Raw genomic sequence first — 70,211 nt, 5'->3', positions numbered from 1 at the left:
AACATTAATAAATGAACTTAGAAAAGAGAAGAAAAGGAAAGAAAAGGAAAGGAAAAAAGAGAAGAAAAGAGAAGGACTCTCGAAGGTAAGGAAAAGCCACACATCACATTTTAGCTCCTGGGGTGTGGACTTGGGAGAGAAGGGCTGAGAAGCAGGTTTGAATTTTTTACTTTGCACATTTCTGTACATACAAGCTCCCTGGGCTCCCTGTGCACTTCAAGGGTGCCCTTGAACTCTGAAGAAAAGGTGCAGAGGCTGTACAGAGAGTTCCCGGATTATCCCTCCCTCAGTTTGAATTTCCTGAATTTCCCGGAACGTCACCCTTCTCCGCGACCGGGTTCCAAACTAAGAACCTGACATCGGCACATTATTATTCACTAAATTCTAGACTTTACGTGGACTTCACCAGGTTTTCCGTCCCTTCCCTGCTCCAGGGTCCTGTCCGGGACACGTGCCGTGCTTCCTCGCTCCTCGGGGTTGTGACGCTTTTTCCATCATTCCTTGGATTTGCTGACCTGGCCATTTGGGGGACTCGGCTCAGAGGTTTTGGGAGATGTCCTCCAGTCGGGGCCGGCCTGCCGTTCTTCGCGTGGTTGGGCCAGGGCTCTGGGTGTTCGCAAGAAGACCGTAGAGGTCACGTGGTCTTGTCCCATCCTCCCGGGGTAGCATGATCTCCACCTGGCACTGTTTCTTACTTTGAAGCGATTCTGGAAAATCGGCAACGCTGCGTGGAGATGTTGGTATATTTGTATCGACCCAAAGCGCTGGGAGGTGAGTCAGACCCTCCTCTCTACCTCCCTTGCTGCCTCAGTTTGAGGAACCTTCTCTGACATCCTGCACTGACTTGGCCAATTTCCTTGCTGAAATCACACCACATCACCACGCGAACCCCCGGCAGCCCGACTTCCCTGCGGCCGCACCCCTCCCCCAGGCGCTCTTGGGGTTCGGGTGGGGGGGTGGGCTCAGGTCACAATCTCGCGGTTTGTGTGTTCAAGCCCCAAGTCGGGCTCTGCACTGACAGCGTGGAGTCGGCTTGGGATTCTCTCTCCAGCCCCCGCGTTAAAATAAACAAACTAAAAAAAAAAAAAAAAAGAATTTAGTGCAGTGGAGACCTGTGGCACATGCCTCTTTTTTTTTTAAGTTTATTTGTTTTTGAGAGAGAGAGAGAGAGAGAGCGCGCCCCCAGTGCAGGTTTCGATCTCACAAACCCCGAGATCACGACCCGAGCAGAAATCAAGAGTCAGACGCTTCACCGACTGAGCCACCAGGCGCCCCTGCAGATGCCCCTTTGGATCCCCCCCTCTGGGCCATCAACGCTTCAAGGGCTCGGGCAGGGGAGGGGGCCGCCAGACACAAGGGTCACCGCCCCAGACCTGCCACACCAGGACCCGCACCCCGACAAGGCCTTGGGCGTCCAAGCACAACGTGAAGGTCAGAAGCGAGCCCTGGTGTGAGGTCAGCTGGCCCTGAGCTCAAATCCTCGCCCCGGCATTTTGCCCGCTCTTTTGACGGTGATTACTAATTGTGGGGGGTTCTGCCGCGTCCTTCGCACCCCACCATCCTATGGGATTCATGTCTACAACCCAGAGGCCCTCAACCAGCATTCCGTCCCCCGGGACACTTGCTGATGTCTGGAGAGATTTTGGTTGTCACAGCCGGGAGGGGCGTGTTGCTGGCATCTTGTGGGAATGGAGGCCGGGGCGGCTGTTATGCCCCCTCCGAGGCGGGACGGTCCCCACAGCAGAGAATCGCCCCGCCCAAGGGGCCGTTGGCAAAGCGAGTCAGTCACTCTCATGATCTGTCTCGCAGGGAAGGAAACCGAGGCTTCAAGAGGGGAGGGTTCCGAAGCCGGCCCCCGAGTGGTAGATGGAGGCTGTGACAGTCCCCGCAAGCGTTACTGTAACAAATCAACAGACCATTCAGTCGACTGACGTTTTACAAAGCATCTCCTCTGGGTAAGCGCTGGAATCACATCGGCGTGTGCCGGCACCCAGTAGGCGTCTAATAAATGCTGCTGATCACAACAGAGGCACTTAACTGTTGTGGAGCATTCAGGACATACACGGGGACGTTATCCATCAGGCTCCAAGGACATCGTTCTGTCATCCCCATCTTATGTTTTCCTCGGGAGGGGCGGCCAGGTCTCCCCTGGGGCGACCGCGGGCTGGGGTTTTCCACTCCCTGCCCCCACGTTCCAGGTCTCTGCGCAGAGCCCGGCTGCCCTGGGGGTTCCCGAAGCTCTGCGGTCCACGGTTTGGGCAGCACCCCAGGCGGCCCATCTGGGGAGTAGACGTGCTGTTGGCAAACCTCCATCCTTTGGCCACGCGATGGGACGGAGGGGGCAGGGCACAGTCCCACTAGTTGGTCTAGCAACTTCCAACCACCCTCCCCTCCTCTCCTCCCTTCCCTGCTTTATTGTTTCGTGTCAACTTGTTATTGAGACACGAAATGTACATACAGAAAAGGGTGCAAATCTTAACTGACCGGGTGCATGAGACTTCACGACGTACACACACGGGGTAACCAGCGGCCAGATCTAGAGACAGCAGGTGACCCCGGGTGCTCCCCTGGGCCCCTCTGGCCCCACGCCCCACCCAAAGGTAACCACTGTCCTTATTTGCAACCCCACACATTGACTTTCCTGCTTTCAAGATTCACGTGTGGGAGCGGATAGGAGGCTCTCGAGGTCTGGCTTCCTTCTCGTGACACCAAGTATGTGTGGCTGGGTGCCTCGCCTGTTCTCAGAGATCTAGAATATTCTGTCGTGATACAGCCCCATTTGTTTCCCCTTCCCGTTGATGAGCATTTCTAGTCTGAGGGTCTTCTAAGGAAAGCTGTGAAGAACATTCTTGCAGAACCCTCTTTAAATTTTACCCTCACCCGGGGCGCCGGGGTGGCTCAGTCGGCTGAGCGTCCGACTTCGGCTCGGGTCAGGATCTCACGGTTCGTGGGTTCGAGCCCCGCGTCGGGCTCTGTGCTGACAACGTGGAGCCTGCTTGTGATTCTTTCTCTAATTCTCTCTCTCTCTCAAAATAAATAAACTTAACTAAAATTCAACAAATAAAAATACAAACTTTACCCTCACCCTTGACAGCCATCACCAATCACTGTGACAGCCCCCGACTGTTCCGTAGGGCCATGTCCCCCACTGGCGGGCGAGCCCAGGCTGTCCTGCTCTCCCTGGTAACCCAGCTCCCAGCTCACCGCCCGCCCAAAGCTGGTGCTTAGCATGCATTTGGGGGATGAAAGGTCACCAGCTCTCTGGAGCATGTCAGAGACAATGCCCATCAAGGATTAACTTTGCGGCACAGAACTTGGATTTGCATGCATTTTGACTGAGGACCCCAGCAACTGCCATGCAAATGTTAGGGAAATGTCTCCCTTAGGCCCTGGGAGAGGACCAGATTGAGTGCGTGTGGAGCGGAGACCTGCTTTCCTCCCTGCAGCCACCAGCCTGTTGGGCTCCACCGGCACGGGCTGTCCTATTTATGGCCACCGAGGGCTGCCTGGAACCCCCCGCCCCCTCCCCCCCCGGCAGTTACCAGTGGGAACATTCCTGGGCTTCTTGAAGGCCTCCAGTCCCCCGCTCTGAGCCCACGCAGCGTCGGATGATAAAGGATAATACAGGATCCAACCCCAGCACCGACCCGTCTCCTGGCCCCTCAGACCTGTGCTATCAGCGTCCTGCAAAAATAGCCCGCTTGTGGCTATTTTGGGTCACGGGAGGCCTCGGGGAGGCACAGTGTTCTAAGGAGAACCAAGAGGGAACCCAGAGCAGCCAACGGAGAGGGGAAATGGAGGTCCCCAGGCAAACCCAGCCGCCGATGGCCTTTTCTAGCAAATGGGGACGTTTCTAAAAATTGCAAATTAGGGGGCGCCTGGGTGGCGCAGTCGGTTAGGCGTCCGACTTCAGCCAGGTCACGATCTCGCGGTCCGTGAGTTCGAGCCCCGCGTCGGGCTCTGGGCTGATGGCTCAGAGCCTGGAGCCTGTTTCTGATTCTGTGTCTCCCTCTCTCTCTGCCCCTCCCCCGTTCATGCTCTGTCTCTCTCTGTCCCAAAAATAAATAAACGTTGAAAAAAAAAATTAAAAAAAAAATTGCAAATTAGCGTCCAGGATGTCAGTATTATGAGTATACTAATGCTAATTACTCAGTATTGTGAGTAATGGACAATGTTTGCACTCTGCCTCTCTCTGCTGCCCATCCTGGTTGCCTGCTTGGCCTGGGAGGCATTTGAATTGTGGCCTTGGAAGGTTTCCATCCCGTGGGGTGGCGGGGGGGGGGTGCCCAGTAGCTGGGGGAGGGCCTTAGCAGGAACGTGGTCACACGCTAGCTGGGCAGGGAAGGGCACCCGGGCACCCGTGTGTAGGACGGGTGATGTCTCTGCAGAACCCCCGTGGACAGCCCGGCTGAGTGTTCTCTCTTCTGTTTAAATACCTCTCCCTTCAGGGGCACCTGGGTGGCTCAGTCCGTTAAGTGTCGACTTGGGCTCAGGTCATGATCTCACGGTTGGTGAGTTCGAGCCCCACATCGGGCTCTGTGCTGACAGCTCAGAGCCTTAAGCTTGCTTCAGATTCTGTGTCTCTCCATCTCTTGGCCCCTCCCCTGCTCATGCTCTCTGTCTCTCAGTAGTAAATAAACATTAAAAAAAAATTTTTTTAAATAATAAATAAATAAACATTAAAAAAAAAAAAAAGGGAGCTATGGCGTCTGGAATCTGCCCCTCACTGGTCTGAGGAGCCCCTGCCAGTCACTGCGAAGGAATGCCTGGGGGATGGAAGCTTCCAGAAGCTTCCAGCCAGCCTTCCAGTATCTGCAGCGGGAAGTGGATGCTCAGGCAGCAGAGGGTCCTGGTTACAGCCATCGGCATTTCACGAACGGTTTCACAATCTTCACATGTGCCCTCTTTTTCTCTCTGGGAGGGACGGCCGGGGATAGAGGCCTGCTCCACAGTTGTGCTGAGGTCGCCTGAGCCCTGATGGCCTGCGAAGGTCTGCGAACGCCCCGGTTTTCCGCCTGGCTGCTGGCTGGAGTTCTTGGGGAGCTGTGGCAATGCTGGGCCGGGCCCCACGCCAGATGTCCTGGTGAAACTGGTCTGGACGCTGAGATCCGTAGAAGTTCCCTAGGGACATCCCACGTTGAGAATCGCCATGTCGATGTGTCTTCTCGAACAGGGGAAATACTAACGACCCTTTACTGGGTAACTTCTGCACCCTGAGGTGCTTTTTAGTAAATGTTACAAACTGCGTTCCCTGCGGGGGTCAGGCAGGCCCCGTGACCAGAGGCAGCAGACTGGGCGACCGGCGATAATGGAGGGTGAGGACTGCGGGGAAGCCGTGGCCTGTCCTCGAGGGGGCGGCCACAGCCCACGCAGTTGATGTCAACGTCTTAGGAAGCAGACTCAGGGTGCGGGCCCCTCTATTGAGTCAAGGGAAACAGGAACTGTGAATTTTCATGTGAAATTAGCCAGTGGGACCTCAGCAGCTGATTCAAGGTAAAGAAAGCGGGGAGGACCAGTTGTGCCCTTTGGTGGGACCGAGCCAGCAGGTGGCCGCTTTGAGGCCTTTGCTTCACGTCCGGAATCTTCTCTCTTCACTGTAATATCTGTGGGACTAGGACATCCCTGCTCTTTTAGAGGCAGAATAGTGCCTCTGCCCTGAAATGTCCCCATCCTGGTCCCTGTAACCTGTGATGTGTCACCTCTCCTGGCAGGGGGAATTAAAGTCGCAGATGGCAGGAAGGTTGCTAATCAGCCGATTTTTCAATGAGGAGATTATTCTGGATTATCCGGAGGAGCTGGGAGTCATCATAAGGGTCTTAAACGTGGAAGAGAGAGGCAGGAGGGCCAACGTCAGCGTGAGAGAGACAAGACCGGCCTTTCCTGGCTTTGAAGATAGATGGGAGAAGAGACCACGCATCATGGGGTTTGGGTGGCCTCGCCAGGAAAGACAAGAGAACAGATCCTTCCCTAGACCTTCCAGAGGGAACACAGCCCTGCTAGAGAGGCTTCACAAAGTTTTTAAGGTCTCGGGCTTCCTCAGCGTGTGACTTGGCCATCCTCATGCTCCAAAACTGTTGCCTGAGCTCCAGCCATCGTATCTTCTTTCCAGCCAGGAGGAAAGAGACAGGAGCAGAGGAGGGTGTCCCCTGCTCCTTTTAAGAACACTTCCCACACCGCTGTGTCACATGGCCGTGCCTCACCGCGAGGGAAACGTGTCTTTGTCCTGGGTGGTCCTTTGACCGGCTAAAATCATAACCGGGGTGAGAGAGGCACACAGATACGGGGGATAAGCCACAGTTTCTGCTCTGTTCTGCCAAACCAAAACGGAAGGACTGTCTGATGACGGGTGGGAGCCCGAGGTCACAGCGTCGTTCCGTTTAAGTTGATTGGCTGTGTGGCCTTGACCCTTCCGGGCCTCCTTTTGCTCGTTTTTCAAGATAACCGAATCGCCATCTAGCAGTGACGCTCCCAGCTGCGTCCGGTCTGAAGGTGTTCAGAGGCCCGCGCAGACGAGGAGGTCAGGTATGAGCGGGGCGGCCAGGGGGCCACTGGGAGAGCCCAAGGCCCCAGTGTCACTTCCCCGAGTACGAGTCGTCCCGGACCGGTCTTTGTTATTTCCGGCCTCGGGAGGTCCCCCGCCTCCCTAGTTTGTTCCTGCCCCTCCGCACAGCTCGCCGAGGCCAGTCCACTCTTTGGGGCACACACTTCCCCGTCCGACGACGCCTCCTTAAATTTTGTGCCCACGGCAACGCCTCTCCGCCGTCCACCCTCGGCCCGGCTCTACCAGAGGGCGGCCGTGCGTCTGAGGCTAAGGACCAAATGACCAAGGGTCGTTGTGCCATTGAGGCCCGGGTTGTGGGGTGCCCACATCAGCGCCCAGCTCTGGCAGCGGCCGGGGAGGCCGGCCTCCGGGGGCTGGAGCACCTGGGCTTCGGAGCCGCACGGCCTGGGTTCAAACCTTGGCTCCATCTATGGGCTGTGCAGCCTGGAACATGTTTCTTCACTTCTCTGTACCTTGCTTCCCTCTCTCGCAAAAGGTGAGTCACGCCGGCATTTCCCTCCAGGGATGGTTGATTAAACGAGAGAATCAGGGCCGACTGCTTGGACTGGGGAGAGCCCGGAACATTCCCCGTGGGCCGGTAATCCCACTGTTATTAGCGTGATGGGGGCAGCGGAGTAGTAAATGCTTGACCCTCACGCTCCACCCGTGGGCTCGGCGGGCGTCCTGCGTCAGCCGTGGCTCTGTCTGGGCCTCGTGTGTGCAGGGGCACGGGGCGCACGGAGCGGGGCGGGGGGGGGGGGCTGGCACGGGTCTCCCCCAGGTTGCACTGCCTGTGAAGGAAAATTCTGAAAAGCAGCAACTTCAACCTTCTCTTCTTTGGATTCCGTTTCCCTTTTATAGTCCTTTTGAGGTGGCTTTGACTTTGGATCTCACCCCCGCCCCCTCCCCCTCAGCACAGCTCTGGCCAGAGTTCTAAGCCTGCTTCAAAAGGGCAGATGCCGCCCGGGGCTATGCCATGTGATCCCCAAAGCTCCTTGTAGCAAAAGGGGGATTACCCCCAGTCTATACAGGCAGTCATCATCATCATCATCATAGGAGATACTTGCTTAGCACGCACAATCTCAAGAATCCAAGAGGTGACCTTACCGAGAGGGAAACTGAGGCAGGCAGGAACTGAAGCCCAGAAACAGTAACTAGTTCACCGTCGCTTACAAATGGGAGGAGGTAGCAGGAACCTGAGACCCAACTGGTCTCACTCAGCCTGCGCTCTTTTCTTTTCTCGCCTGATTCAACAGATTTTTCATTTTCCCCAAAGCCCCGGATTCCTCGACCCCACACCGAGCACAGTTGGAGGAGGGGAGAGATGGGGGGAAAAAGCCATCTTCTCCTGGTTGAGGCGTGGCGACTCCGACAGACGTCCTTGCAAAGCCGTTATCGCTCCGCAAAAGAGGCTTCGGTTGGGAAAGGTGAATGTTTGGCCCGTCTAGATCGGATTTAGAAAGCCCCACACTGGGAGCTGTGCTACTTAGAAATATTGCTCATTATTAGCTTGCTTTTACCATTTGGTAAGGAATTGAAGTTCCCCGTCAAGTCAGTGCGTTGCTATGAGTTTAAAAGAATAGCCTTGGATTTCCATTTCTTTCTAAATAGAGCATCAGGACGATAAAAGGGACGTGTGGACACTTCGGGTGAATTTTTTTGTGTGCTTGTGAAATTCCAGGGCGGACGCAAATGAGAACAAACACAGCGACGTGGATATTAGCTTAAACGCGCTGCGAGGGTACCACTGCTGAACTCACTTTGAAAAATCAAATACATTGAAAAAAAAACCACTTGGGGCGCCCGGTGGCTCAGTCGGTGGAGCGTCTGACTTCGGCTCGGGTCACGATCTCGCGGTTCGTGAGTTCGAGCCCCGCGTCGGGCCCTGGGCTGACGGCTCGGAGCCCGGAGCCTGCTTCGGATTCCGTGTCTCCCTCTCTCTCTGCCCCTCCCCCATTTGTGCTCTGTCTCTCTCTATCAAAAATAAATAAAATATTTTTAAAAATTAAAGAAAAAAACACCTTTACCACGCTGCTATGGTAAATGGAAAACACCAGCACTTGCCAGAAGCAGTAATCATCATCGTCATTATGGGTAGTGACATTTTGAGCATTTACTGTGTGGCAGGAACTGCCAGAATGCTTTGGAGGCTGTGTGACATGTTTATCCTCGTGGGTGTTCCTCTAGGAAGATGGCCCCATTATTCCCATTCTACAGATGGGGAAAACTGAGGTGAAATCCTCTTAGTATGTTAATAACGGGGATGTCATTGAAGACATGAATCCTACTTTATTCCATCTTTTTTTTTTTTATTTTTTTTCAACGTTTTTTTATTTATTTTTAGGACAGAGAGAGACAGAGCATGAACGGGGGAGGGGCAGAGAGAGAGGGAGACACAGAATCGGAAACAGGCTCCAGGTTCCGAGCCATCAGCCCAGAGCCTGATGCGGGGCTCGAACTCACGGACCGCGAGATCGTGACCTGGCTGAAGTCGGACGCTTAACCGACTGCGCCACCCAGGCGCCTTTATTCCATCTTTTTAACGGACCTGAATTGCCATATTCCCTTTCCCTCTTCCCGCCCCTTATGTCACCTGTCTCCTACCGTCCTTCACCCAGCATCACCCCTCCACCCCCAGCCCAGGCTGGAGAATGCCCTCTCCCCTCCCAGCGCCCAGCTCTGAAGCCCCAACCACATCCTGGTCCATACGCACCCTTCCCGACGAGCAGGCAGGCTCTTCCAGGGCAGGGACAGAGTCCTAATCCTCTCTTTCCCCAGCAAGGTCACACAGCAGGTGCTCAGCGAACACTTGTTGAGTAGATGGGTGAATTAGGCAAGAAACAAATCAGATTCAAAGTCCGGCATAGCTGAGGTGCCCCGCCCATGGGCGCCAGGGTGACTGAGGTGGCCTCGCCTTTGGTTTCCAGGGTGATGTGTCTATTTTCAGGGCCGCCGCTCTGAGCCTCTCAACTCATGACAGAGGGAGGGGACAACACGGTGCCTCCCTTGGGGGACCGCAGCAACTCACTGAGTGAGTTAATATCATAGAGTCTAGAACAGCTCCTGGCACAGAGCAAAGGCTCAAAAAGGCTAATAGTAACAACATTGTTTATTATCATGGTCGATAATGTCTATCTCTATATAATTACTATGTATGACGGGTGATACTGATTTTCCATTTACTATAGTGTTGCGAGGTTTTATTGAAAAATAAATGTATTTGGGGTGTCTGGGTGGCTCAGTCAGGAACTAAGTTCAGCTTGATCTCAGCTCTCAGGTCTTGATCTCAGGGTCATGAGTTCAAGCCCTGCATTGGGCTCCACACTGGGTGTGGAGCCTACTAAAAAAAGTATTTAATTTTAGTTTAATTAATTAATTAATTAATTATTTAATTTATTTATTTATTTTTAATATAATTTATTGTCAAATTGGCTTACATACCACACCCAGTGCTCATCTCAACAAGTATTTAATTTTTTTTCAACGTTTTTTTTTTTTTTTTTAATTTATTTTTGGGACAGAGAGAGACAGAGCATGAGCAGGGGAGGGGCAGAGAGAGAGGGAGACACAGAATCGGAAACAGGCTCCAGGCTCCGAGCCATCAGCCCAGAGCCTGACACGGGGCTCGAACTCACGGACTGCGAGATCGTGACCTGGCTGAAGTCGGACGCTTAACCGACTGCGCCACCCAGGCGCCCCAAGTATTTAATTTTTAAAAGTGAGTTGAGGGGCGTCCGGGTGGCTCAGTTGGTTAAGCATCTGACTCTTGATTTCGGCTCAGGTCATGGTCTCACAGCTTGTGAGTTTGAGCTCTGGATAGGCCTTCTCGCTGACAGTGCGGAGCCTGCTTGAGATTCTCTCTCCCCCACCCCCTCTGCCCCTCTCCTCTCACCTGCACGGACTCTCTTCCTCTCTCAAAAGAGAAAGAAAGAAAGAAGGAAAGAAAGAAAGAAAGAAAGAAAGAAAGAAAGAAAGAAAGAAGAAAGAAAGAAATTAAGAAAGAAAGAAGAAATAAACAAGCAAAAAACGAGTTGAAAATAAGTATCGGTAATGCGGTACCCAGACCTGGTCCAAACCCTGCAGCGGTCGGTCGTACCGAGCGAGGAGGTCACGAGACCACAGGGGGGAGTGACTCCCTTTGGCGAGGTTTGGGTATTCCAGCCTGGTCACCTGGGGACCAGCGCCGCGCTGCCATCTGCGTGGCCTGGGGCACCGGTGTTGGCACAGAGAGTCCAAGGGTCTTAGGAGGGGACTGACGGTGCCTGTGGAGGACCCCGGGGGCAGCCTCCACCCCAGACCGGGGCTGGTATTTTTAGCACGCAGGCACCCTGCACCGCCTCCGACACTCTGACCAAATTTAGAAGTCTCGAAAGGTCTTCAGTAGGAGCAATGAATGAAAAGGCCTCCAGCTGCCAGTCTTGGCTAGAGTCACCCCTCGCGTTTGCAGGGCTCTCTCTGCTGACTGGGAGGGAAGCCCCAAGATTCAGCTCCAGCGGTGAGAAAAAGCAAGCTGCAGGGTCACGTGTGTGGTCTGGGTCTACTTCCGCAAAAGCGCAACAAAATCCCCCTCGTGCCCGTGTGTCCGGGAGGCAGAGCCCCGACGGGGCGCCCACGAGGGCAAGGGGGTTGGGGGGGGTGGCGCTGGAGGCTGGGGCGATAACTGTGTTCGGATCCACCGCTTATATTTACTGTTTCCTTTGTGCAAACAAACACGGATTACGTCTGGACTCTGAAACCCTTGAGCACCGAAAGTTTGAGAAAGAACATCCCAAGACTGCAAAGCCTCAACCTGAATGCTTCTGAGGGAGTTCCGGTTACCCAAGCGCCTTCGAGGCTGTGCGTGGTAGACCCTCGGTGACCAGGGGACCCCCGCGCCCGTCACTCCGAGGTTTCCTGACGCTTGCTCCGGGCTCCGGTCCCCTGCTGCTAACTCCACCCCCTGCCCTCCCGGAGGGGGCGTGGCCAGGGCTGGCCAATCAGAGCCCTGCAGGCCCCAGGCTCTCCCAGGCTGGCCGCTCGCCCCCGCAGGGAGCCAGATTACTGTAGACGTTGTCAGAAACAGAAAACCCAAGACCCCTTGCTGAAGAGTTACTGTGGACCGTCCTGTGACACGAACCAATTCGTTCCCTGCTGGGGGAGCTTGTCTGAGTCGGGATCGGGTCTCTGTGCACCTCTGAACCCGCACAGCTGATGGCTGAATTATCAGTTTTGCATATCGGTTGGTGTATGTGGCCAGGATTAAAATCCAATAATATAAGCTTATAATTAAATGAATTATATTTAAACCCAAGGTGATGAAATACTCAGAACTTATCACTCCCTTTTTATTTTTGCGACACTTTCCTATTATCCATGCCCTCGGGGTTATCAACGTCTGTTGTTGCCCTACAGCGGAAATGCCAGATGACGGTGCGCGCCTGGGTGTCTCTTCTGAGTCACCCTGGTAACTTGAAACGTGCCACGGAGGGGGTATTTCCACCATGGAATCTGGGCAAACACCGCCAATAGGGTTCTCCCACCCAAAGCGGTTGTTAAAGATTTACCAGCAGAGAGGAGGCAGGATATCACACGCAGGGGTGGAGGGTGGAGGGTGGGGGCTGGTGTGTTCTTCAGGGAAAGAGAGAGTACACCGGGGCATGGGGGTGGCTCCGCCGGTTAAGCTCAGGTCATGATCTCGCAGTTTGTGGGTTCAAACCCCACCTCAGGCCCTGCAAGTGCAGAGCCTGCTTGGGATTCTCTCTCTCCCCCCCCCCCCCCCCCCCGCCCCTTCCCCACTTGTGCTCTCTCGCTCTCTCAAAATAAATAAATAGACTTAAAAAAAAAAAAGGAGAGGGTATAAGCATCTTCAAGGCAAGAACCACACTTTATCTCATTTGGTTTTCCCAGCATCCAGTAGGTGCATTCAACTTATGCGTGTTGAGGGACTTGAGGAAATGGGGGTCCAAGAGGCCAAGGGCTCTGCCTGAGGTCACCTGGGGTGGGGTGAGGACGTGAGCGCGGCCGCTCCAGATCCTGAGTCCCAGTTTAGAATCGGTTCTTTTTATGCAGTGACCTCCCCCACCTCACTGACTGAAAGGCCCTACGGGAGGCTGGCCCCAAATGCTCTGCCACCAGCAGTGAAGGAGGGTCGGCTCCTCCCAGCGCCCGGCAGCCGTTACGTTCAAGGCCTCCGTCTCCAGCCCTCACTTCTCAGCACCTTGCAACTTTGCGAGGCAATTTTAGCAAGTGCGCGGGCACAACACTTAATAACACGGAGACCCAAGTGGAGGCCGGCATGCCTCTTCAAAACATATGCAGCAAAAACCCGAAGGATAGGGGGAGCTGGGTGGCTCACTCAGTTAAGCGTTTCGGCTCAGGTCATGATCTTGTGGTTTTGTGAGCTCGAGCCCCGCATGGGGCTCTGCCTTGACAGCACAGAGCCTGCTTGGGATTTTGTCTCTCTCTCTGTCCCTCCCCTACTCATGCTGTCTCTGTCTCTCTCAAAATAAATAAATAAGCTTAAAATGAAAATTAAAAAAAAAAAACCCAAAGGACAAATAGACAAATGCAGAATTATAGTTGAAGGCCTCAACACTCTCCTCTCTAAGGTGTTGAAAGAACAAAAAGACAATCAGTAAGGATATAAAAGACCTGAACAATACTATCAACTTGACCTGACATTTCAGAACATTCCGCCCAACGGCAGGATACACATTTTTCTCAAGGGCACACAGAACACTGTCCAAGGTAGACCTTACTCTGGCCACTAAAACCAACCCTGACAAATTTCAGAGAAATGCTATCAGACAAAGTCCATTCTCCGATCATAATGTAATAAATCTGGAAATCACCAACAGAAAGGTAACTGGGAAATTCCCAAATATTTGAAAGTTAAACATACTTCTAAATAACCCCGGGATCCAAGTGGGAATCTCAAGGGAAAGTAGAAATTATTTTGAGCTGACTAAAAATAAAAATACAACATCTCAAGATTTATAAAATGCAAATAAAGTGGTGCCCATAGGGAATTTTATAACATCAAGGGTTAGAAAATGAAAATGGTCTCAAGTGAGTTACCCAAGCTTCTACCTGAGGAAACCAGGAAAAAGAACGGCAAATGTAAACTGAAGGAAGGCAATTATAAAGATAAGAGCAGAAGTCAACAAAATTAAAATCCAGAAAATGACAAAGCAAATTAATGAAAGAAAAAACTGGTTATTTGAAAAGATCAACAAAATTGATAAACGCCTAGCCGGTCCGACCACGCCACGTGATTTCACTTGTATGTGGAATTTAAGAAACAAACAAATGAAAGAGACAAAAAAAAAAAAAAAAAAAAAAAAAAAAGAGAGAGAGAGAGAGACAAACAAAAAAGACTCTTAAATACAGAGAACAAACCGGTGGTTGCCAGAGGGGAGATGGGTGGGGGGATGGGCTGGGAAAAAAAAAGAAAAGAAAGAATAGATAACCTGAATAATCTCATAGTTATCAAAGAAATGGAATTCACAGTTACAGCTTTCTTTTTTTTTTTTTTAATTTTTTAATGTTAACTTTTGAGAGAGAGACAGAGCACAAGGAGGGGAGAGACAGAGATAGAGGGAGACACAGAATCCAAAGCAGGCTCCAGGCTCCGAGCTGACAGCACAGAGCCCGAAGCAGGGCTTCAACCCATGAAGTGTGAGATCATGACCTGAGCCGAAGTCAGACGCTAACCAACTGAGCCACTCAGGCACCCCTACGACTTTCTAATAAAGAAAAGACCAGACTAGGTGCCTTCACTGGTAAATACCACCATTCAAGGAAGAAATAATCCTAATTCTACACAAACTTTTCTAGAAAACATGAAAGGAGGGAACATTTCCTAAGTCATTTTATAAGGCTAGCATTATCCTAATACAAAAGATATCATAAGAAAAGAAAACCATAGGGGCTCCTGGGTGGCGCAGTCGGTTAAGCGTCCGACTTCAGCCAGGTCACGATCTCGCGGTCCGTGGGTTCGAGCCCCGTGTCAGTCCCTGGGCTGATGGCTCAGAGCCTGGAGCCTGTTTCCGATTCTGTGTCTCCCTTTCTCTGCCCCTCCCCCGTTCATGCTCTGTCTCTCTCTGTCCCAAAAATAAATAAACGTTGAAAAAAAAAATTAAAAAAAAAAAAAAGAAAAGAAAACCATAGGCCAGTATTGCTTATGAACCTAAATGAAAAAATAAAGCTCAACAAAACATTCTCAAATCAACTCTGGCAAAATATAAAAAAGGATAATATATCACAACCAAGGAAGGTTTATCCTGAAGGCAAGGCTGGTTCAACATGAGAAATTCAGCCAATGTAATCCATCATATCAGCACATACAGAAAAAACATGTAAACATCTTAATTGATACAGAAAAAACATTCGACAAAATTCAACATTCATTCATGATGAACTCTCAGCAAACTGGTAAGAGAAAGAAATGGCCTCAATCCAATGAAGGGCATTTACGAAAAACTTATAGGTACTATCATACTTAATGGCAAGAACACTCAATATCCTTCCCCTAAATTGGGAACAAAGGAAAGGTGTCTTTTCTTAGCACTTCCATTCAATGTCATACTGGAGATCGTAGATGGTGTAATATGGCAAGAAAATAAAAATAGAGACAGACTGAAGAGGGAAAAATAAAATTGTCTCTATTTGCAGATGGCATGACTGTCTATATACAAAACATAAAGGAACCTACAGACTACCAGAACGTATCATAAGTGAGTTTAGCAAGGTTGCAGGATACAAGGTCAATATACAAAACTCAACTATGCTAGCAATGAACAATAAGAAGTCAAAGTTTTATTTATTTATTTATTTATTTTTAATTTTTTTTTTCAACGTTTATTTATTTTTGGGACAGAGAGAGACAGAGCATGAACGGGGGAGGGGCAGAGAGAGAGGGAGACACAGAATCGGAAACAGGCTCCAGGCTCTGAGCCATCAGCCCAGAGCCCGACGCGGGGCTCGAACTCACGGACCGCGAGATCGTGACCTGGCTGAAGTTGGACGCTTAACCGACTGCGCCACCCAGGCGCCCCAAGAAGTCAAAGTTTTAGAAACACTACAATTTACAATAGCGCCGAAAAACAAAACAAACCAAAAAAACCATGAAAACCTCTGGTATGTATCCAACATCTGTGCAAGTTCTATATGCTGAAAACTACAAACAATGATGAGAGACATCAAAGAAGACCCAACTACATGGAGAGATAAACGGTGTTCGTGGACTGAAAGACTATATTGTTAAAATGCTAAATTCTTTCCAGAAGGATCTATAAATCTACGTCTCGGCAACATTTTCCTGTACAGATTAACAGGTGTATTTGAAAGTCTATTGGGAAAGGCAAAAGATCTCAAATAACCAAAACAAAGACGGAAAAGAATAGTGTCGGAGGACTCATGTTTTCTGTTTCGATATTACCGCGACGTTATAGGAATCAAGGCAGCCTGGTCCTGACAAAAAGCTGGACCGGTGGAACGGAATGGAGTCCAGAAATAGAGCCCCACATGTGTGGCCAATTTGTTTTCAGCACAGCTGCAAAGGGGGATTCAATACACAAAGCATAGTTTTTTCAGTAAATGGCCCCGGAACACCTAGTCATCCACAGCGAAAAAACGAACCTCGATCCGCACCTTGCATCGTAAACAAAATCTGACTTAAAATGGACAGCAGACTTAAACGCAAAGCATAAAATCACAAAACCTCTAGAGGCAAACCTAGGAAAACATCCCGTGACCTTGAGTTACGCCAAATATAGGACACTAACAGAAGGATTCATCAAAAACAAAATAAGTTAGATTTCATCGGAATTAAAAAAAAAAAATCTGCTCTTTGGGGAAAACTGTTAAGAGAATGAAAAGGCAAGACACCAACTGTGAGAAAAGATCTGCCAAACATGTGTCTGATAGAGAACTTGTGTCCAGAATCTATAAATAACTCTCCAGCATTCCTCTTGTAGAACATTATGAAAAGATCTGACCAGACATTTTGCTCAAGAAGCTAGGAAGGTGACAGTGGGCCTATGGGAGGATTTTCCAAATCACAAGTTATTAGCGAGATGCAAATCAAGTCCGCCATGAGGTATCCCAAGTAAGATGGCTGTAAACAAAACGGAACAAACCCTCACAACACCTGGTGAGGATGTGGGGCCACTGGAATACTCATTCCTGGAGTGCTCATTTCCGGCTGGTGGGGGGACCGGATGGTACTTCGGGAAACAGTTTGGCAGTTGCTGGCACTTTTTTTTTTTTTAAGTATTTATTTATTTTTGAGAGAGAGAAAAGGGCAGAGAGAGGGGGACACAAAATCTGAAGCAGGCTCTGTGCCGACAGCAGTGAGCCCGATGCGGGGCTCGAACTCACAAACCGAGAGATCATGACCGGACCGGAAGTCGGATGCTCAACCGACCGAGCCACCCAGGCGCCCCCATGGCAATTGCTTATAAAGTTAGACATACATCTACCTTAGGACTCAGAATTCTCACCGCCAGAGTAATGAAAGCACGTGTCTGTGCACAAATGTTGATAATGGCTTCGTTCATAATCTTCCCCAACTGGACGCGACTCACGTGTCCTTGAGCTGGTGAATGGAAACGCAAATCGCAGAGGGTCATACAGCGGTACACGACTCAAATAAAAGGGCGAAGAGACCCACACAACAGCAGGGTTGAATCTCAGAGTCAGACTGTTGAATACGAGAAGCCGGGCCCAAATACACAGCGTTTAGTTCCATCTCTGTGACACGTTGGGAATGACAACCCCAGGGACCTAAAGAAAGCAGTGGTTTTGCTCGGGGCAGGGCACGGGGGAGTGGCTGGCTACAAAGCCAGGTGGAATTTGGGGAGAGGTGGGCGATGCTCTGAATCTTGGCCGTGGTGACGGTTACATGACCATTCATTTCCAAAGAATCGTACACAAAGGGGGATTATACCGTATGCGTGCCGCACCTCAAACAAAATAAAAAACATGCAAGAAACGAAAAAGAAAAGCGTTCTTGGAAAATAGCACGAAGAAGAATTCTGGTATCCATTTCGCTTAGATAAAACACGTGATTAGTAAATTAAGTTCCATTTGGCCACATTTGGAGTCCCCACCTTCCCATGACTAGTTTCTGACTCTTGGTGGAATTTTTTTTTTTTTTTTTTTTTTAAACAGACAGTTGCAAAAATAATGAACAAGTATCAGGAGACATCCATCCATCCATGCTGAGATCCTCCTACCCGTTGAAACAAAAGGTAGGAATAATTTTTAAGAAGAGACAGCTGTTTGGGGCGCCCGGGTGGCTCAGTTGGGTGAGCATCTGACTTCAGCTCGGGTCACGATCTTGCAGTTTGTGGGTTTGAGCCCCGCGTCGGGCTCTGTGCTGATGGCTCGGAGCCTGGAGCCTGCTTCCGATTCTGTGTCTCCCTCTCTCTCTGCCCTCCCCTGTTCATGCTCTGTCTCTCTCTCTCTCTCTCTCTCTCTCTCTCAAAAATAAACATTAAAGGGGCACCTGGGTGGCTCAGTCGGTTGAGCATCTGACTTCAGCTCGTGTCACGATCTTGCGATTCGTGGGTTTGAACCCCGCGTCAGACTCTGTGCTGATGGCTAGGAGCCTGGAGCCTGCTTCCGATTCTGTGTCTCCCTCTCTCTCTGCCCCTCCCCCACTCACGCTCTGTCTCTTTCTATCTTAAAAATAAATAAAACATTAAAAAAAATTTAAGAAGAGACAGATGATCTTATTCTGAAACGGGTCTGTGTTACTCAAAGCGGCACATCGCTCCGACATGGGACAAAGACCTGGCCAGGTCAGACGAACGCGCTTTCCCGCGGTCAATTAGACTCGTTCGTGCTTTGCATGACGAGGGTCCCGTCAGCCTAGAAGAGCAAAGCCTGTGCCGGCGACAGATCCCGAATCTTGCGGCCGTCCCCCTCCCCCGCCCACGGGTTATGCTTTGTCACTGCCAAACTGTTGTCACATTTGCTGCCAGGTCACCTGAGCGCGTGATCTCAGGGCCAAACCACGGAGGAGGCCCAGCAAATTCCACAGCACGGGCCACGTGTCACTTCCCGAGCTCTGCCTTCTTGCATTCCTTCTGGAACGAACACCAGTTGGTAGGCCACCAGAGAGAGGCCGAGCCCCTCTTTTGGGGCAGACCCACCTAGAATGAGACGCTCGAGGCCTGGCTACCGAAAGCATCTTCGGTTTTTCCAACATCTGTGGAAACAGGGAAGAAACCCGGCCTGGAGGGCTGGTCCCCCGGCCCCCCTCCAGGGCCCCAAACTGCTATGGAAAATGCTGATTCTCGGGTGCTGTTCCCCAAGATTCCAACTCCGTGGGCCTGCAGGGCTCTGGTCCAGGAGTCTGTATTTTTCACAAGCTCCCTAGGTGATCCCAATGCCCAGAGATTTCTGAGCCACTGCTGTTGAGGGCCTCGAAGGAGCCGGAACTGCCCCCCTGCCCAGGTGACGGGATCAGATGGAGGTCAGGTGTATTGTGGGGCAAGACAAACGCAGAGCCACACTTCAGGAGGACCCCGCTGGCCAAGGCAGATGGAGTGAGCAGGTGACCGGCACGACGACAAGTACATATCCAAGTGCCGACCTGGGCGCCCGGCACAGGCTGCCGCGGGAGCAGGAAGCACCCCCAGAGGACGGGGAGCCCCTGTAGGCACACACATGTGGAGGTGCCACCCTCTGCCTCCTGTCGCGGACTGGGTCTCCCTCTCTGTGCTGCCCAGCAGCGTGCCCAGCACCTCCTTCCTCTCCCTGCAGACCTCTGCTCCCCCCCCCGCCCCACCTCCTCCAGCCAACGCACCAGATGGCAACCTGGCAACTTGTGCGTAATCCGGCCCTTCTCGGTTCCTTAAAAACTTGCGTTCAGAGTTGGCGCTTCTGAGGGACTGGACGCTCGGTATTCCGATACAACACGGATTCGTTCATCCACAGGGTGTTGGATATCGACATTTCTTGGGATCACGTTCTCAAATCCAGGCTCGCAAAGTCCACAAGGAGCGAGGTCAGCCGTCGCGGCCACTTCGGGGAGAAGTCACGCGGGGCTGACCCTGCGGTCGCCGGCGTTCATCCTGGGTCTCCCTGCCCAGGGGGACACGTCTACCAGTGAAGTCTAATTTTCTCCACCTCCTCCAAAAGCGTCCTGCTTTCAAATACTAGCTTTTCTTGTTTTCTTAAGTTTACTTAATTATTTTGAGGGAATGCGAGAACCAGCAGGGGAGGGGGACAGAGGATCCAAAACACGAGGCTTGAACTCACAAACCGTGAGATGATGATCTGAGCCGAAGTCAGATGCTTAATAGACTGAGCCACCCAGATGCCCCCCACATGCTAGTTTTTTAAAGGAGCTGGTATCCGAACTGTAAGCTGGTCTCATGAGGCTCCGTGGCTGGGACAGAACACGCATGTGCGTTCCCGGATTTCATTTAAAATCAATCTTTGAACTCCTGGGGGCAGCTGTCTTTAAAACCTCCTCTCCCAGCAGCAAACCTGGGCGTGCCCGTGTAATGAAACTTTTTCCCTGCTTACGACAAATTATTTAACGGACGAAATGGCTGTTTTTATCTAATAGAAGAATCCTAGAATCTCTTTAAAAATTATTTTTTCAGTGGGGCGCCTGGGTGGCTCCGTCTGTGAAGCGTCCGACTTCGGCTCGGGTCACGATCTCACGGTTCATGGGTTCGAGCCTCGCGTGGGGCTCTGCGCTGACAGCTCGGAGCCTGGAGCCTGTTTCAGATTCTGTGTCTCCCTCTCGCTCTCTGCCCCTCCCCCGCTCATGCTCTGTCAAAAATAAACATTGAAAAAAAATTTAAAAAAAATCTCTGTTTTGTCTGATACACTCAATTAAATATCAACTGCCATCAAAAGATAGGGAAACGTGGAAACAGCCGAGGATTTCAGTCGAGGGTCCTAAGGCTTTCACTGGACGTGTTTAACAGCCCGGTCCCTCAAGGATCGATTTGTCCTGAAGAATACATTCGCAGGGGCTGCTCAGTGAGGTTCTCAGTGGTTATCGAAATATGTCAGTGTTTCTAGCCGAAAGAACATCTGGAAAAGAATTTCTCGCCATTTTCAAAAGGTAGGAACTTTATAATACAAACTGCTTCTATTTCATCAGGACTGACCCCTCCCTCCCCAACTCTTTCAGTGACCCACCTCGAACAATCGAGGCATCTGTCAGGCCTTCCGTTTGTTGAAAAAGCATCCTTCATACCGTAGAGCTGTTGTCAAACAATGTTGCAACCTAAACACCCTTCCCCGCAAACGGAGACGTTAAATTGTGCAAGTGGTGTACATTCCAGGCTGGTTTCCTGCTGGATCTCAAAACCATTTTATTTTATTTTTACTTTTTAAAGTTTATTTACTTATTGAGAGAGAGAGAGCGGGCGCGCGGGCGCGCACAAGTGGGGGAGGGGCAGAAAGAGAGAGAGGGAGACAGAGGATACGGAGCAGGCTCCAGGCTCCGAGCTGGCAGCACAGAGCCCGATGTGGGGCTCGAACCCGCAGACTGTGAGATCGTGACCTGAGCCGAAGTCGGAGGCTTAACCCACTAGAGCCACCCAGGTGCCCCCAAAACCATTTTAAAAGCATTCGAAAATGCAGAGCCGAGGAAAGTGTCCTCACACGAAGGTTTTGCAAAGGCCCCTCTCTTAGCAACGTCAAGTGCAAGAATCCTCCTGCTTCCCTTGAAGGCAGAGCACTTTTTCTTCATTCTTCGGTGCAGTACAAAACCCAACAAACTAATCTCCAGGACTTTGTTGTACCTGGAGAGTCTAATCAGTCTCCGGCAGCTCAAGGAGCCTGTCCCGATGCTGGAAAAGAAAGCCATGCCTGCCCTCTTGTGGGGACTATTGTCCTTGCTCCTGTCACAGAGACCCAATCATGCACTTGAGGAGCTCATGAGTTTCTCCTTTTATCCGGGTGTCTTGGTGGGAGTCTGGGCACATAACTGAACCAAAGCCGAGCATCTGAATTTAATTCCACGTAGTATCTCATCCACGTGTGATGCATGCAACGTACTGCAAATTACCCACAAAAGACGGCTGAAGAGTTGTTGGTGGGGTTTAGATACATACTGGTCTTGTACTTTCCAACATGTTTCTTGTGTTCTTTTTTTTTTTTTAACTTTTTTACAAAAATGTTTTTAATGGTTTTTTTTCATTTTTTTATTTTTGAGAGAGAGACAGAGTGCGAGTGGGGGAGGGGCAGAGAGAGAGGGACACACAGAATCCGAAGCTGGCTCCAGGCTCTGAGCTGTCAGCAAGAACCCGATGTGGGGCTTGAACTCACGGACTGTGAGATCCTGACCTGAGCCGAGGTTGGTCGTCCAACCGACTGAGCCACCCAGGTGCCCCTCTTGTGCTCTTTTTAAAGCAAAAACATTTAATTGTAGTAAAATACATAAGAAGACATTTACTCTCTTAACTGTTTTTTAGAAGCATTTATTTATTTATTTTGAGAGAGAGGGCATACGTGGGAGGGGCGGGGTGGGGGGCGGGGAGAGAGAGAGAATCCCAAGCAGGCTCCACACCGTCAGCGCAGAGCCCGACGTGGGGCTCGAACCCACGAACCGGGAGATCGAGATCTGAGCCGAAATCAAGAGTCGGACGCTTAACCGACTGAGCCGCCCAGGCACCCTAAGTGTACGGAATGGGTCAAGAAGGCGGAACAGCATGGGAGTTTTTTTGTGTCTCTCATCCTTGAAATGCAGCCAGATCAACACCAAACCCTCCTGCACACCATTTTTTTTTAAATTTTTTTAAACGTTTATTTATTTTTGAGACAGAGAGAGACAGAGCATGAAGGGGGGAGGGTCAGAGAGAGGGAGACACAGAATCTGAAACAGGCTTCAGGCTCTGAGCAGTCAGCATAGAGCCCGACGCGGGGCTCCAACTCACGGACTGTGAGATCATGACCTGAGCCGAAGTCAGCCGCTCAACCGACTGAGCCACCCAGGCGTCCCCTGCACACCATTTTTAAGGGTACAACTCAGTAGTGTTGAGAACGTTCACGCTGTGGTGTAACCAACCTCCAGAGCTCGGATTATCGTCTTGCAAAAGTGAAACCCTACCCCACTAAACACTAACTCCCCATTCCCTACCCCCAACCCCTGGTCGCCACCATTCCGCTTTCTGTCTCTATGAACTGGGCGACTCTCAGTCCCACACACAAGGGTATTTGCTCGTGCCTGGCTGACCTCACCGAGCATAGTAGCCTCAAGGTTCGTCCGTGTTGTAGCCTGTGTTAGAACTTCCTTCCTTTTTGAGACAGAATTATATTCCACCGTATGGATAGAGCACATTTTATTGATCCATTCATCCACTGATGGACATTTAGCTTGTTTCCACCTTTGGGCTATTGTGAATGACGGCGCTGCGAACGTGGGCGTACAAATATCTCTTTGAGACCCTGCTTTCAATTCTTTAGGGGTATGTAACCAAGGTACTGGCTCATAGGGTGATTCTATTTTTTTAAGGTTTATTTATTTTTATTCTGAGAGAGGTGTGATGCATGCGACATCCTGCAAATTACCTACAAAAGGCGGCTGAAGAGTCGTTGGTGGGGTTTAGCTACGTATCGGTCTTGTACTTTCAAACACGTTTCTTGTGTTCTTCTTAAAGAACAAAAAAACTTAATTGTAGTAAAATACAGACAATAAGAATTCACTCTCGTAACCATTTTTTCACCACTTATTTATTTTGAGAGAGAGAGCACGCCTGGGAAGGGCAGAGAGAGAGGCGGGGAGAGAGAGAATCCCAAGCAGCCTCCACGCTCTTAGCGCAGAGCCCGAGACGGGGCTTGATCCCGTGGACCCGTGAGATCGTGACCTGAGCCAAAACCAAGAGTCGGACGCTCAACCGACCGAGCCCCCCCGGGCGCCCCTGCTAATTCTATTTTTAATTTGTTGAGGAACCTCCATACTATTTTCCATAGTGGCTGCACCAGTGTACGTTCCCACCAAACAGCGCCCAAGGTTCCAGTTTCTCCACATCCACGTTTTGAAGAACCGCCATTCACGTAAAACAAAGAGCCATTTTGAGTCATTTCATTTTATTGAGTTATGCAAAACATCTTGAAACAGCAAAGAGGAAGCAAGTGTTACAAGAGGTCAAACAGTCACAATGACGGCATGCAAGAGACCATAGGGTTCAAGTCTTACTATGTGAACTCAACTATTGTGCTGTCATGAAAAGAATGCCCTTCCCGCTGGAAAGTGCTTCTCCGTTCCCGGGACACCGGGCTCTGGGCTTAGGAGAGCAGACCAGCACCTTAAGAATTTGAATTTAGTTCACCGATGGGAGGCGTTGCTTCCACAATGTACCCATGTATCAAATCATCACGATGCACATTTTTCATATCTCCCAATTTTATTTGCCCATTCTATGTCAATCAAGCCAAGAAACTGGAATTTGGGACCCGTATCAATGATGTTAAACTAAGGGGGGAAGTTCAGAGCAAAAGCAGCTGCTGAGCTAAGAAGAAAAGTATGAAAAATATATCTCTTTGAAGGTGGGTATTAGTTACTTTTAGGTACTAACGAGGCATTTCGCTTAATGCTTGGCGCTGGGAAAAGCCTCGTCAACTGGCGAAAGAGAAACACTCCCCCGCCCGTTACAGGGCATCACAGAGTATAAATTCTTTACAGATACACATTTCATCATGTTTTCTTCTCTCTCTGCTAATTACTTAAAAAGTATAAACGAAGTAGTTTCAGCGAAACAAAAGAGAGACAAACTGACCTGCTGGGCAGTGACAGTGAATGTCCAAAGGGAAAATTTCACACCCGCCAAAAACCATAATTTAGGAAGAATACAAACTCTCGAACTGTACCTTACTCAGTCACCAAACTAAAATAATTAGGCATCACTCTCTAATCCAGAGGTTGCCATTTTCCACTCGGTTATTTTTAAAACATTAAGATCTCTCTTGTTGAATTGAGAACACGTTGAAGGTATTACGGTGCCTTTAAATTTTATGGAAAATTCATTTGTATTTTAAAAAACGGTATCAAACTAGTTGTTTAGGTTTAAAAACTCGTGTTAGGACTATAACGGTGAGGGGAGCCTGGGTGGCTCAGTCAGTTAAGCGTCGGACTTCAGCCCAGGTCATGATCTCGCGGTTTGTGGGTTCAAGCTCTGTAGCTCAGAGCCTGGAGCCTGTTTTGGATTCTGTGTCTCCCTCTCTCACTCAAAAATTAATTAAAACTTAAAAAAAAAAAGTAATGGTGAAAGTACCCAGCTTTGGCTGTTTGCTGAAGCACTAAATAGTCTTAGTGCTACAACTGCGTAACTATTACGGCTCCAAATCACGGCCCCTTCATTACAGGCCACCTCGGCAGGATCAAGTGAGTGAATTCATAGCTTTGAGGTTTTATCCTCCAATTCAAGATTTGGGCCTTTTATGAAACACCTGCAGTGTTTTTTTGTGTTTAAATATCCAGTCCAAAAAAATAGGCAAATAATTCTGGGCACTAACCTCACACTTGGGAAAAACCGAGACCGTCCATCGTCATGAACTTGTTTCAAAGAACGTGCCGCAAAATTCGAACTTGTTGGAGAACGGACTGCTACGAACGCGAACTGGGAAGCTCTGTCACTTGTCCATCATTTGGAGGATCATTTCACAGCTCAGGTCTTCGTCCAGGTCCTTGTTTCCGACCGCGACGCCTCCGTAACAGACTGGAACCGTCTCTCCCGGGTACTGCTTCACGCTCACAGCAGAGACCTCCTTAGTGGCGTCTTTTGGGGCTGGGGGTGGGGGGGGGGGGGAGGCAGAGTTTTGGCAAATTTAAAATAAAGTCCAAAAAATCAGTGCATTTACATTTTGGAAACAGTCCTTTGATTTGTAACATAGCAGCAAACATTTTAGAAAATGATTCTTTCCATTTATAAGACAGAACAAGTAATCTGATGGGACCTATGGGCGTGAAGTCAGGGGTTTCTGAACCTCAGCCCTCTATGCTTTTAGGGCTGGACCACTTCTCCACTGGGGGCCTGTCCCGTGCGTTGTGGTGTTTGGGGGCACACCTGGCCTCTACCCTCTGGAGGCCAGAAGAACGCTCCTCCTCGCTTGGGACAACCGGACACGTTTCCGGGCATGGCCATACGTCTGCTGGGAAGCAGAGCCCCCGCTGACAGCCACTGCTGTAGGTTGAGGGCAGATCCTACAGACCCAGATGGTGGCTGAGCCCCTCACCTGTCTCGCCTCAGTGCCCGTGGAACGACACCACCGAAAGGAAGACAGCCAGCAGCTCTCAGGGCACTCGTCCTTACCGCCAGGGAACTCGGGCAGAGTCGGCTGGGTGCACCCTGTGAGCCGCGCCCAGATCCACAACCAGCCCGCCCACCCTCCTGCGGCTTATAGCCAGCCCAACCCTGGGCGCTTAAAAATAGATCGCTGTAAATCCGAGTCTTTTCATCCCTCTCCCTATTTCCCAAATTACTTCCCAAGAACACCCACGGGGCGGCAAAGAGCCCACGCCTACCGAAGCTTTACCTCCTGTCGGTTCAAGGTCATTTGAAGATGTGTTTGCTTGTGGTTTTTTTTGGGGGGGGGTGGGGAGTGTGGGGAGAGCACGAAGACCGAGTTCTTACGAAGACGGAGTTCTTACAAACGCAAAGGAACGGCCACTTGCAAAGACCTACCCTGAACAGCCAGGTGGCCTACGGCTGACCCGCCAGCCCAGCGGAGTAGACGCCAGACCATTATCTGGATAATACAGGTGCGAAACCTTTGATGTGCAAACAAAGTCGTAGTTTTTGCTAACATTAAGCTGGGTTACTCGTTTCAATTCACGCTCTGCTTGGGGTCCAACAGCTGACCATCCACAATATGAGGGGCGCCTGGGGGGCTCCGTCGGTTAAGCCTCCGACTTTGGCTCAGGTCCTGATCTCACGGCTCGCGAGTTTGAGCCCCGCGTCGGGCTCTGTGCTGACGGCTCGGAGCCTGGAACCTGCTTCGGATTCTGGGTCTCCCTCTGTCTCTGCCCCTCCCCCTGCTCGTGCTCTCTCTCTCTCTTTCTCTCTCTCAAAAATAAACACTAAAAAAAGTACGAGAAATGTTTTCATACGCGCCGCGCGTCAAAGTAAACCCGGGAGGGCCTTCCTGTCTCCGTCCTTCTGGAAGGTGAGCGTGGCGGGCAGGCAGCATTCCCAGGTGCCCCTGGTGCCCAGGTGACCTGCTCCAAGTGGTGCTCCTGTTCAAACACCAGCCCGAGCCCCAGCGGGAGGGGGCAGAGATGTGGACCGGCTTTTCACCCCTGTGACTTCACTCTTCGTTTATTTCCCAGCCAGCGTCCAGGAGGCTCGGGGTCAGTGCTGGCAGGGGCAGTCACCCAACCACGGGGGCCAGCCTGGAGGCTGTGACGCTCTAACTCTGCCCCACTGCAAACAGGTCACGGACCACGGGCGACATTTTCAAAAACCTTTAGTCCGTCCCCAATCATTTGATCTTCTAGGGAAGGCTTATTTGGATGAAATTTGGTCAAAGGTTTTTTTAAGGACTTGGTGTACTAGATAATGAAAAGAAAATACTGCATTTAGGTATGAAGCGGGAGCCAGTGGGTGCCTAATTAACCGGGAAGTCATACATGTGTATGGACGCTTTAGGGTCCGTCCCAGCGGGAGCAAGGATCCCAGCAGCCTGGCCTCTGCATCTCTATACGGTGGTTGGAAGATCTGGGCTGCGTTTCACCTACTTGTCTTGTCCCGTAAAGGGCTGTGCTCATTTTTCGATCGTAAGTGGGAATGGATGAACCCTGCTCACGCCAGGCCTGGTGTGGACCCGAGGGCCAGGCCCGCCTTGGAGGGGAGCTCAGTGCGGGTGGGAGTGGGCGCTGAAGAAGCAGATAAATGTGACGCTGAGCACCAGGTGGGGGTGTGCAAAGCAGAGGCCCGGGCCCGGGGTGTACGTGAGGCAGGGCGACCTGGTCAAGGGTCAGAGCTGAGATCTTGGGGGTCCGTGGACGAGTTACCAGGAATGCCGGGCAAAGGAGAGGGTGAGTCTGGCCTGGCTGGGGTGGGGGGACCAGTATGGCTGGCTGCCTGGGAGGGCGGGGAGCGGCTGGCCACACCCAAGGCCCTGTCTTCAGAGCGCTGGTGCACGGAGAAGGGGTTCAGGTGGTGGGCAGCGAGGATGGGGGACAGGTGCTGACACGAGGTCCCGGACCTGGGGAGACAGGTGGACCTGGTCCATGGCAGCGGGGGAGGCAGCTGCCTGGGTGCCCTGGCTTCCAACACTAGCATGGATCGGGCCTGCAGGAGAGAACGAGGCTGAGGGTGAGGGCGGGGGCAGCGGTGGGGTGTCAAGACTTCAGTTTTAGATGAACTGGGTTTGAGACAGCAGAGGGGAGACGCTCACGAGGCAGCGGGACATTCGCTCCCACCCTCCGGAGGCTACGTGGGGGCTGCAGTCCCAGACCACCAGTGACCTGCCACGGGAGAGGGTGAGAGTCATGTACGCAGGTGTGGACGTGGTACCGAGGTGGACCGAAGGTGAGAAAAACCGTGGGGAGGAGAAGAGGAGAAGGCGAGGTGGCTGGAGAAGCCAGAGAAAATTCCAGAAGGATGGATGCCTGTTGAGCAAGCAAGAGGGGAGAGGGTCAAGAGGGGGACCAGTCGGTGGCCCTATGGCTGCAGCAGGGAGAGGCCGGCAGGACGTGGTCACAGGGAGCCCCTGGTGACCCCAGTGGTGTGCTGGGGCCGGAGCCAGATGGAGGGACCCGGGAGGGGTGGGGGCGAGTCCGTGGTGAACGTGATGGGAGTTCTGTGGACCAGGAGGGGTGGGCGTCGTGCGGGGGTTCGTTTCTCCTTAGGCCTCTCGCGTGTGTTCCAGGCTGGCAGGCAGGAGGGGGAGGGGGAGGGGAAGTGTGGAGTCGGGAGCGGGGACAGGGTCACCGCGGGGCCTCACACCTGGGACAGGAGGGGCGGTGGCGCTCCTCGGGGAAACCACGGAAGGTGGTATTCATGACACCGTCAGTTTTATATCCATGCTGTGACCGTCACTTCTCTTCTAGGTCACCCCCCAAGCACCGCGGGCTGACCTGTCCCTGCTGCCGGAGAAGGCAGGAGCTGGTGGAGGAGGGCTGGAGCTCCGGCCCCCGGTAGGAAGACTCAGGAACACTGAGGAAGGCCTGAGCAGGTTGTAGAGCCCAGGTCAGGAGAACTCCAGCCCGGCTGTCCACGTTCCAAGCACCATGCGTAACTGTTTAGTACAAGTATATCTCAAACAGCGCATGGGATATACTCACGCTAAACGCGTGTTCACTGTTTACCCGGAATTCAAATTCGGCCGGGCCATTCCCTTATTGTACCAGGTGACTCTGAGGTAGGGAAAGGGCTGCCTGCCATCCGCGGGAACATTCACTGCTCGAGGATTGGGGCTGGGATCAAAATGTAGGGGATTTTAGAATAAGGAGGCCACGCAAACATTTTCCGTTTGTTTTTGCGGGAAGGTCGTGTGGTCTCAGTCTAGGATCTCTCCAGTTCTAGGATCCTCATGAAGGGAATAGAGGACGTAAACGGAACGCCTGCACGGAGCACTAAGTCTGTCCCCTCGTGGAGCAGAACATCTTAGAGGGCAGGCTGGACTCAGACCCATTTTGCTCTAACCTGGGAACCCACGTCGGCTCCTGGAGGCCAGACGATAAAGACTGTGATGCCCACAGCGGCCCCCCAAAAAGATACGTCCACATCCTAACTCCTGAAAGCTGTGAATGTGACCTTATGCCTTTGAAGATACGAAGAAGTTAAGGGTCTCAAGAACAGATTATCCTAGCTTTCAGACAGGCTCTACATCCGGTGACAAGTGTCCTTAGAAAGACAACGAGAGACAGAAGAGGGAGGAAAGCCGTGCAAAGACACAGGCAGAGACTGGAGGGATGTGGCCATGGGCCGAGAGACCCCGGGAGCCACCAGAAGCTGGGAGAGGCAGGAGGGCATCGCTCCAGAACCTTCAGGAGGAAGACAACCTTTTCCGACACCTTGAGTTGGGACTTCCGGGCCCCAGAGCTAGGAGACAGTGAGCCTGTGATGCTCTGAGACACTCAGCGCGTGGCTATTTGCTGTAGCAGCCCCAGGACACGCACACGGTGCCCCAGAAGTTCCTCCAGGCAGAAGTGACAGGCCACCGGCTTCCAGAGGAGGGCGGCCTTCAGCCTCGCTAGACTGTCTGCCAGGAACCCCGGTGACCAGAGCCGTGGACGCCTCCTGGGGCTCTCTGCACCTGCACGAGTAATCGCTTCCACTTTGCCAATGACCCAGAGGGGGCAAACTGAAGTTCCACACCTGCCCGAGGTGGCAGGGAGCGGCAACAGGGCTGGGCCCAGGACCTTTCGGGGACAGGCACTTCCAGGGCTTCTGGGTGAATCCCCTGCACGGGACCACTCAGCACCCGGGAAGCGATAACAAGGAGATCGCTCTCAAATTAAAACCCAGTTTGTTTAAAATGAGTTACCGTCTTCCTTTCCTGCCTCTTTCAGGACGGCCAGCTTTCTCCTCTTCACTCTTCTCACTTTGCCCGAGGCGGCCGGCTTTCCCTGGCCCGCGTCACACTTCGCGGAATGTCTCTGCATGTTATTCTGTCGGCGAGACGACACAGAGCACGTGGGAGTCAGCATCACCGACGGAATGGTCATTTCAAATTCCGCAGTTAGAGACCCCGGAACGGGAAAATGGGGCAACATGTACCTGGTAGAGTCTCGCACAATAAAAGGTGGCTTTTAGGGGCCCCTGGGGGGCTCAGTCAGTTGAGCGTCCGACTTCGTCTCAGGTCAGGATCTCGCAGTTCCTGAGTTCGAACCCCGTGTCGGGCTCTGTGCTGACAGCTCAGAGCCTGAAGCTTGTTTCAGATTCTGTGTCTCCCTCTCTCTCTCTGACCCTCCCCCGTTCACGCTCTGTCTCTCTCTCAAAAATAAATAAGCATTAAAAAAAAATTTTTTTAACAAAATAAAAGGGGACCCCTCTGTTGTGTTTAGGTCTAGCCAATTTTTTTTTTATCATAGAGGTCAATGAGAAGACAAAATCTGTTCTTCTAGAATATGTCCCCTGTCCAAAGTGAGGTTCGATGTTGAGCCAGAAATTCAATAGATTGTCAATTTTAAGAAAATATGTAACATACCATGTATATTTTACTGGCCGGCCAGCTCCTCTCCTGATCTAACATGCGTGGGGTTATTTTTTTAATGTTTGTTTATTTTGAAAGAGGAGGGAGTGCCCAAGCAGGGGAGGAGCAGAGAGGGAGAGAGAGAGAGAATCCCAATGTGTGCTCTGAGCACACACCCTGACTTGGGGTTCGATCTCACAAACTGCGAGATCATGACCTGAGCCGAAATCGAGAATCGAACACTTAACCGACGGAGTCACATGGTCACTTGCCCCCACAAGGGGTAACTGAATGTATATACAACACTCAGAATTAAAAGGGAAGTCAGAGATTTCTCGGTCAAGACTATTCACCAATGTATTCTTACATGCGAACACTTAGGATGGTTTAAATTAAGCTAGAAATTTTTCATCGTTTGGAAAGTTCATATGCTAAAGTAAGATACTGCTGCGTGCCATTCAACTTGGTGATTATATAAAACCTCCCCCCTAATTTCCACTGTAGCTTCAGTGGGTGCTCCACTGGACCGTCCTGGTTTATGGGCAGAAGGGGAAGAATTCACGTGTAAGGAGAAGGGGGATGTTACAGGTCATTTAAACTGGTTCCATTCCAGGTGGGAAAACAATGACCCAAGGGTTCAATCCAGCTGGCCAACTGGATTTTGTAAAGCAAGTTTTCTGGAAGACTGCCGTGTCTATTCATTTATGAATTGTCCGTCTATAGCTGTTTTGGGGGCTCCAACAGACTTGAGCAGTTGGGCCAGAAAATGGTCTGCGAAGCTGAAAATATTACTACCGGCCCCATACAGAAGAACGCTGTCCAGTCCCTGGGTTTATATGATGACTGTGCACAAACTAAGCCTTCGGGGGCCACAGATTCGAGACTATGACGACAACAATGGCCCCTTCCCCAGCCAAGCACACACATACACGTGCACACACACACCACCTTCCCCCAAATTCATGAGGCTCCTGGCTAACGACTCCGGGCGTCGGTTTTGGATTAATAAGCAAAAACACGTCTAGCCTTTAAACAGTAAATGGGCTAAGATTTTAAGTAAACCGATATGACGTTTAGATCAGTTGTGACTCAGAGGGCAGAGCGATAGGACAGACGTGTCAGAGGAATGTTTCTCAAGAGAGGAGGGAGCGAGCATTTGGAATCCAAGGCACGGGTCCTTTACTCCCCAGTAGATACACTTGCCTGTTGCGTGTTAAAGAATGGAAGTTTGCGAGTGATTGACTTTCTAGAAATTAAATTGGATTCAAATATCCCGAGAGGCACTTATTTATTTTTAAAGACTTCATATTTAAAAAAAAATTTTTTTTAACGTTTATTTATTTTTGAGACAGAGAGAGAGACAGAGCATGAACGGGGGAGGAGCAGAGAGAGAGGGAGACACAGAATCGGAAGCAGGCTCCAGGCTCTGAGTCATCAGCCCAGAGCCCGACGCGGGGCTCGAACTCACGGACCGCGAGATCGCAAGATCATGACCTGAGCTGAAGTCAGACGTTTACCCGACTGAACCACCCAGGCTCCCCAAAAGACTTCATATTTTAAAGCAGATTTAGGTTCATGGCGCGTCTGGGAGGGAGGTCAGAGATTTCCCTTATACCCCTGCCTCCACCGGCACAGCCTCCCCCCCCATTATCAGCACCCCCACCAGAACCGGGGGTACATTTGTTACAACCTGATGAACTTCCTTGGACACGTCATAATCGCCCAAAGTCCGCGGTTTACACGAGGGTTCCTTCTCGGTGTTGTTCATTCTGTGCATTTGGACAAACGTATAATGGCAAGCATCTACTGTTCTAGTATCACACAGGTTGGTTTCACTGCCTTAAAAAACCCTCCGTGCTCCATCTGTTCATCCCTGCTCCCCCACCCCTGGAAACCACGATCTTTTTACGGTCTCCACAGTTCTGCTTGTTCCAGAACGTCGCATCATTGGAATCATAGCGCGTACCCTTTCCAGATTGGCTTCGTTCACTTAGTAATACGCGCTTAAGGTTCCTCCCTGTCTTCATGGCTGCATGGCTTGATGGCTCGTTTCTTCTCAGCCCTGGATAACACTCCATCGTCTGGATGGACCACGGTTCGCTTATCCATCACCTACTGGAAGGCGTCTTGGCTGCTTCCGACTTTTGCCAGTTAGGAATAAAGCTGCTACGAACACCCACGTGTGGGTTTCTGTGTGGATGTACGTTTTCTACTCCTTCGGGTGAACAGGAGTGTGAGTGCTGGACCGTATGGTAAGACTACGTTTAGTTTTGTAAGAAACCATCAAACTCTTCCCAAGAGGCCGTGCCACGTCGCATTCCCACCAGCAACGAATGAGACCTTGTGCTGTTCACATCCTCGCCGACATCTGGGGTCGTCAGGGTTCCTGATTTGGGCCATTTTGATAGGTACGTGGTGGGGTCTCGTCCTAACTACATTTCCCTGATGACGTACGACACGGAGCATCTTTTCACGGGTTTATCTGCCACCGGTGCGTCTTCTCGGGTGAGGGGTCTGTATGTAACAACGTCGTCGGCCCATTTGTTAACCGGGGGTGTCTGTTTCCTTAGGATTTTAAGTTTTAAGAGCTCTTTGTGTATTCTGGATGACAGTCCTTCATCAGAGGTGACTTTGCCATATATTTTCTCCCTGTCTGTGGCGTGTCTTCTCCAATCAGAAATTGTTCAGTTTATTTTATTTTTAATTTTTTTTAACTTTTTTTATTACTGAGAGACAGAGACAGACAGAGCATGAGTGGGGCAGAGACACAGAATCCGAAGCAGGCTCCAGGTTCCGAGCTGTCAGCACAGAGCCTGACGCGGGACTCGAACTCACAAACCGCGAGATCATGACCCAAGGCGAAGTCGGATGCCCAACCAACTGAGCCACCCAGGCGCCCCAGAAATTGTTCATTTTAGTGAAGGCCAGCTCATCCATGATTTCTGTCATGGAGGGTGCCTTTGGTATTGTCTGTGAAAAGTCGTCACCACATCCAGGGTCATCTAGATTTTCTCTTATGTTACCCTCAGGACTTTTATAGTCTTGCATTTCGCATTTAGGTCTGTGACCCATTTTTTTAAATGCTTATTTATTTTGAGGTGGGGGAGAGACAGAATCCCAAGCAGGCTCCATGGTGACGGTACAGAGCACGACACAGGGCTCGAACTCACAAACCGTGAGATCATGACTTGAGCTGAAGCCAAGAGTCAGATGCTTAACTGACTGAGCTGCCCTGGCGCCCTGGTCTGTAACCATTTTGAATTAATTTTTGCGAAAGGCATGAGGTCTCGGTCTAGGTTGTTTTTTTTTTTTTTTTTTTTCTTCCATGTGGATTCAAGTTCCTCCAGTACGTTGGCTGAAAAGGTGGTATTTTGTCCATTGCATCACCTTTGCTCCTTGGTCAGAGATCGGCAGACTGTGTTCACAGGGTCTGTCTGGGCTCTCTGCTCCATCCATGTGTCTGGTCTTTCACTAACACACCCTGCTGTGATTACTCTAGCTTTATTATTATTTTTTAAATTTTTTTAACGTTTGTTCATCTTTGAGAGAGAGAGAGAGACAGAGCATGAGCGGGCAAGGGGCAGAGAGAGGGAGACACAGAATGCAAAGCAGGCTCCAGGCTCGGAGCTGTCACCACAGAGCCTGACACGGGGCTCAAACTCACGGACCGTGAGATCGTGACCTGAGCCGAAGTCGGACGCTCCACCGACTGAGGCCCCCAGGGGCCCCAACGGCCTCACCTATTTCAAATCCCACCAGCAACGGAGGAGGGCTCCAATTCTTACAATATTTCAAGCTTTTTTTGTTATTATATTTGTTACGGTGATCAGTGACCAGCTATCACAGTTTGCCGAAAGCTCTGGTGGTTAGCATTTGTCAGCCGTGAAGTATTTTTAAATTACGATACGTGCTTTTTTTAAGACATGTTGTTATTGGACACTTAATGGACTACAGCACAGCATCATCGTAGCTTTCGTATGCCCCGGGAAACGAGACCATTCTTTTGACTCACTTTATTGTGACGTTTGCTTTACTGCAATATCTCAATATCTCAATCTGCAATATCTCCGAGGGATGTCTGTATTCTAGATCCAAGTCCCCATGCGCTCTCTTGAATGCAAGAAAAACTTTCAAGACTTCTGACTGTTTGCTCTGAGGAATTCTATGAGGCCGACTCAACCCATTCTCTGTTTTCTTATTCTTCCCACCAAAAGGCAGAATCTTTCCAATGTTGACCCTTGACAATGCTAAGTCTGTATGAATGCTGTTTTCGGACTACTGTCACAACTTGTATTTGAAATTTTGAACTAAGAGTATTAACACTCTGGAATCACCCCACTACACTACCCAGAAAAACACAAAGAGAAAAGACATAAACTTTCCCCACAAAAATAGTCAACTTCAGATAATTCAGAACTTTTATGAAGTGAGCCTGGAGCATATACACTGTCTAGAGATCTGGCTCATCATCTGTGGTATTTTTTTCAATGTCCACGAATTCTCTGACACTCTTTCTTTCAAAGGGAACTTCATCCCCCACCTCTTGGGTGTGGGCGGGACCTAGTGATTTGCTTCTTTTTTAAAGTTTTTAATGTTGATTACTTTATTTTGAGAGAAAGAGAGAGAGATCGAGAGCGTGCACAAGCTGGGGAGGGGCAGAAAGAGAGAGACAGAGAAAATCCCAACCAGACTCCACACCATCAGTGCAGAGCCCGCTGCGGGGCTCGAACTCCCGAACCGTGAACCACGAGATTGTGACCTGAGCCCGTCGGTCGCTTAACCGACTGAGACACCAGGGCACCCCTAATGATTCACCTCTAATGAACAGAGGTAATGGGTCACTTTAAAAAGTAGGTGACAAAAGTCACAGTGGCCTCCCCCTTGCTCCCTCTCGCTTACTCTGGGTCATGAGACCCCTTGAGCAGCCCAATGGAATGGTCCACATGGTGAGGAACTGAAGACCCTTGCCAATAGCCATGGGAGGGCGCCATCTTGGGAGTGGACATCCTGATGACATCCTGACCGTAACCTCCTGAGAGACGATGAAGCAGACCCACCCAGCCGAGCCCCTCCCAAATTCCTGACCCACTGAAAGTGTGAGGAAATAAATGTTGTTTTAAGCCACTAAGTTTCAAAACGATTTGTCATATGGCAACAGATCACTCACACAGCACCTAAAGAGAATCACGTCGAAGAGTAAACGCATTTCTTAGCAGAGTACCAACAATACTATTTGAAGAACACCTCTGAGACATTTCGAAAATTGCATCCTCTCTGGGAAACAGCCTAAATCTAATTCACAGGAACAATGTTAAAATGTTACATTTAAGAGCAGTGGTTCTTGCCGACTCCAGGGAGTACGAGAATTCTCTAAAACCATTTGCAAGGTTTTGTTTGTAGAGCCGTCTCTTTTCATGGACAGGGGAGACCACACTTTCATACGATTTGCAAGAGCTTTGTGACTCCAAACAAACGAATAACCACTTCCCCAAGGCCAGGCAGATGCCGTCTTAAGCCCCGGCAAGTTTCTATAATTGGGTTTAAGCTCCCTGAGTGTGTCAGAGCCTGTGAAACAGAGGAATCTTTGCAAGAAGTAAGGTTTACTGTGAGTTAAGTGAGCTTACCCAGCGGGAGAAGCTTTTGCTACACTTGGGGCATTGGTAAACAGTCGGGATGAAGTCTGCATCATGGTATTTCCTGAAGTGCACATTTAGAAGTTGCTTCTGTCGGAAACATTTATTGCACGAGACGCAGGTAAATGGTTTCTCTCCGGTGTGGGTACGTATGTGAACGGTCATATGGCGTTCCTAGGAGAGGAGGGGAGGGAAATGAGAGGTTTAATATTTACAGGGATTTTGTTTTCAGTCCTTGACGCTGTTTCTTATACACCTTTTTCCCTCCCTAAGGATGAATGCGCGATTACAAAAAATGATGGCACACACAATGTCAATGCGGTTAGTGATGCGGGCAGCACGGTCTGGCTATCTAGGAAACAAACTTGTCCACCATCAGGCCACTGATGAGGGCCTCGCGGGTCCCACAGCCCCTCAGGGAACGTGGTAGAACATTCCTTCGGGAGGGAAACGATAATCATTTGTCCCTCCAAGAGGCCTCATGGACTAGCAGCCCTTCTTCTAGAACTATCTGCAATGACCTGAGTTTACAAAGAACAGAAGGAACCTGCAAACTTAAAATCTAACACCAGAGTTGCAATTCCATGGCTATTTGGCGTTGGAAGTACATTACGCCTCTTAACTTCCTGATAAATATTAGGACAAACCTCAATATCCATTTAAAAGCATAAAGCTGATAATAACTGTTCTTAGCAAAGAAAAAATTAGGAATTTTAACTAAGATTGACACAAGTAAATAACCTGGAGAAGCCGGGGCACCTGGACGGCTCAGTCGGTTAAGCATCTGACTCTTGGTTTCCGCTCAGGTCATGATGACACCGTTCGTGAGTTCAAGCCCCGTGTCAGGCTCCGCACTTAGTGTGGAGCCTGCTTGGGATTCTCTCTCTCCCTCTCTCTGCCACTCCCCCGTTCTCTCCCTTTCTCTCTCTCTCAAATAAATAAATAAGCTTTCAAAAATTTTGGAGAAGCATGACAAAAATATATATAAAGTCAAGCGAACGTACCCATTTTATTTGTTTTATTTAAAATGCTATGACCGGGGCGCCTGGGTGGCTCAGTCGGTTGGGCGACCGACTTCGGCTCAGGTCATGATCTCACAGTCTGTGAGTTCGAGCCCCGCGTCGGGCTCTGTGCTGACAGCTCAGAGCCTGGAGCCTGTTTCAGATTCTATGTCTCCCTCTCTCTGCCCCTCCTCTGTTCATGCTCTGTCTCTCTCTGTCTCAAAAATAACTAAACGTTAAAAATTTTAAAAAAAATTAAAAAAAAATGCTATGACCATGCAGAGGAAACACACACCCACTTCTGTGTTACTGTTTATAACCAAACTATATTTCTACAAGGTTTTCTCTTGGGGGTGCTCTCTTCCCACACGCCTTGCCTCCACCCCCCTTCCAGGACAGCGTGGCCTTGGTGGGACCTTGACTTTCAACGTGGGACTGAGCGATGCTGTCCTGGGAGGGAGGGTGAGAGGAAAGACATGTGGGGAAGAGGGTCCTTTTAGTACTCCATTACATGAAAATCAATTGATCTTATACTTTGAGTGAATCTTCTATCTATGCATGATTTTCTAAAATAACAGACTGGTCATTTGGAAAAGTATCAGTTTACCGAGTTATGGACGGCTTCTACACGTTGTCACACTTCACTCCACTACATAAAAAAATGCTTTCTTAAAATCACTCCCATCTCATTAGAGAAGTCTTCAAGTGTCAGAAAGCTTGTCAAGCTCATGGTGGTGGATGTACAGATTTCTAATTGTAATTTCCTCCTGACAGATGAGATTGTATCTCTGGCAACCACATTTTCTTTGAAGTGACGGACTCACTTCATTTACTGTTTTTTTTTTAAACGTTTATTTATTTTTCACAGAGAGAGAGAGAGAGAGAGAGAGAGAGACAGAGCATGAGCGGGGGAGGGGCAGAGAGAGAGGGAGACACAGAATCCGAAGCAGGCTCCAGGCTCTGAACCGACAGCACAGAGCCCGACGCGGGGCTCGAACTCACAGACCGTGAGATCATGACCTGAGCCAAAGTCGGACGCTCAACCGACTGAGCCACCCAGGCACCCCTCACTTCATTTACTTTCAAGAAAAAGGCACTGCATGTTGCCAAATGTCCAATGACTGAAGCAGGAGAGTTTGCCTATCCCTTGTTCTCCCAAGTGAAAACAGCAGTTCACGAAAAAAGTGGCTAGTTGGGCTGGCAACTCACACAATGCCACAGGTGATTCCCTGCACACAGGTGCTGTGCTTTGGAAGACAGCACAGGGGCTCTGTTATTCAAAGATGAGTAACTAGGGGCACCTGGGTGGCTCAGTCAGTTAAGCGTCCAACTTTGGCTCAGGTCATGATCTCAGGTTCATGAGTTCGAGCCCCGTGTTGGGCTCTGTGCTGACAGTTGGGAGCCTGGAGCCTGCTTTGGATTCTGTGTCTCCCTCTCTCTCTGACCCCACCCACTCACACTCTCTCTCTCTCTCCCCCTCAAAAATAAACAAACATCAAAAAAAGAAAACAAAAGATGAGTATCCTGGGTCAAGACTGAATGAAGCTGAGAACTGTTACTCTCTATCAAGGACATTCTTAAGTAAAACCACCCTTCACTTTTGCGGCTGTGCATGAAGGTGAAGAACACAGCAGACGCCAGACCAGCCTGGGGTGACTGCTTTGCTTGTTCTCAGTCACCTCTGCTGCTGTGGCGCCTTCACGGCCGATGTCAACACGGTGAAAAGGGCAAATAATGTATCGGCATGAATCAGTCATCTAACGACAAGAACTTTGATCTTACGGCCCCGACTGGCTGCAGGGACCTCCAGGGGTCTGTAAACCACACTTTGACGAAGTGCTGCTTTCAAGTATTGGCTCACGGCTGCTTTCGGGTTATTCTGAACCGTCTCTCTCACCAAAGCATGATCTTTTTTTTTTTTTCACGATTTTCAAAGCGATGGGGAACCCCAACCCTCCCTCCCTCCGTACACCACTGCCTCCCACCGCCTCCCCAAACTGGCTGAAACCGAGTACCTGCTTGCAGGCGTAAGAGCAGTATTCACACTTGAACCTTTTCTCATTTTTATGGGTCTTCTGGTGCTGAACGAGGGCGTAGCGTTCGTGGAAGACGGCGGTACAGTAACGGCACTTCATTTCCGTGGCTTTGTAAGTATGCAGGTTGAGCAAATGGACACCTAGAATAGTTACAGAACGTTATACGGCAGAACGGTGTTCGGTCAGCTACTCTCCCCTCCCCTCTGAGTCAGGGCTTCTAGACCTCAGCGCTACGGAGCTGGTTTCTTCTTGGTGGGGTGGGCGGGGGGGGGGCGGGCGTGTCCTGGGCACTGAGAATATTTAGATTCCAGTTAAGATTCCTTTCCGCCCCAGCTGTGACAACCAAAATGCCTCTAGATACTGCCAAGTGTCTCTCAGGGAACGAAGTCATTCCCTGCTGGGTGCTGTGCTCAGAAAGGAACCACAGGCTGCCAAGCCCAGGAATTACTCTTTTGACGTGGATTTCAATGTCACTTAAGGCACGGCACGTCCCACCTATTGTGTTCATTTAACAAAGCGCCTTGAGAACCCTATCAGCGAGGCGTGGGCAGGTTTTCAGGAGAACCTTACGGTGGTTTTACATAACAAAGACACAACCTCTGGATTTTAACTGGAAAAAAAAAAAAAAAAAGTCCAAGTGTCGTGTTAAGAGTCAAGGCCCTGTTTTTGCCTCTGTCCTAACGCATGCAGGACTCGCGGTAAGGTCTGATTGGACACGCTCTGGAATAATTTCTGCTGAATGGAGTCCGAAGCACGGTGGTTTGTGATCCTTTGTGTAAGAGGCCAAGCAAAAAGGGACAGCTGGCGGGGGTGCACCCTAGTCGTGCTGTCTCGGGCATGTAAGAGTCTGATTTCTCCCACGGCGGCAGGAAGGGAGACTTCCCTCGCTCACAAAGCATCTTACAGGGGTACATGGGGAGGGCCACCTGCTGAAAGGAGACGTAACCTACATCACTCTGTCGAGCTGTCAGAGACTTGTTTCCTTTCTCGGCAACAGGCCTGCGACCCTTGTGCCCTACAAAGTCCCACCGGGCTGTGTTTTGTGGCACGCCGGTAACTCCAGTAACGTTGACAGAATGTTCTAGATTTTTAAAAGGTAAAGCTTCTTGGGGCACCTGGGTGGCTCAGCCGGTTGAGCGTCCGACTTCAGTTCAGGTCGTGATCTCACGGTTCGTGGGTTCGAGCGCCGAGTCAGCTCTGTGCTGACAGCTAGCTCAGAGCCTGGAGCCTGCTTCGGATTCTGTCTCTCTCCCTCTCTCTGTCCCCCCCGTGCTTTCTCTATCTCAAAAATTAATAAAATGTAAAAAAAAAAAACTTCAAAAAAAAAAGTTAAAGCTTCATTAAACACCCTCACCCTTTCAGAAATGTTTTCCAAACAGTGCACCTCGTCTCCAGGGTTTTCCCCGGGCAAACCGGCGACTTGTACGTCTGCTAACGTGTTTTGAGCATCACAGTGTTACGTACTTTGGAAAAAGAAGTAAGTTCACGGAAAATGGGAAGCCCAGGGACCCCGAGACAAAGCAGGGATGCTCATTTGCTGACGGCTGTGCCCACCACGACCCCACTGCTGAATATGCCTGGTTTCCCCTGCGGGCAGGGTAAAACCCCGAGTCCTAACCCTGGCATTCGAGTAGCTCACGGCGGATTCTGTGGTGTTTTGTGCCACGAAGGGGACGTAACCATGTCACAATAAAGGATTTCAGGCCCTGGCTGGCCTCCTTTGCTGAAGGGAGTTCCTTAAGGGGAGGACTGGTTTTGGTCCTCACTTTTGCCACTTCGGCCGCCAGAACTTTTGAGGATTACAGCAAGAGCCTAAGAAAAGTCTGCGGAGCGTCACTGGTGGGGACATTAACAGAGTCAGAACCTATAATGAGGCCACCTGCGGGCTCCCTGCACCTCCTGACTCGGGGGACTTGGGGACAGATCACTCTATGTCTCTAGTCTCCTTCATCATCTGCTTCATCTGTAAAAGCAGGGCTAGGGTGGGATGAAACGAGACCTGTGAAAATGCTGTAGGAGCTGAAATACCTGTGACTGTCATCGGGTGTACCTGCAACGGAACGGGCCCTCGGCCAGCGCTCCGAGCCGGGCCATGAAACCGCACCTCTTCAGTCTCGCCACTAGATGGCGCCACAGGACCGCTGGGGAAAAAAACCTCCCTCTTCCGGAGTAGGTCCTGCAGCCCAGCTGCCTCCCTGTAACCAGGCCCAGGGCTCCAGGGTCCAGGATGCGCCTCCGAGGAGCCCGCAAATACTGTAGTTAAAGGAAGCTCATTAAGCCAGACACTCACGCAGGTCGCTCTTCCTTGCGATGATGGTGGCACAGTGTGGACACTGGTACTTGGGGACATTCTTGCTGTGCTTCTGCAGAACGTGTATTTTCATGGTGCCGCTCTGCGTGAAGCGTGTGTGGCACACGTGGCATTCGTAGGGCTTCTCACCTGTGACACGGATGACAAAAGTGACCCTCTGCACGGCGGCTTCGCCCAGCAAGCCCTGAACCTCCCCAAAGGTCTTGGGAGCCGAAAGCTTTTCTGCTGTCCCCAGGGCTCCTTTCTCCACCCTTCCCCCAACCGTTTAGCCCCACAGTTTGTGCCGGGTTCCTGAATCAAGCCCAGACAGACAGCGTTGGGTCGAGTAGGGCTGTGTGGACAGTGGCCCAGACGGGCGGCTCTCCTAACATCTGGCGGCTGACTCGTCACTTAGCTATCCGGTTCCTGCCATGGCATCAAGACCCGAGATGTCCACGGAAACGTCTTCTTCGTACCAAAAAGACAAACAAACAAGCAAACAAACAAAAAACCCCACAAAGCGAGTACTAGAAATACCACACGATCCACGAATGCCACTTCTGGGGATTTATGCAAAGAAAACGAAAACAGTAATTCGCAAAGACATGTGCCCCCGTACGTTTACTGCAGCGTTATTTACGAACACCGAGATACGGAAGCAGCCCAGGGTCCGACAGATGGATGGCTACAGGAGATGTGGTAAATACACAACGGAATATCGTTCAGCCACAAAACAAGAATGAAATCTTGCCATTTCCAACAACATGGACGGACTTAGGGGGCGTCGGCCTCCGTGAAAGAGGCAGATGGAGAAAGACAAATACCTATGTTGTCACTTATATGTGGGATCTTTGGAACAAAACAGACTCATAAATACAGAGAACTGGTAGTTTCCACAGGACGGGGCGGGTGGGGGGGGGCAGCCGAGGGACGGGCCAACAGGTGAAGGGCATTACGAAGCACCAAACTAGCACACTTTACGTTTTGCCTTAAAACTGAAGGGTCCCCGGGGCGCCTCGGGTGGCTCAGACGGTTAAGCGTCCGACTTCGGCTCAGGTCACGATACCGCGGTCCGCGCGTTCGAGCCCCGCGTCGGGCTCTGGGCTGACAGCTTGGAGCCTGGAACCTGCCGCGGATTCTGTGTCTCCCTCTCTCTCTGCCCCTCCCTCACTCTCCATCTCTCTCTCAAAATAAAATAATAAACTTTAAAAAAAACCCTGAAGGGTCGGTTAAGCATGTGACTTTAAGCTCCCCGACAAACCTCGCCAGCAGGCACTGGACGGCGTCCTACTTAGCCCCACGGGGTCCCAGCACGGTACTCACGTGGCCTCCCTCTGCGCCAAACAGGCACAGAAGTGCGGATCCAGATCCCCGTGTCGGAAAAGCACAAAGAAATTCACTCTGCCGCCCGAGCTCTAACTGGGTGGCGGGGAGACAGGGCACCGGCCGAGCCCCTGGGCCGCCCGCAGGGCCCGTCCTCACCTGAGTGTGTCCTCATGTGTCGCTTCAGCTTGTAGGTGTCTTTGCTGGCGTAGCTGCACAGGCTGCACTGGAAGGGACGCTCCCCCGTGTGCGAGCGGGTGTGTCGCTTTAGCTTGCTCGCCTGGCGAACAGAGGAAAGGCCGCTGGTACCCCCGAAACCTCAGGGCGGTGGCTCTGTCGGCAAAGCGTTCGACTGCGGCTCAGCCCGCGATCTCGCGGGCTCGTGGGTTCGAGCCCCGCGTCGGGCTCTGTGCGGACGGCTCGCTGGAGCCCGCTTCGGGTTCTGTGTCTCCCTCTCTCTGCCCCTCCCCTGCTCACACTCTGTCTGTCTGTCTCTCTCTCTCTCTCTCAACAATAAACATTAAAAGGAACAAAAAGAAAATAATAAAAAGCGGTAGAGTCTTCAACTAATCAGAGTTATAAAAGATGCAGAAATCGGCCCGAGTTTAACCTCAGAGTGTATTTCACACACTGAAAAACATGAACCGGTCATTATTTTTATTTTCTGTCGTGGACGAAGTTTCTCATTTGATTGTGTGTGTGTGTGTCTGTGTGTGTGTGTGATCCTTTGTGGATAACGAGCAGTCATTTCGAGAGACTCTCAGGTTCAACTTCACTTTTACAAAGGGAAAACTGAACTCTAGCGGCTCAAAGCCATACATGATTTTATTTGCATTTCCAAGGCAACATGCATTCAATAGCTGTAAAGTTTAGATCAGGCTGCGGTGCACAGAGGGGACCTGCGTAAATAAAGCAGGAAGCTTGAGGCATCAGGTCTTTGATGGGACGTTTCCCTACGGGCCCTTCAAGTTCACAGTTCTGTGGACCCCCATGGCACGTGGACCAAGAGAGGGCTTGCTTTCTATCAAGGGCAGGTTCTGTGTGTTAGTGATTTGTTTATAAGATGAAACTTTAAAGTAAAAGGAAACAAATTCTAATTTGATTAACTACATATCCCAGGCAATTAGTTAAAAGGCAAATACTCCCTCCCATCTGATCATTTTTGGCCTGACTGAGCGCCTTCTAGAACTGCTCTTTTTCTGCGTGTGCTGACGGCAGGCCCGTATCTGCCTTTAGCGGACACGGCCCCATCAGCCACACTCGGGCGACGGAGGTCAGAAAGCCCATGTCAGCCCTGAGCGCCATCCCAGGAAGGCTGTGCTTGGGTCTGGCTCCCCAGTATGGGATAAGCATACAGAAGCCTGGAGAACATTCAAGAACAACAGGAGACTTAGGACAGAAAACAAGGCCCAAACCGAAAAATGCAGCTTGGATTTTTAGAAGAAAAGTAGACGTCTTTGGGTATATTAGAAGGCAAAGCGAGATGTTTTAGCAACAACAGCACGAAAAGTTTGGGGAGCGGTGAGAGGGAGCTAAGGCGGCTGTGACAGATGTCCCCCGTGGCTGCAAAGGGAGGAGGGGACAAGGCGCGTTGATAAGGTGTCAGGAGCGCTGTGATCTGCCTACGGCTCTGGTACCTTCCTGTTGGCCCAAGCGTCAAGGGATGGTGAGGGGGGCCTAGGCGGCTCCCCGCTCAGAACCGAGCAGCAGGGAAAGGCTTGGAAACCGTACAAAAGGGGTGATGGCAGCAGCTGGGGGTTCCTCTGTCGAGGCCGACCAGCCCCCGAGCTGCACGCGGACTGCCCACCCCCGAGAAGGGCCTCTGCCAACACACAAGCTTGCTCGGAGAGCCAGGAGGACACCAACGACGGGGCCACTCCGGGCCTCGGGTCCTCAGGCGGCTTTGAGTTCTGAAACCTCCTCTCGGGGTTTCCACGCGCAGCCACCACCTTTAACTCCGATGGCAAATCATTTTTAAAAATAGTAACAGTGGGGGGAAAAGAATTCCTGGAACCAAATCCTGACCCCATGCGCGAACTTTCCTAGTTGATGAAACACGGTTGCACCACGACTGTATTTAAACTTGAGGCCTCCCCTTTAACTCCGTTCCTCTCGTGCGTGTGATCCCTTCCCAACTGGGCTCAGACTCAGGACAGAGGGCCGAGTCCTTAAAGGGTGACCGCAGAGACCTGACGTTGGAAAGGAAGTGTCACATTCTTGTGTCGTTTCATTTAGGGTGCGGCTAGGCCTGCCAGAAAGTATAAATACAAGAGAATTCAAAGGAACACGACACATAACTGGAAATCTGAGAAAGGTGGTCTGTCTGTAATTAAGACAGGAAACGGGCCGTGTCTGAATGCTCACACAAGTCGCTTTATATCTGACCAGGGGCCCCGGAGGTAAGGTCCGAAGTTGCAGCAAAAACCCACACTGAATCTGTGTTCTATGTTAGAGCAAATACATTTTGATTTTGTAGAACTGACTACACTCCACAGAACACCACATGGAACTTAACACACTTGCGAATTATTTCCCAAGTAGAAGTGATTGTATTTGTAATTCGTACACCTTTCATGTTGCTTTCACGAGTTGGTAATCAAAAAAAAAAAAAAAAAAAGATCTAATTTTCTATATTAAACGTATAAAATAAAAACAAGTATTATTTCCCACATAGATTTTCTACGAATAATACCTTTAGCGAAACGTATTTTGTAAGAGATTCTGTTAGTGTGACTTAACTTTTGCGTCAAGTTTTTAAATTTCTCGTCTAATGTTTATTTTTGAGAGAGAGACAGAGTGTGAGCAGGGGAGGGACAGAGAGAGAAAGGGAGACAGAGGATTTGAAGCAGGCTCCAAACTCTGTCAGCAGAGAGCCCGACGTGGGGCTTGAACTCACAAACCATGAGATCATGAGCTGAGCTGAAGTCGGACACTTAACCAACTGAGCCACTCAGGCGCCCCGTGTCAAGTGAGAAAGAATGCCACAAAGCTCTACAGACAAGGACGGACTTACTTCCACACTGGCATACTTGCAGATGGAACATTTAAAGGGTTTCTCGTGCGTGTGTTTGTAACGTCTGTGTCGGACAAGTTCTCCACTGGTGACAAATGCCATGACACAGTCACCACACTTGTAGGGCCTGGTTCCTGTAAAATCACATAGTTCAGCCTTTTCAGATAAGACTTCACCACACATATCCCTAGGGATTTATAACCTATCAACTAGACTCCGTTTCAAAACGCTCTAACAATGAAGAAGAGGTCCTGTAAACCCTAACTACCCCCAGACACGTGTGAGAAGAAAATCTTTGTAACATTCGATGTTTTTAAGCACAATCGAAGAAGACAAAACCAAAGGGGTCGAAACAAGCATGTCGCTCTCAAGTGCAGATAGGTGGATTCGCATTCGTACGTAAACCTTAACACGCATCCTTCATGGGAAGTAATTCTTCTCCCCTGGTTTACCTGTGTGAGTGTTGATATGATTCCGCAGAAGAGTGACCGTGCGGAAAGCTTTCAGGCACAGGTGGCACACGTGGGGCTTTTCGGTGCTGTGAGTTTTCATATGACGATTAAAACTCGAAATTCTGGACGAGGTGAACACGCAGCTGTCACAGCAGAAGGGTCGTTTTGCTTCTGCAGGAAGAAGATACAGAGTTTGTGTATTTGTAAAAATCTTTCGTTTAGATGTTGAAATTCCACTGAAACACATCAAAGTCACTTGGTACATCCTTTTTTTTTTTTTTTTATGCATAATATGGTAACCCAACAGGAGACGTTCCATCCAAACGGTGACCGGAAGAGCTGAGGCAACTCTAGCAATAGACAAAACAGACTTAAGGCAAATAGTGTTCCAAGAGACAATTAAGGACGTTATATAACGATAACAGACTCGATCTATCACAAAGGTAGAACAGTTATAAACATACATGCGCCCCATGACAGAGTCCCAAAATACTTGAAGCAAAAATTGACAGAAGTGAAGGTGGAGAGAGGCGCTTGGAGATTTCAACACCCTACTTTCTACAATGGAGAGGACAACTAGACGGAAGATCAGCAAGGAAACAGAAGACCCCCCGCCATCAACCAAACAGACGTGACAGACATCCACAGAACACCACTCAACACCAGCACAGTGCACATTATTCTCCTCACGTGCAACCAGAAACTTCCTCAGGAAAAGCCACGTGTCAGGCCACAAAACAAGTGTCAATAAATTTAAAAATATAGAAATCACATGCTCTCTGACCATGATGGCACTAAAGTGGCAATCGGTAACAGAAGGAAGTTTGGAAAATTCACACATATGTGGAAATTAAACAACACGCTCACAGGTGACCGATGGGTCAAAGAAGACATCACCAAGACACCGCGAGATGCTCTGAGCTGAATGGAAGTGACACACAAGCACACCAAAGCTTATAGCGTGTAGCGAAAGCAGTGCTCGGAGGAAAAGTTTTAGGTGTAGACACCTACGTTAAAAAAGAAAAAGCATTTCGGGTCAATAACCTAACTTTACATCCTGAGGAACTAGAAAAATAAGAGAAATCTAAACCCAAAGCTAGCAGAAGGAAGGAGATCATGAAGACTGGAGTGGAGATAAAGGAGATCGAAGACAGAAAAACAACAGAACTGATGAGAGCAAAAATAGGTTCTTTGAAAAGATCACCACTGACAAACCTTTACCCGGACTTGCAACTGGGAAACAAACGAGACAAGTCAAATGAGCAAAAGCAGGAAGGGAAAGCGGGGACGTTGCTACCAACTGCACAGAGGGACAGAGGTTATAAGAGAATACTGCGAGCCACTGTCTGCCAGCAAACCAGATAACCCAGAGAAAATGGAAAATTCTTAGAAACACACAAACCACCATAACCGGCTCCAGAAGAAACAGCAAATTGGAATAGCGCTATAGCAAACAAAGAGATTGAGTCATTCATCAAAAAAACTACCCACAAAGAAATCCCTAGGACCAGAGGGATTTACTGGAGAATTCTACCAGGTGCTTAAAGAATTAACATCAATCCTGGGGCGCCTGGGTGGCTCAGTCGCTTAAGCGTCCGACTGCGGCTCGGGTCACGATCTCGCGGTTCGTGAGTTCGAGCCCCGCGTCGGGCTCTGTGCCGACGGCTCGGAGCCCGGAGCCTGCTTCGGATTCTGTGTCTCCGTCTCTCTCTGCCCCTCCCCCACTCGTGCTCTGTCTCTCTCTATCAAAAATAAATAAAATGTTAAAAAAAAAAAGGAATTAACATCAATCCTTTTTCAAAGTTCAGGCACAAAAAAGTAGGACCCTTCCATGAGGCCAGCATTACTCAGACACCAAAGACACCAATCGTCAAATCTTCAGTAGAATTCCAATAAACCAAACCCAGTAGTAGTTTATTAAAAGGATTGTGCACCAGGACCAAGTGGAATTTATCCCAGGAATGGAAGGGTGGTGGGACGTATGGAAACCAATCACTGCAACACGCCATATTCACAAAAGGAAGGGGAAGGAAAACGCGGTCATCTCAACAGCTTCAGAAAAAAGCACTTTACGAATTCCAACAACACCCAATAAACTTGGAATAGAAGGTTCATGGGTTGACCTGCGTTCCCCAAAAAGATACACTGAAATCCTAACGGCAGATGTCTGTAACTGTGACCTTACCTGCAAATAGGACCTTTGTAGATGTCATCAAGTTTAGATGATCATGCCGGATGAGGGTGGGTCCTAATCCAGTATGATTGGTACCCGAGTGAGAACAGAAGAAACAGAGAGAGAGACACACACACACAGGGAAGGAGAGTTTTACGTGACAACGTGGGCAGACACCAGTGATATATCTATAAGCCAAAAAATGTCGTGATTGTGACAACGGCCAGACGCTCAGAAAAAGGCACAGAACATGTTCTTTCCTAGAACCTTCCAACATCATGATCTCGATCTCAGGTTTCCAGCCTTTGGGACCACGAGAGAATCCATTTTTGTCGTTTACAGCACCCAGCTTGCGGTATTTTGTTACGGCAGGCACCGGGAAACGAATACAGGCACCAATTAAAAAATAAAAGATTTCAACAGACATTCCTCCGAAGAAGATCTACGAGTGGCCAATAAGCACATCAAAATATATGCGACATCATCAGGCGCCAGGAAATCGCAAATCAAAACCACAATGAGATAACTCTTTACATCCACTAGGATGGCTATTATGGTTTCAAGACGGGAAGTTAAGTGTCAGCAAGGACGTGGAGACACTGGGACCCTCTGACACTGCTGGTGGGATTGTAAATCGGGGCAGCTGCAACCGTGAGTTGCAGCCGGAAGAACAGAGAGAAAGCATTCCAACAAAAGCCCGTGCGCGAATGTTCACGGCGGCACTCTGGCGATGGGTGGACGGAGGGGAACGAAATAGGCTGTACCCACGACGCAGTACGACTCAGGAATGAAGGAACAAAGCCCTGGTAAATGCTACAACGTGGGCGAAGCTTGCAAACATTAGGCCAAGGGAAGACACCCAGACACAAAAGGCCACGTGTTTTAGGTGCACGAGTCCATGTAAGGGAAATGTCCAGAACGTCCCAATGCTACGTGGGAATACTTTGGGGGATGAAAACAGCCTGGAATTAGTGGTGAGGGTTGCACAAAATTGTGAACATATTAAAAATAAAGCGAGCTAGGAATTGGGAATTTGGGGGTACAATCTCCTGCTTTAAATACAGGAGAAACGCTATATACGGGGACACACATCCTAGCAAAGGTTGCAAACTCAACCCCCTGCTGAGGCCAGAGGCGATAAACCCAAATAAATGCTTCTACCCACAGGTTAAGATCAGGTTAAGTGACTTTCGAAACTGAGTCACCTCCCCACCCCGGCCACCTGCGGCTGAGAGGAAACAGCCGAGCATTGCCAGATTTGACTTTGCAGAGATGAGCTAGAAACTGAGATTTGGGGGACGAACTCTCTTGATTTAAGTAAGCGAGACCCTGGTATTTTCTAAAAAGCTCAACAATTTTTGAGGGTTAATTTGTTTCGTGGGCGACCGCCAGGCCACCTCGGTTTTTTAAAAAAAAAATTTTTTTTTCAACGTTTATTTATTTTTCGGACAGAGAGAGACAGAGCATGAACGGGGGAGGGGCAGAGAGAGAGGGAGACACAGAACCGGAAACAGGCTCCAGGCTCTGAGCCATCAGCCCAGAGCCTGACGCGGGGCTCGAACTCCCGGACCGCGAGATCGTGACCTGGCTGAAGTCGGACGCTTCACCGACTGCGCCACCCAGGCGCCCCCAGGCAACCTCAGTTTTAACGTGACTCTAAGAGCTTCAAGGTCCTTCTTAACCTGGCCTCATCACCCTCTTTGAGCACCCACCTTGGGGCTTTCCGGGAGCCGTCCACTCTACGAAGGCACGTACTTCTGGAGCTACCCCCACGGGCCATCTCCTGCCGCCTGGAATGGTGATCCCGTCTTAATGGTTTCTGAGTCCTCTCCCTGGGCCTCGCCTAACATCAGATGCTCTGCTGCCTGGCACTCTGGTGCCTTGTCACCCCTTCTCCCGGCCCCGAGGCCCTCGCCCTCACCTCCATCAGCCCTGCATTCCCCTGCCCCCGTCTTCCCGTTTCCACCCGCCAGCTGCAAACTAGGGGCAGATCAGGGCCCACCTTCTCTGTTCTCACGCAGCACTTGTCAGAACTAATTTTATAATGCCTTTAGAACATTTCTGTCCGAGACACAAAGGTCTTTGGGGTTCGGTTCCCCATACAGACCATTAGCTTAAATTTTCTGCCGTTTCCTGACATTTTGGAAGCCAACCGAAAGGCGACCCCATAAAATTTCAACCCCCATCCCGTTCCCCTGAAGGAAAAGCGCACCCCCCTGGGACGCAGGGTCTCTGACGCTAAACGAACCGGCCTACCCTTTGCCTTTTTCTGATTGTCTGTAGAGTTGGCTTTTTCAACATGGCCTTGACCGGAGGCAGGTCTGTCTTCCTGTTCTCCCACGTTTAAGTTTGAAATTGTCAGAACAATTTCGTCACTTCCTTCGTCTCCAGGCTTGGCTTCCACGAGAAAGAATTGCTCCTGGGTCTGGGCGCGGAACCCTCCTTCAGCAGACGGCTGGTCCTCCCCCTGACCTTTCTCAAGCTGATAAACAAAAATGAGTATTCACACAAATACTATACTCTCGATGACAATCGATAAAACTCTTTGACGTGATGAAACCGCAGAATAGGTAAAGAGGAACAAAATACTAAAGAAGCACAGATTATTCAGTGCAACCAAAATGCTTAAGCCATAAGTACTAAGCATCAAGGGTTCTGATAATAAAATGTCACACAATTTTAAAACAAAACAAAACAAAACACACGCACAGCACCCTGTAGTATTCTCATCTAATTATTTAAGCTCTTAGAAAAGAACATGAAGGGGGCACCTGGGTGGCTCAGTCGATTGAGCGACCGACCCAACTTCGGCTCAGGTCACGATCTCACAGTTCGTGGGTTCGAGCCCCGCACCGGGTTCTGTGCTGACAGCTCGGGGGCCTGAAGTCTGCTTCGGATTCTGTGTCTCCCTCTCTCTCTGCCCCTCCCCACATTCTCTCTCTCGCTCTCAAAAATAAACATTAAAGCAAAAAAAAAAAAAGAAAGAAAAGAACATAAGGTCTCCCAAGATCTTCCCAGGGCATTATTTTTACCGTGCTTAATTTTAAAGTGCGATTTTTAAACTGCTTGTCCATACCTAATACCGCACCAAGAGCCACTTTTTAAAAAAACAACCACAAAAAAAGAAAAGCCGCTAGGAGTTTTTCCTCTATGTACAGGGTCTGTTTATTAAAACCGGCCGTACCTTGACCCACCCGGTGCTTTCGGCCAAGCTCACCACAAACTTGGTGTCTTCGCTGGCCACGGCCACACTGCCCTCCAGAACGTGAAGCTGCATCACCTCCAGCTCTTGTAAAGTGTACGCCTCTTCCTGGATGCTAATGGCCACGCACTGCTGGGACCCCTCGTCCAGCCACAGCAGAGACTGCTCCCCGCCGCTGGCCTGCCGGACCGCCCCCTGCACCCCTTCCCGGCCCTGCGGTGTCAGCCAGCCGACGTCCTGTAGCTGCACGTCTTCGGAGGAAAAGTGCACCGTCTGCAGGGTCACGATGTGCTTCTCGCTCTCCTCCGTGGTGAGCACCAGCCCCCGCTCCCCCTCCAGCATCTTGGCCTCGAGGAGCCCATACGTGTCCTGGGCCTCCACATTTCCGGGGCCCAGGTGTTCCCTCCCTCTGCACGCTCCCTCTTCCTGCACCACTTCCAGGGCTTTTGGTGGCATCAACTCCCATGCTTTGATTTTGGTAAACTGCTCAGAAGGGACGGAGAGCTCAGTCCCTGCCATGGTGACGTGGCCTGTGTAAGAAAGAAGCGAGCCGTCTTGGTAGGGCACAGAGCGGTTCGATCAAGGCATGCCAAGGTCCTGGCCTACGAGTCAGGACTAAGTTGATTTTGCCTAGGCCTGGAAGGGGCTGAGCCTAAACAGGGTTTACGCTAAAGCCGGCATTAGTCCAGAAGATTCTAGAACCCACGGGGTTGGGCCTGAAGTCGGCTTTTGGCAAATGCACGTTCCAGGCCTAGCAAAGGGTGGGGGTGGGGGGGCGCTTAGCAGGGTCCGGGGACGTGCACGCCGCTAGGCCTAGAAAGCTCGGGTCTGAGCGGGCTTTCAGCAAACGCACGTGCAAGGTCGGGGGGGGGGGGCCTGAGCAAACTTTCCACCACCAGGCACGTCCAGATCGAGCGCCGTCTGTGCCGCGTGCACTTTGGGCCTGGAGCCCATGCAATCTCGGCGGAGCTTCAGCCCTGGGCATGCACACCCTCGGCGTTTGGGGCGCCCCCACTCCCGGTCTCACCCGACCCCGGCCCTCCACGCCTAGCCCCCAGCCCCTCCCTCCCACGCCCTCGTGGCACCAGCCTGTGTCCCGGAGGGGCCTGGCGTCCAGCCCCCGGGGCGGCCCCTCACCCGGGAGGCGTGGCCTGGGCGCCAAGCCCACCCCGTCTCGACGCGGGGTGGCCTCCGCCTCGAGCCAGCCGCGAGCCGTGTGCTGCCAGCTACCACCTACAGCTCGCAGGCCGCTTGGATGCGAGGGTCAATGCGGCAGTGGCAGCGCGCAGGCGCTGGGCTGGGCGGGAAAGGGGCTCAGCGTGCAAGGGGCGGAGCCAGGGGAGAGTGTCGATGCAAGGGACGATGGGGGCGTTGGAGGGGGAGGGGCACCCTCAGGGGGAGCCGAGACCCGGATAGATATGGAGTGGAAATGGGGGCCACCTGCAAGGGGCACACGGGGGACGGATAGGGGGGAAAGTATACGGGCACCTGCAGGGGGCGCAGAGAGACCCTAGGGACAGAGTAGTGGGGGCACCTGGGTGGGGGAGGGACTAAGATGGGGGGAGGGGGAATGCACGAGGGAGGGAAATGGGACCTGCAAAGGGCGCCGAGAGACCCCGGGGGCAGGTGGATGGGAAAGGGGAGTGGTGGGGGCACCTGGGGGGGGGGGGGAGAATGCACGAGGAGGGAACGTGCAGCGGGACCTGCAGGGGGCGCCGAGAGATCCCGGGGGCAGGTGGATGGGAAGGGGGAGTAGAGGGACCACCTGGGGGGGTGCAGAGACTTGGGGTAGAGCGTGGATAAGGTGGGGGCGTGCCAGGGAGGGAGAACTCCGAGGAGTTCGGAAGCACGAGTGGGTAGATGGGCAGGGGCGGTGGATGGGCAGTGGGGGAGCCCGTGGGGGGGGGGGCGGCTCCGGAGGTTCTGGTGAGCGGGACTGAGAATGGCAGGGAGCCCAGACAAGGGTGGGGCGTGGAAGTCCATGGAACAGAAGGGGAGAGGTAGGAAGGGGCGCCGGGGAGGAGATCCAGGGGGCAAGAAGGAAGCAGAGCGGAGCCGGTGGAGCCGGTGGGGTTGGTGGGAGCGTGGGGGGGAGGGAGGGCTGGGCTCGGGCGGGAGTGGGAGCTGCAGGTCAGCCGGCGTCTTCTCCCGATCTCCAGACCTTCCAGACCTTACCAAGTTCTTTCCCCAACGTCTCAGGGCGGGCGGGAGAAGGCGGGGGGAAAGCGAAGGAGAAAGGGACCCGGCAGGAGCGCACCGTGCGCCGCCGGGCTTTTCGCTTAAAAGGGCGGCTTGCCTGTCGTGCGAATTTCACCTCAATAAATTCTTTTTAATGGAAATTAATAATTTTGATGGTCTCCAGAAGGAGTTGGTCGGTGTCTTCAGCTGGGTCCAAAATCGATGCAAGTTTGGAGCGAAGGGTGATTAAGATAGTCTGCCGTACATTGATTTTTTTTTTTTAAGGTATGGTTTTACAACATTCCAGGGAATCATCCTATTTTGTTTTCACTTTTTTCAAGATTTGAATACAATGTTAATGGAATTTTATTGTTTGCTGATTGCGGATAAACTTATTTGGATGATGGAGGGAAGGGGTTTTGTACAGACAACTCAGGAGCCGACAGTCTTGAGGAGAAGGCTCTGATGGGTTTCCAAAGCCTCAGAGGAGAAATAGTTTCTTTCTTTCTTTTTTTTTTAAGTTTATTGTTTAGAGATTGAGAGAGAGTGCAATGGGGGAGGGGCAGAGAGGGAGAGAGAGAATCCCAAGCAGGCTCCGTGCTGTCAGCACAGAGCCTGATGCAGGGCTCGAACTCAGCAGTAATGCCTTTGTGACTTAGATTCTCGGATCGCCGGTTTTAAATACTACGTCTGGGGTTTCTGTTGCAATAAGTGTACTCCACGGGGGAGATAGTTCTTTGAAGGTCGTGAGAAAATAGCGTGTTCTAACAACTGCTTTTAGATCATTTAAATGAGTTTTTCTGCTTGAACAACCCCCACCTACTTAGTGCCTTCTCTGGTAATTTTGCGTTATCGCTCCAACACTCTTGCAGCTAGAAAGTTTTGCCAGTGTCAGGCTACAAATCTGTGATTAGAAATTTCAACTACTGGGGCCCCTGGGGGGCTCTGTCGGTTGGGCGTCCGACTTCGGCTCAGGTCACGATCTCATGGTTCGTGGGTTCAAGCCCCGCGTCGGGCTCTGGGCTGACAGCTAGAGCCTAGAGCGGCCTAGAGCCTGCTTCCGGTTCTGTGTCTCCTCTCTCTGCCCCTCCCCCGCTCGTGTTCTGTCGCTCTCTCTCACAAGTGAATAAACACTAAAAAAAATATTAAAAAAGAAAAGAAATTTCAACTACCAATTAAAAATGAAAATTTTAAAGGAGATATAAGGCCAAGTGGGAGGATGGCCATGGAGAGGGGAAACCAAGGTAGACTTGGAGGAGAACTGTAGGGGCTTAAGGAGAGACGGGGAGAGATGAGTGGAGGGTAGGGGGGGTGGCAAGGAGATACGCAGGAAGAGAGCTGCCTGGGTGGGGCGGGGAGGGTGACACGGATGGAAGGGAGGCAGGAGGTAAAGCAGAAGAGACAAACCTACGGTCTTCTAAACTTTGCTCCTGAAGTGGGAAGTTGCCCCAAAGATTGTATTTGTTTTCTTTCCTCTTGGCAGACGTTCTTGGGAGCCACCAGGGGAAGCCATCTTGGAACCCATTAGGGGGCTTGCCAAGGAAAACCCCTTTGGAGCCTCTGAGGGGCCCTGTTTGAGGGGCCTCTGAGGGGACACCTCAGGAGGTCGCCTTCCTTCAGGAGGGTCCAGGCAGCCCCACTGACCAGGGAAAGGAGAGGAGCCTTTGCGAGTGGATCACGACGAAGGAAAACCACCGTCGGGGCCGTGAGGTGGCCGACGTTGAAACAGCATTCCCGGGCCAGGCTGCCAGCCTGACTGTGCCTGTGGATGGGGTTAAAAGATCTGGGCAACGGTGTTTGGAGCCGCCGTGTAGCCGGACTCGATCCCCAGGCAGTGGGCACGTCTGGCAGTCTCTGGAAGAATCTGGAAGGTCAAGGTCACATTTCAGCAGTGTCGGCGTCTTTGGGCCGCAACTGGCTGTAAGTACGGGCCGCCTCCGATCCCCGTTCCCTGTGGAATCTGAACTGACTCTTGCCTTCGGACTCCACAGACCTCCCTGTGTTGGCGGATAGCATTTGGAGGGAGACACCCCAGGAGGGAGATGCTGGCTTTCTGCCGAAAGGCCTGGGGAGCCCAGGAGACTAGAAATGTAAGAGGTGGGATCCCATTTGTCCCTGAGCGTGTGCAGCGTTTTCTGCCAGGTGGACTCATGATCCCTGCTGCTTAGGGCATCGAGATAGAGCACGAGGCAGGTTGCCTGCATTTGGTCTAGAATGAAATAAACAATTAACTCCTGGGCCCACGACCTTCTCGTCCAAACCACACTCCTCAGATTCGCCTCCGTTCCTTCCTTGATCTGCCCTCCCACGTCCCTCTTTCCAAACCTTTTTCCAGCGATTCCCGGTCCCTGCTCCATTATGACCCGCCTCCTACCTACCCCTCAAGTGGCCTCGACAGACGTAAGCTGGGCTGTGTGTCTGCTGGGCCTCGAACCCGGAGCTTTGCTTTGCGCGTCATAGGTGGCCCCCGGTGCGCCCGCGGCTATGGCATCCTCTCCCGGAGGCAAGTGCTCCTTCGTCTCCTCACGGTGCCCAGGGTGGTGATGGGCCAGCCCGGGTTCACCCAGTGCCTGTCGTACAATTGTCGGTCACTTGCCTCCCCCTGACAGTGATGCTTACAATGCCTTTTGTCCTGGGTCCCCTGCCCGCCCGGCGGGTTCCTTGAAGGTTCTCGCGGCCCTCTGTAACATTGTCGTTTTAGCGTTTGGGGCGGTATTGTTCCCTGGGGGGGGGGGGGGTCCGTGTCATCAGCCCTCAGTCAGCCAGCATGGCTCCAAGCGGAGAAGGGTCCTGGCCGAGTATATGGTGCATAGCACACAAAATACAGCAAGTGGGGAAGGCCACGCTAGGGCTTGGCTTCGGGAAGCAGATGTTCGAGTACCTTCTGTTCAGACGGCTCTCTTGGCTTACCAGCATTACCTCCAGGGCATGCTTGCGACCAAGCAGGCATGTCCCACGTGTGGGACGGATATGACCCATAATGCTACTCAGAAATGTCATAGATTTAAACAGAGATAGGGAAACGGCCAATATAAAACTACCTTGGAAGTTAGAAATAAGTCAGGGTCCTGTAGGGCAGCAGGGAACGAGGGAGGCCAGCAGGTGCTACCGCCGTCTTTCGAAATTCTTCTGTCTGCTCTGTGCTTCCCAAGTTTAGTGTCACCAGCCTTGCCGCTCAACAGCTCCCTAGGCCCCTAACCTGAGCGCAGAATCTTCCCGAGGCACGTGGTAAGCGCTTCGGTATCTGAAGTTCCCAAGGGGAAAAAGAGCTCAATGATATGGTGTGAGAAGGGCTGGAATTGTCAGCAGGTCTACACCGGGAAGGAAGGGGCCGTGAGCCGAGTGAGCTAAGCCCTTGGCCCGAGTTAGCTCTCGAATCATCCAGGTAACCTAGGAGGGGGCGGTGTCACAACGCCCTTTTTTCCAGTGAAGAGAACAGAAAGGCTAAGAAACGTGCTACTATGATCAGCTCAATTCTCAGGAAGAAGAGGAGAGTTAATTACTACTTTGTCCGATACTAGGATCGGAGAGGAGGCCCCAACTTTTTCTTCTTTCTGCGCGGCTGGCTGTTCTATTTATTTATGTTACTCTGAAGCCTGATAACAACTGGTATGTGAACTGTGATTTAATCCACTCTTAATGATGCGTTGGGCTTCCCCTAAGTCATAAAGATAACTTGTACCCAAAAAGTACATAAACAGCCTAGCTCCTCTGCAGCTAACCTGTTGGGCAAACGTTGTTTTTTATACGGATCATTACACTTTGAACTTTGGTGTGAACACAGAGCGTATGTACTTTTACTTAATGAGCAGTTCGGAATCACTCATGGACTTGGCCACAGGGGTGAGGAGTTTGGGGACACAGGAGGCACAGAAAAGAATTCTTAAAATGGTGTAGAATGTTTCTGAGAAGGGAAGAGGCAGGGTCCAAGCAGGGGAATGTGACTATCGTGCAAACGTGTTCCAGGTGTTCCGGAACTCTCTAGAACTTTATCCTTAAAATTTCTGCCTTGTCCTGCTTGTACGAGAAGCAGCACTTGGGAAATAAATAGATCATAAGTAAAAGCTTTATTACATTTAGTCTGGTGAAAGGGAGTCTGAAAACAAACATCTTGGGGGAGAAATCTGGATATGCGTACTGCAGCCCATTAACGGTGGTTAATTTGGGGGCTGGGGGGCTGAAGGAGCCCATATGAAGGACTTTTTTTCTCTGCATAATTTCTTTGAGTAGTACCTGTGGCTGGTGCAAAAGAAGAGGTGATCTCCTGGGGCCCCTGGGTGGCTCAGTCGGTTAAGTGTCCGACTTCAGCTCGGGTCACAGTCTCACAGTCCATGAGTTCAAGCCCTGCGTCTGGCTCCACACCGCCTGTGCGGACGCCGCTTGGGATTCTGGCTCTCCCCTCTCTCTCTCTGCCCCTCCCCCGTTCGTGCTTTTTCTCTCTCTCAAAATGAATAAATAAACTTTAGGGGCGCCTGGGTGGCGCAGTCGGTTAGGCGTCCGACTTCAGCTCAGGTCATGATCTCGCGGTCCGTGAGTTCGAGCCCCGCGTCAGGCTCTGGGCTGATGGCTCGGAGCCTGGAGCCTGTTTCCGATTCTGTGTCTCCCTCTCTCTCTGCCCCTCCCCCGTTCATGCTCTGTCTCTCTCTGTCCCAAAAATAAATAAACGTTGAAAAAAAAATTAAAAAAAAATAAAAAAATAAATAAAAAAATAAAAACAAACCGACAAAACCCAAAGAACGCCATCCCTAAATCTTCTAGCATAGGGCAGGTGGAGAGCTCCTTTTTACATTTGTGTATTTCTCAAAGAGGTTCAGCACTAGAGAAAGGTCTAGATTTGGTGGCAGAGTTCGATCGTGCCCGGCTGTGTGCTAACCAGAGAACTGGAAGGCGGTGACGCTCGACACCCGTTGGCGCCAAGGACACTTCGGGGATGTCCTCCTTTCCACGGAAGTTGCTCCTGCCAAGGTCAGAGGTGAGCCCGAAGTCACGGCTTTATGCTCAGTTCCCAGGACTCACCTTACTCGACCTTCCGGGGCCATTTAATACCGTGGGCCACTCGCTCCTCTTTCCTACGCGGCTCTTCCCTCGCGTGTGTGACTATGTGAGCTTACACGGCAAAGGGGACTTTGCAGACGTGACGAAGTTAGGGATGTTGATGCGGGGAGATTTCCTCATCTCTAGCTGGGGGGGGGTGCGGTATCATCACAAGGAGCCTTGTAAGAACGAGGCAGGAGGGACAGAGCCAGAGAAAAGGACACGTGGTCATGGAACAGAGAGAGATGGGGGGGGGGTACTGCTGGCTTCGAAGGAGGAGGAAGGGGCCAGGAGCTAAAGCGTGTGGACACCTCGGGAGGCTGGAAAAGACCGGGGAACGGATTCTGCTGTAGAGCCTCCAGAAGGCGTGTGGTTCTGCTGACTCACTTTAGACTCCCGGCCTCCAGAATGCGAGAGAACAAACGCGTGTCCCTTCAGGCCACTCGGCGGGCGGCCCTGTGTTACATCAGCAGCACGAAACTAGTACCCTTGCACCCGGAGACCCCATCCCTCTGGTCCCCGGCTCCCTCAACAGGGTGGCTGTTCCCCTACCCCCTGCGGGACGGTGTTCAACCTTCCCCTCCCCGCGGCCTTCTTGACCTCCCTGTGGCTTTTTTGTTGTGTTGTTGTTTTAAAATTTTTTAAAAAATATTTATTTACTTTTGAGAGAGGGAGACAGACCGCGAACGGGGGACAGGCAGAGAGAGAGGGAGACACAGAAGCCGAAGCAGGCTCCAGGCTCCGAGCTGTCAGCACAGAGCCCGACGCGGGGCTCAAACTCGTGGACCAGGAGGTCGTGACCTGAGCCGACATCGAGTGATCAACTGACTGAGCCCCCCAGGCGCCCCTGATCCCCCTGTTTAACACCAAACCCCCATAGTCCTTCGGCAGCCCCGTTTCCTTCAGCTTTTGAACGTTGCTGGCACCTTCCCCCCAAACTGAATGCTCATGGTCTGCTAACGACAAATGTTGCCAAAATGCCAACCCCGGCCGGGGCCAGGGGCCTTTCCGTGTCACCTTCTGCTGTTTGCTCCCTCCCCGGGACTGGATCGACGCCCGCCACCTGTGAGGCACTCGCCCGCTGTCTGCCGAATGAATGAACACGAACGGAGAGTTGAGCAATCATTTTACACAACACTTTTACCTGGTCCTGGGAGCTGAGTGTCCAAGACAAACGAGCAGTGGGCCCGGTTTACCGTTCCGTTTCGCTGTCGATATTGTTTGACGTCAGAGGCGTCTGACATTCCTTCACGATCTCCGTTTGTAGAAGGGGTAAAGGCCGCGTGTCACAATAAAACAGTATGATGTGGACTCCCCCCGACTGAGCTGAGAGTATGTTCAGAGTTTACCTGGTCTGCCCAGGGTAGCTCTGGCTTTTGACTGACCCACGTCCCAACATTCATTTCTACAGAATTAAAAGTCAGGATCGTTACTCTGGAAAGGTGAAGGGACGGTTTTCGCTCGGGGCAAGGGTCTACGTTTAGGGTGACAGAGGACTCGGGAGAGGCGGCTTTGCCCTCCGTGGTTGTGGGCTGCCTGCCGAGACCCTACTCTCTCTTTTTTTTTTTAATGTTTATTTCTGAGAGATAGAGACAGAGTAGGGGAAGGTCAGAGAGAGAGGGAGACACAGATTCTGAAGCAGGCTCCAGTCTCTGAGCTGTCAGCACAGAGCCTGATGCACAGAGCCTGACGTGAGGCTCGAACTCACGAACCGTGAGATCGTGACCTGAGTGGAAGCTGGATGCTTAACCGACTGAGCCCCCAGGTGCCCCCATCCATGGCTGTGGACCGCTTGCTGAGATGCTGCTCTTCTATTGTGAACAGTCTGCTTTTCACTTGGGGGTGTGCTCAGGGCTGTGCTCCCAGCCAAGTATTTGTGGGAGGAGGGAAGGAAGAGAGGGAGGGAGGAAGGGAGGGAGGGAGGAAGGGGGGAAGGGAGGGAGGGGGGAAGGGAGGGAGGAAGGGGGAAGGGAGGGAGGGAGGGAGGAAGAGAGGGAGGGAGGAAGGGGGAAGGGAGGGAGGGAGGAAGAGAGGGAGGGAGGAAGGGGGGAAGGGAGGGAGGGGGGAAGGGAGGGAGGGAGGGAGGAAGAGAGGGAGGGAGGAAGGGGGAAGGGAGGGAGGGAGGAAGGGGGGAAGGGAGGGAGGAAGGGGGAAGGGAGGGAGGGAGGAAGAGAGGGAGGAGGGGAGGGAGGGAGGAGTGAACACTTCGGAAGGCAGCTGGAGGGGCACCTGGTGGTTCAGTCGGTTAAGCGGCTGACTTCGGCTCAGGTCATGATCTCACATTTGGGGGTTTGAGCCCCGTGTTGGGCTCTGTGCTCATGGCTCGGAGCCTGGAGCCTGCTTTGGATTCCGTGTCTCCTTCTCTCTCTGCCCCTCCCCCGCTCATGCTCTGTCTCTGTCTCTCAAAAAATAAATTAACATTAAAACATATGTATAGAAAAGAGAAGAAAAGCAGATGAAAGCTAGGGATGAGTGTGGCGGCGCTGGCCGATAAACGGGGGTCCCAGAGGCTGCCTCTGACCCGAGGGGAGAGGACTCTGTTTAGAGCGACCTGTGCGAAGCCTCCCGCCGACTCATCGAGATCGGAAGGCCGTCTGGGCTCCTGCACGAGGCCCGATGTCACTGAAATAACACCGACCGGATCCTAAGTAGCTCATGTTCTAGAAGACTCTCAGCTCGCAGAATCAGGGGGTGCCCAGCCCTCCCTGCGCAGGAGGCAGCCTCTGACAACGGGGCGCACCGGGGCCGGGGACTGAGGTCGGGTGTCCCCGGGGACTGGGAAACAAGGCCTCACGTTGCCGAGCCCCACGGAGGTGCCACGTGGGCAGATCCAGTTCCCTGCACCCCAGAACCCGACCCGGTGCCCCGTGGCGGTGACCGCTTGCACAAGGCACCCCAAGGTTACGGATATGTTCTGGATTAATCACATATTTTCAAATGCAGAGAGCGGGAGACAAAGCCGTTTGCCTTTAGGGACCAGGCGAGTCTCTGACCCTTGGCCGCTAGAGGCGGGATCGGTGTCCTCCCCCAAGGGGATTAGTGCTCCCGGCTCGTCCGCAGCCACAAAGAGGTGCCCACGTGTCTTGTTCTTCTGGAGAAGCCAGGACCTGGTGTAAGCAAACTTTCCTGATTTTTAAGCAGTGGCAGCTAATTAACAGAAATGTGACGCCCTCTTGTGAATCAAACAAAATAGACTCTGGAACCAGATTTGGCCCAAGCCAGCTGGTGACCTCGACTCTGGGACCTTTTCCCATCGGCGCTCATTATGAGAATGAGAAAACACAGAGAGAGGAGTTGGACGGTTGGCGCCTCGGTAGCACTTGTGAGCGCTCGATTAATTCATTAAGTCGTTGTTTTTCTCAAACGAGGGCTCTGAGATGACAATAATGAATGTTTGTATAGCGCACCTCGGCTCGCCAAAGCCGCGTTGGCATTCGCTTCTTCTGGTCACCTCCCGGGGGGCGGGGTGCGGATAGCTTGGCTGAGGCCGCAGGGCTGGGAGGTGTGCACGGAATCAGGGTGGCGAGGGGCACCCAAGGGCTCCTGCCAGGCCCCCCACCCCCACGCCGCTGCATGGCGGCTATATCAGCGGGTCAGACCAAAGACACAGTGAGCTTTTCCCACTTGGGCGATGCCAGACCTACGGACTTGAGACTGAGAGCCTAGTGAAGCGTCTTGAGGGACTTTCACGCGGAATTTAGACTACGTACCATTTCAACTGTGTTCAGAGCCCAAGCCCCTCATTTCCCGTCGGCCACCCAGGGGCCCCACAATTTACATGTCAGAAGCGCCTTTTCTTGGAGCCCCTGGGTGGCTCAGTCGGTTAAGCGTCCGACTCTTGATCGCAGCTCACGTCTTGACCTCAGGGTCCTGTTCAGGCCCCTGCGTCGGGCTCCATGCTGGGCGTGCGGCTTACTTAAGGAAAAAAAAAAAGTCCTTTTCTGCCTTTCATTCTTGTCTCGTGGCTCTTTGTCCCCTGCAGAGAGCCTAGGGCAGTGCTTTAGACTTCATCATTGTAATTGCGATCGCCGCTGATCCGGAGATCTGTCGCCCTGCCATCTGCTGACCGCAAAGGCGTCGCTCTGCGGAGGGGGTGTCACCGGACTGGCCAGGTGGAGGCGGGGCAAGCGACCGTCTGCCTCTGCAGGTCTCAGGGAGCTGGGATTACTTTCTTATCCGGTTACCATTTACAGAGATGCTCCCTGGGCACGTATTTAGTCTTGACTATTTTATGTTTATTTTTTTATTTTTTTTAACGTGTATTTATTTTTGAGACAGAGAGAGACAGAGCATGAACGGGGGAGGGCAGAGAGAGAGGGAGACGCAGAATCGGAAACAGGCTCCAGGCTCTGAGCCATCAGCCCAGAGCCCGACGTGGGGCTCGAACTCACGGACCGCGAGATCGTGACCTGGCTGAAGTCGGACGCTTAACCGACTGCGCCACCCAGGCGCCCCATAGTCTTGACTATTTTAAACAGCCCAGGCTGAGGCGTAAGGAAATCAGTCTTTGGTTTGTTGACCTTGAACATTTGATCCAGAAGGAGGCCAAGGTGCTGGCTCCTTCGTTTCAGGCTGCAGGCTCCACCCTGGCTCCCAGCGTCTACCCCACCCAGCTCCTGCCTCAGCTCAGACCTCACACCAGCTGTCTCCCCAGTGGTGCCACGCTCCAGCCCCGTGCTTCCTCGGAAATGCCAAACTCATGCCCACGTGGGAGGCCTCCTCCCTCAGAGGTCAGCGTGATGGCCCCTTCTTATCACGACTGCCCTCTCCCCTGTCTGACTGCGAACTAGAACGCTCCCTCCCCAACGTATGATTTCGAACACATCCCGTAGTTTAAAATCTCCTTTATCTGAATCCTGTTTATTGTTGGCTCGCCTTTGGGACATAGCCCCAGGAGGCCAGGGCTGTCTTGTTCAGCCCCGTCGCACAGAGCCTTGAACAGTGCCCGGCCTCCATCCGCGGAATGACCTGGAAGAATCCAAATAGCAATGTGCGTTTTTAAGTCCTGAGTTCCTGCCGTGAACCGGAGTGAGGCACAGCTGATGCTCTTGGCCTTGACGACAGTAGACCTCACCCAGCTCACCCTTCCCCCTGGTGCTCCCTGTGCAAAGGAACAAACGCGCCCTCTCCCTGTCCCGGACACGCAGCGTTCCGGAGAACCGGGGTGGAGGCCTCGGCGTTCAAGTGAACCCGTACGCCTTTTGTCCTACGGCCTAACTTAGAGCCTTAGGAGTGCTTGCTTCCTGAGCGTTGTCTCTGGCCTGTCTCCAGCAATCTGTCAGGAAGTTATGGACCGAGCGCCCTTCAGCAATTAGGCTGGACTTGGGTTGCTTTCGAAAGATGAATTTAGAGGCAATTTTCCAAGCACCAGCAGCCGTCAAATAAACGGAGACAGAAGACTACTGACTCCTTGCCTGGGCACCGACGGGCCTTCGCGCCAGTGGGAGCTGGGCGCCGGGTCTTAGTGACGAATGCTGGGAATCGGCGGCTTAGAAACCGGTTCGTTTCCTGCTGCTTTTGCTGACACGGGGGAGTGCGGGGCAAGGTCTGGCTGCTTGAGGGTGGAGTCGGAACGGGGCCAGGCGTGGAAGTTAGGCTGAGCAGAAGCGACGGAAGGGGCAGGCTTCAAGGACATCTGCGCTCTTAGCGGCATCGCGATGTTCATCTCGTGTGATGGAACGCTTCTGAGTCTGCATTGTCAGGACAGACGTTAAGGCTGTAATGGCTATTGACGTCTATTCTAGGTAATCACGCCTGGAGATACCACGGGGCATTTTTCACAGGGGCTCTAATCTGCGAGTGGAAGTTTCTCGGTACGGTCACTATCTGCAAAAATGTCAAACTTACACGCGCTAATATTTATAAGGTGGCATTTGTGGGTTTGCAGTTTTTTCTTTTTTTTTTTTTTTGCCGTTGTTTGTGTGACATTTTGCTTTGTTAATTGCTGCGTTTTGTCAGGGGTTGCTGTCGCGGGATGACTGATGGCACAGGGTGGTGGGGCTGGAGATCACCCTGGAGCTGTTGTGCAGGCTCTGGGTCTGACTTCCAGCCTTGAATGTCCAGAAATATGATGGTCAGGACCCCATGGTGGAACATCCCAGACTCAGAAGATATTGGTGTATCAACCAGGGTGCCGATGTCTTTATTTCCAATAAATGCTCCCTTCCTAGAGGGCCAGACCCCTCTCTGCCATCCGGGTGCCCCATTCCTCACAGCTACCGGGGGTAGGGACGGCCATGATGGGAATGGAAGGACAGACCTGGTACAGAATCCCAGCTCCAGTCACGACCCTGGTGACACCAAAACCTTTCCCAGCCTGTTTCCTCAGTTGCACGACGGCTACCATGCTTCCTACTCTCAGGGCAGCTGAGAAGATTAAAAGAAGATGTGTTCAACTGTTGGGTCCAGGAAGAAGCACTGAATGGTTTTAATATGACAGCCAGACGCAGGGGTGACTTCGGAGCCCGTGTGTGGATTCCTATCCCAGCCACGGTCCTCTGCAAGAAGCTGTTTCGTATTTCTGAGATTCGGTTTCCTCATCTAAACGTTGGGATCAAGGGGCGCCCGGGTGGCTCAGTCGGTCGAGCATCCAACTTCGGCTCAGGTCACGAGCTCACAGTCCGTGGGTTCGAGCCCCGCGTCGGGCTCTGTGCTGACAGCTCGGAGCCTGGAGCCTGCTTCGGATTCTGTCCTTCTCTCTCTGCCCCTCCCCCGCTCGCACTCTGCCTCACGCTGTCTCTCAAAATACACAAATGTAAAAAAAATAAATAAAATAAACGTGGGGGTCGGGATGTTGTCTACCTCACAGACTTGCTGCTGCCTTGAACTCGATACGGTGAGGAAAGCAGGTGGCACAGTGACCGTGGCGGCTGGACCCGGTAAAGAAGGGCTCAGCTGAATGGAGGCCGCCATCGTTATCAGGATACTTCCAGCTGTGGTGGTTGAAATTGGAGCAGCTTCGTGGCACCACCAGCACCAAAAGCAAAACAGCCTCGAGACGAAGGTCGCTCAGTGAGAACAGAATAGAGCAGAGAGGTGGACTGTCTAGGACAGAGCTTCCCGATGCTGGCACCATTGACGTTTGGGCTGGATGATTTTGGGGGAGGGGGACGTCCTGTGCAAAACAGATGGTTTAGCAGTGTCCCTGGCCTCGGCCCACGTGATGCCAGCGGCAGCACCCAGTTGTGACCTCCAGAGATGTCTCTGGGCACTGCCAGATGTCGCCCCGCTTGCAAAGCACCGGGCTAGGCGACCACTTCACCCCAACCGCAGAGAAGCCTGTGGTCTCACTGCATTGCCCACACCTGTATACACTCTTACCTGCCTGGTGTTTTGCTCTAGACTTAACCTGTGCTCTCCTTTGTCCATTAAAAAAAATTTTTTTTAATGTTTATTTATTTTTGAGAGAGAGACAGAGAGAGAGACAGAGTGTGAGTGGAGGGCCAGAGAGAAAGGGAGACACAGAATCCGAGGCGGGCTCCAGGCTCCGAGCTGTCAGCACAGAGCCCGACACGGGGCTCGAACCCACGAACCGTGAGATCGTGACCCGAGCCGAAGTCGGGCACCCCTGGAATAACTTCTTTAGAGGGTGCATTCTTTTCCGTGTGTGGATGCCCACAGTGGGCAGTAGCATTACACCCTCGGGGACGGGAAGGAAGCACGCCAGACCGCAGATGCCTGTGTACAATGGGGGCCCTGATTTACCCCCAAGTTGGGTGTTTGCAGGCGGATTAACTGAGATTCCATAGTTTCCCCCCTCTTCCCTCTCCTTGCCAGTGATAATCTTATTCTAAATTGCAGAGGCACCTTGTCTGGCCTGTCGATATTTACCGCAAAATGGCTTTTAAGGACAGAGCTTAACTTAATGTGTCTAAGCTCTGGGTTTTTGCTCTATTATCCCAACGCGTTTATTTGTCTGCATTACTGTCCAATTTAGAATGTTCCTTACCAGCGGAACGCAGTGGTTTGTAAATCTCTCTATCACGACTGGAATCGTTTGTCCCATTGTAATTTGGATTAACATCTGAGAAGGCCTGGCTCAGTGGGTACAATTTTAAATTATTTGCCAATTAAAAAAAGATATTTTATTACTTTCAAACCAAGCAAGAAGTGGCCTGGCAAACTATGACTTCATAAAATAAATCCTTTAGGGAGATATTAAGGAAACAGACAAGAGTGACTCAGAACTTCATTTTGTGAGCTCCGTGTTGATTGCTGATTCTATGTCCGTCTACAATACCCACGGAGAGAGAAGTGCGTACGTCGTCCCTGGTCTGCCTAATGTGTTTGGAGACAGCCTGTGCTCTTAAATAGTTTCAACAGTCACCAGAAATTTTGTTGACACTGTTAATTTGCTCAGCAAAGCCTTTCTTAAAAGATCTTAAGAAGTAAACTTTAACCCAGCCTCTGTCAGAATTACTAGCAGTGGATATGGAGCTGATGTGATTTGCCAGCTCACCGCTGTCTCGTCCTATTCTCTAGGGCAGCCGTTCCACATTTCTGAGCTGTGCAATGTTCGTATCATGACACCATTTTTGTACCCAGTGTTAATTCGGTCCCGTGTTACCTACTGATGTTTCATTGGAAGATAAGTGATTTAAAAGGAAATTTTAATTCCCGTTCACACACACCAGCGCTCTATCTGTCCCCAGTGAGTTGAATCATTGCTGTGAGGTCCACCAGAAAGCTCGCGGGACTGGACATCAACAGACCCGGGCCAGATTCAGGTTGTGTTTCTAACAAGCTATATTAATTTCTTGGATATTCAGCTTCATTATTTTTGAACAGCCTTTGATTTCCCTACTTCTCCCAGTGGCAAAGATTGAATTTGGGAAGCGAGCGGGCGGGGGGTGTCCAAAGACAGAAGGCAGAAACGTTCCGTACGAAACCCTGTCAACAGAGTCTCGTGGATCTGCAAAATGAGAATGGATGGGTTGGCATATCAGAATTTTAAAAAGATCTTTAAGCGGGTCTACAGAAAGGGAGCTGTAGAGGAAAAACAGAAATGTCACGGAGGACACTTCACAAAACATGTTGCCATTTAGAGATAATGTCAAGTTTAAGGCAGAAGAAGCAATGCCTGCTAAAGAGGATTGGAGAGGGGGTGGTCGACCCAGAGATACTCAGTCTCTGGTCAGGTCAGGACTTAGGGCCAGACAGGCAAGAGAGGGCTGGGCCAGCTGCAGTTGGCTAAGTTAATGGAGCATCGTTACAAGATACAAAGAGAGCGGTCTGTAACATGAACCGGTATAGCCCCCGCGTCGAAGCCATCCCAGGGCCCCTCTGCAGAGGAATGGATAAACAAAATGTGGCACATCCATACAGTGGAATACCATCCAGTCATAAAAAAGAGGGAGGGACTAATAATGTTACAACATGGATGAACCTGGAAAATATTATGCTGAGTGGAAAGAAGCCAATCACAAAAGACCACACACCGTATGATTCCATTTACATGAAATCTCCAGAACAGGCAAATCCATAGAAATGGAGAGTGGATTGGTGGTTGCCAGGGACGTAGGGGGAAGTAGGGAGGGAGGGTGACCACTCACGGGGGAGGCGGTTTCTTCTTGGGGGACGAAATGTCCTAAAAGTGATCGGGGTGCTGGTTGTGCGGTTCTGTGAATGTAGTAAAAACCATCGAATTGTATGTATACCTTTTTAAATGTTTATTTATTTAGTTTTTGAGAGAGGGCGTGCGAGTAGGGAAGGGGCAGAGAGGGGGGAGAGAGAATCCCGAGCAGACTCTGTGCTGTCAGTGTGGAGCCTGACTCGGGGCTCGATCTCACGACCCGTGAGGTTATGACCTGAGCCAAAACCGAGAGTCGGACGCTTAAGTGACTGAGCCGTGCAGGTACCGCCCCAAAATGTATAGTTTTAATGTGTTTTAGGGTGTGTGGGTTGTATCTCAACAAAGGCATTATGGAGAGAGAGGGAAGGAGAGGACAGACACCCCAGGGACGAATAAATAGAGAAAGCAAAGGGAGCGAGCGTCATAGGACATTATGACCAGAAACACTTGAGACAGGATTTTAGAAAATCAAGAGATGTTCTTCCACATCTGACTCTTGGGTTCGGCTCAGGTCGTGATCTCACGGCCAAGAGTTCGAGCCCTGCATCGGGTTCTGCCCTGACCACGCGGAGCCTGCTTGGGATTCTCTCACCCTCTCTCTCTGCCCCTTCCCCACTCATGCATGTGTGTGCATGCTCCCTCTCTCTCTCTCTCTCTCTCTCTGTGTGTCTCAAAAATAAATAATAAACATTAAAAAGAAAAAGTTCTGCCTCCAGGTGCTGAGATGCTGAAAGAGTTTGGGTTTTAGAGCCAAGACAGCAGGCTCCACGCCTCATGCAAGCTTCTCACCCTCCCTGGACCTCAGTTTCCTCATCTGAATATTGGGGAGTCTAGTCCTGTGCTGCTTTACAGTGGCATCCTTAAAACAACAAGATTCCTCATTCTTAAACTGTCGCACACGATTCTAAAAATAGAAACCCACGCTCGGAGGGACCGTTGGTATGGTGACCGTTGACCTGTACTTGCGTAACCTTCTAGGCTGCACGGTCCAGCAAGGTCTGGCTGAAAACAGCAGTGTCTTGACTTGAGCCTTGGGTCTAATACCTGCCTGTGGGACCCATCGATTCCCTTCTTTGCCTCCTTGGTTCCTGTTTATCTCTTCCGATCTTATTCAAAAGGACTTGAAAGCATTAAGTACCGAACTTCATTTGATTAAACTGATTGCTCAGTGAAAAACAAGACCGTCACCTGGGGGCTGCAGATCCGACTGTTTTCCAGGCCTTAACTGAAGCTGTCATCCGAAAGTTGAAGGTTGAGGGGGCTGGCGAGGACGAAAGAACGACGGCGAAGGAGTTACGTTACAGTCAGTGAAGGTTAGAAATGAATCACAAGATCGGGGTAGGAAACCAAGTAATAAATTAAGTGCATAATAGCGGGTTGCCAGGTAGACAGTGGGCTAATACTGAAGTGACAATTGAATACAGCGGGGGCTGAGCGACAGAGACAAGCAGGAAAGATGGAAAGCCAGAGCAAGACGTGATAAAAGCCGACACGGAGGGGGAGAGCAGAGGAGGCTGCCACGTTGTCTTAGGAGAAATTAAGAAGCCAGACAAATTATAAGTGTACTTTCATTTTGGAAACATGATCGGGAGAGCCTGAGATTTGGCGCTCCCGGGGGTGGGGGGGCGGCGGCGGTGGCTAAGTGGTGCTGGGTGGGGGGGGGGGGGTGTCCTG

At 51.2% G+C, this 70,211-nt stretch overlaps 1 protein-coding gene and 2 long non-coding RNA genes across 5 annotated transcripts; 1 reads left to right on the top strand and 2 right to left on the bottom strand.

Moving 5' to 3' along the window:
• Positions 1-151: 151 nt before the first annotated feature.
• LOC123384257 lies at positions 152-3,881 on the bottom strand. The gene is made up of 2 exons (XR_006595023.1): positions 3,543-3,881; positions 152-724 (listed from the first exon to the last, which is right to left on the bottom strand). It is a non-coding gene; the product is annotated as an uncharacterized LOC123384257 (long non-coding RNA).
• A 19,518-nt stretch (positions 3,882-23,399) lies between these two features.
• Positions 23,400-53,209, bottom strand: CTCFL (CCCTC-binding factor like). Of its 3 annotated transcripts, none has more exons than XM_045053455.1 (12): positions 52,892-53,209; positions 51,737-52,284; positions 50,809-51,034; positions 50,265-50,342; positions 46,380-46,550; positions 45,928-46,061; positions 43,074-43,194; positions 41,592-41,741; positions 39,281-39,441; positions 36,256-36,438; positions 29,984-30,107; positions 23,400-25,278 (listed from the first exon to the last, which is right to left on the bottom strand). In XM_045053455.1, the coding sequence occupies exons 2-12, from the start codon at positions 52,271-52,273 to the stop codon at positions 25,124-25,126; spliced, it is 2,040 nt and encodes a 679-aa protein (XP_044909390.1). In that variant the 5' UTR covers positions 52,274-52,284; positions 52,892-53,209; the 3' UTR covers positions 23,400-25,123. The 3 variants fall into 3 exon arrangements, with proteins under 3 accessions (XP_044909390.1, XP_044909391.1, XP_023106844.2); XM_045053456.1 differs by having other exon boundaries at positions 51,770-52,284; XM_023251076.2 differs by lacking the exon at positions 50,265-50,342 and having other exon boundaries at positions 23,402-25,278; positions 52,892-53,206.
• Positions 53,210-53,916: 707 nt separating this feature from the next.
• LOC123384256 lies at positions 53,917-56,178 on the top strand. The gene is made up of 2 exons (XR_006595022.1): positions 53,917-54,217; positions 55,416-56,178. It is a non-coding gene; the product is annotated as an uncharacterized LOC123384256 (long non-coding RNA).
• Positions 56,179-70,211: the final 14,033 nt, after the last annotated feature.

The sequence above is a fragment of the Felis catus genome, chromosome A3 (assembly GCF_018350175.1).
Source record: "Felis catus isolate Fca126 chromosome A3, F.catus_Fca126_mat1.0, whole genome shotgun sequence".
Lineage (NCBI taxonomy): Eukaryota > Metazoa > Chordata > Mammalia > Carnivora > Felidae > Felis > Felis catus.
Note: the sequence above shows the minus strand (reverse complement) of the source record. Positions and strands in the feature narration are given on the sequence as shown.

Bases quoted from the DNA above. Each gene is read 5' to 3' on its own strand.
- CTCFL (XM_045053455.1), bottom strand. From the start codon at position 52,273: ATGGCAGGGACTGAGCTCTCCGTCCCTTCTGAGCAGTTTACCAAAATC. The intron at 43,195-45,927 runs GTAAGTCCGTCC...TCTGTTCGCCAG, and splicing joins GCAAGTATGCCAGTGTGGAA to GCGAGCAAGCTAAAGCGACA. The intron at 41,742-43,073 runs GTGAGGACGGGC...TCCGTGTCACAG, and splicing joins ACACATGAGGACACACTCAG to GTGAGAAGCCCTACGAATGC.